This window comes from Humulus lupulus, chromosome 8 (genome assembly GCF_963169125.1).
Source record: "Humulus lupulus chromosome 8, drHumLupu1.1, whole genome shotgun sequence".
NCBI classification, from domain to species: domain Eukaryota; kingdom Viridiplantae; phylum Streptophyta; class Magnoliopsida; order Rosales; family Cannabaceae; genus Humulus; species Humulus lupulus.
Window position 1 is genome coordinate 8707068 of NC_084800.1, and position 72089 is coordinate 8779156.

Here is a 72089-nt window from a genome sequence, read left to right on the forward strand (position 1 = left end):
AAATTGAAATCCCACATGCGAAAGGGGTACAACTAGGAGAATTGCTAAAGCGGAGAGCAGAAGAAGGCGTGGCAGTAAGATTAATGCTTTGGGACGATGAAACCTCCTTACCACTAATCAAGAACAAAGGGGTAATGAGAACTCACGACGAAGATGCATTGGCTTACTTCAAACACTCAAAAGTAGTATGCAAATTATGTCCAAGACTTCACAACAAGTTCCCCACACTCTTTTCCCACCACCAAAAAACCATCACAGTAGACACCAGGTCCAATGCCACTAGCACAGATCGAGAAATTATGAGCTTCATCGGCGGATTAGACCTCTGTGACGGCCGCTATGACACCGAGCAACACTCGCTGTTTCGCACACTCAATGCCGAGTCTCATTGCTTTGATTTCTACCAAACAAACATTGCAGGCGCCAACCTTCACAAAGGTGGCCCTAGAGAGCCTTGGCATGACTCTCACGCTTGCTTGACTGGGAAAGCGGCTTGGGATATCTTAACCAATTTTGAGCAAAGATGGACCAAACAGTCGGACCCTTCATTATTGGTCCCTACCAGTACATTATCGAAGCTCATTAACGAGACGTATGATAATAATAACAATAATATCTCACCACCAAACACCACCCCAGATCATCATCATCATCATCGACCTAGGAACTGGAAAGTTCAAGTGTTTCGATCAATTGACCACGTGTCAGTAACCCAGTTGTTCAGAAACTTGACCGTTGAGCAAAGCATTCACGAGGCTTACGTAGAAGCTATTAGGAAAGCTGACAAGTTTATATACATCGAGAACCAATATTTTATTGGAGGGTGTCATTTGTGGGAGAAAGATAGGGAAAGTGGATGTACTAATCTGATTCCAGTTGAGATTGCGCTCAAAGTGGTGAATAAGATTAAGGCAAAGGAGAGATTTGCGGTTTATATTTTGATTCCTATGTGGCCGGAAGGAGTGCCGGAGTGTGATTCTGTTCAGGATATTTTGCATTGGACTAGAGAAACTATGGCCATGATGTATAAACTGATTGGAGAAGCCATCGAAGAAAGTGGTTGTTCGAGTCACCCGAGAGACTACTTGAATTTCTTTTGCCTTGCTAACCGGGAATCGCAAAGGGGTGGAGAATATGTGCCACCCTATTCTCCACACCGAAATTCTCATTACTGGAATGCCCAACACCATAGGAGGTTCATGGTGTATGTTCACTCCAAGCTCATGATAGGTACATACATACATAAATTGCACTCATTATTTTTGTATCTCTGTTATGATATTACGTGAACTATATATATTGGAAGTTAACGTACTCTTTTCATTTTCAGTGGACGACGAGTACATCCTCATAGGCTCGGCAAACATAAACCAGAGATCGATGGACGGGGGAAGAGACACCGAGATCGCCATAGGTTGCTACCAACAAGAGCCTGAAGCGACAGAGGTCCGTGCCTTCCGTACGTCGTTATGGTACGAGCACACGGGCGGGTCAAACGACATCCTTGAACTAGAGCCGCACAGCTTGGAATGCGTTAGGAAAATGCGTACGATTGGAAAGAAAATGTGGAACATTTACAGTGGCGATGAAGTAGTGGACATGGATGGAGTCCACCTCGTCTCGTACCCCATTTCTGTAACTGAAAACGGTCGAGTTGAGGATGTTGATGAGGATAGTAAAGGTCTTTTTCCTGATACCAACACTCCTGTTAAAGGGAAAAGATCCATTTTACCCCCAGTTTTTACCACCTGATCAAAATAAAGGCTATATATATAACATATATAATATTATGTTTGGGATTTCTTCACTCTTCTTTCTTTTTTTAACTAATTGACTAATTCAAACACGATTATTCAATAATTACGTGTGATATTGAAATATGTATATAAGAAGCTAAGATGAGAGAAGATCGAGTTTTATTTATTTTTAAATTTAAAAAAAAATATTGACATATTTATGTTTGAGAATAAGAAAAGATGATATTAATTATATTTTATTGCCATGTCTTAGGGACGTGTTATGTATTTTGACCTATGTAATTTGTATTAATGAAGATAATCATTGTTGCGTGTGAAAATAAAGTCAGTGCATTACTTGTGTTCAATTAAATTAATTAAATAAATAGAATATTTAATAGAATTAACTGGACATATGATCTGATCATGAGTGTTTTATAATGGCCTTAATTAGTAATTGTGTTTATATATAATAATAGTGTTATTTTAAATCCTCTTATAAGCTACACATCACATATATTTTTACAATCTCAACAAACTTACACATGAAAATTAACCCAACCCATTTACAGTTACAACTAACCCCCCTTTAGCCTCCATCAGAACAAAAACGCTATATATATGTAAAGGCAGAGAAGGAAAGAGAGATCATCACAGTAAAAAGTTCTCCAAGATCTGTGAGCATTCTTCAAGAAGTTCCAGAGAGAAAGAGAGTGAAAATCTCGTGAGGGTTTCATGCAAAGAAAGAAAAATAGTGATAGTTAGAGAAGTGTAAATAAGCAAAACAGAGAGAAAATAAGAGGAGATCAGAGTTTAGAGGTTACCAGTCGACTGTGTGGCTTGGATCCTCATTGCTGTACCAGAAACTTTGAGATTATAGTGCAAATGACTGAGTCGCACCCCTGAGGCGAGCTCGACGAGGAAGTATCCATTTTTGGGCGAACCTCGATAACCCTCTGTGTTTGTTTTTCTTCTCTTTTGTTTTTCTTCTTATTCTCACTTGAATTTTCTGGGTTGTTTTCAATTTTTCTGGGCTGTTTAGTTTACTGGTTTTGAACCTGTGCCCTAGAAGTTTCTCTGGTTTTAGAGAGAAGAGTGCACCCGAAGAAGACATTGATTTCTTTCCTTTTTTTTTTTGAATAAATGAACTGACCCCCTTTTTTTAATTGACAGGCTTTATTACACAAAGGAAATAATAGGAGCATCGTGGCACTTTTAGAACCATTTGTTTTCTTGAGTTAAAAAGACAAGACTAACCATTTATGTGTTTAGTGTTTAAGTGAATTGGTGTAGGGTATTTTAGTAAAAGAAACCTACAGTGGTATCAGAGCCAGGTTTGGCTGGAAGTTTCAGTTCACTGAAGTAATCAAGAAAGCAAGAAAGACTGGAGGAAGTTGATCCTCCAGGGGCTGTATTCAATACAGAAGACTTTGTGGATATTCCACTGACTGATCAAGCTGAAATTTCATATTCTTTAACTAGTTTAATTTCAGATTTTTCTAACATGAGTAATATTAAAATTGACATTGATAAGTTTGATGGTTCTGGTGACTATAGGATTTGGAGAAGAAAGATAAGGTCACTGCTTGCACAACAGAAACTATTGAGGATTCTTGAAGATCCTATTGAATGGCCAGAAAATACATCAAAGATCCAACAAGAAGAATTTCTAGAAACTGCTACTGGGATTATAATTTTTAATCTGTCAGATGCTATTATCAGATTGGTAGACAAAGAAGAGACCCCTGCCAAGATTTGGAAGAAGCTTGAAGAGCAGTTTCAACAGAAGTCACTTACTAACAAGATATTCTTGAAGGAAAGGATTTTTGGTTATAAAATGAGTCATTCAAAGACATTGGATCAAAACCTAGATGAATTTCTAAGGATGCATATTGAGCTGGCTAACTCAGGAGAGAATGAGGCTCTAAGTGATGAAAATCAGGCTATCATTATTCTTAATTCCCTACCTGAATCCTATAGAGAGGTTAAGACTGCCATTAAATATGGCAGAATTGAAATTACATTGGAAGAGGTGATTTCAGCTCTAAAATCAAAGGACTTGGAGATGAAAAATGAGAGATTAGGGACATCAAATGGGGAATTAAATTTTAGTCAAAGAAAGCCTCAGCACAAGAAACCATATCATAATCACAATCGAGGCAGAAGTCAACACAGAGGACACTCAAAAAGGCCAAGCAATAACAGAAGCAGATCTAGTTCAAGAGGGCCATCTAATCCTAAAGGGTGTTTCCATTGTGGAAAGCTAGGGCATATGAAAAGGGACTGCTACATTTGGCAAAGAAAGAACAAGTTCAGATCAGATGGACAAGATTCTGAATCAAACAAGTCAGATTACCACTCATCTAAACACAAGACAGAACACCAAGCTGCAAATTTAAGTGAGGGATATGATAGTGGTGAAGTTTATGTAGCTGCTACAACATTCAGAGATGATTGGATCCTAGACTCAGGTTGTACTTTCCATATGACTAATTCTAAACAATTTTTAACTGATTACAGGGACTCATCAGGTGGAAAAGTCATTCTAGGCAACAATCAAACATGTCAAATTAAAGGATCAGGAACAGTAAGTTTCAGAATGTTTGATGGGGTCACTAGATCACTAACAGGTGTAAGGTACGTTCCTAACCTTGCTAGAAACCTAATTTCAATAAGTGTTCTAGATGACATGGGTATTGTAAGCAAAATTGAGGCAGGTACCATGAGGCTAAGTAAATGGGCCATGACCATCATAAAGGGACACAAGCATGAAGGTTTGTACTACTTACAAGGGGAACCAGTAACTCAGTGCAATAACACAACAGCTCAAGCAAATGAAGATCAAAAGGCTATACTGTGGCATAGGAGACTTGGGCATATCAGTGAAAAAGGGCTACAAATTCTGAGTAAGCAAAACCTGTTTGGTAAGGACAAAGTGAGTAGTGTTGACTTCTGTGAATCATGTATTCTTGGAAAGCATCATAGGCTAAAATTTAGCATTGGCACACACAAAACAAAAGAAATTTTAGAATATGTGCATTCAGATTTATGGGGTCCAGAAAAGTTTTCTACACATGGGGGTTGTTCTTACTTTATGTCTATAATAGATGACTATTCTAGGAAAGTATGGGTTTTTCTTCTCAAACATAAAAGTGAAGCTTTTCAAAAGTTTATACAGTGGAAAACACTTATAGAAAACCTCACAAACCACAAAGTTAAAACCCTAAGAACAAATAATGGCCTAGAATACTGTAATGACTAATTTGACTCATATTGTAGAGAAGTGGGTATCCAAAGGCACAGAACTGTTAGGTTAACCCCTCAGCAAAATGGTGTTGCTGAGAGAATGAATAGAACCATAATGAACAATGTAAGATGTTTATTACAACAATCAGGGTTAGCCAAAAGTTTTTGGGGGGAAGTTGTTATAACTGTTGCCTATTTAGTAAACAGGTGCCCATCTAGTGCAATAGAATGTAAAACCCCAGAGGAAATATGGTCAGGAAAGCCACCTAATCTGTCTAATCTTAGAGTATTTGGTTGTGCAGTTTATGCACACCAAACTGTGGGCAAGTTAGAGCCTAGGGCTTTAAAGTGTGTCTTCCTAGGGTACCCTGAGGGCACTAAAGGGTATCGGTTATGGGTTAAAGAAACTGCTGGTTTTAAAATTATCATTAGTAGAGATGTTATTTTCAAAGAAGATATTTTCCCATGTGTTACTAACTATGATTCTAGTGCAGATGCTTCTATGAACACTAACCATGCAGGAACTACCCTAAACTATCAAACAGAAGCTGGTTATTTAAGGACAACACAACCTGAACCCGATTTGGTTCAGGTGGAACAAGAACAAGAAGAAAGAGTGCAAGAGGAACCTGCCCAACCAGACCAGAATTTAGAGCAACATACAAGTCAGGTGGAACATACTGTAGAAGTGCAACAAGAACCAAGATCCCTATCAGACTATCAGTTAACAAGAGACAGTTCTAAAAGGGTTCCTAAACCCAACCAGAAATTCAGCTTTAATGCATGGGAAGAGGTTCTAGCTTATGCCTTTGTGAGTGTTATGGGTCTAGACAGAACTACAATAGACCTAATGAAGGGCTAGTTGAAATCAGAATTTGAAATGAAAGACCTGGGAGTGGCAACTAAGATCCTAGGAATTGGTATACAGAGAGATAGAGACAAAGGGGTTCTAATTCTGTCTCAAGATGACTACATAAGGAAAATTCTCAGCAAGTTCTCAATGAAGGCAGCAAAGACTACTAAACAGCCTATGACTAATCAATTCTACCTAAGTAAGGAACAGTGCCCTAAAACACAAGCTGAAATAGAAGCCATGAGTAAGGTGCCTTATTCTAATGCAGTAGGGTCAATTATGTATCTAATGGTATGTACTCGACCGGATCTAGCCTATGTTATAAGTATACTGAGTAAATACATGTCAAATCCAGGAAGGGAACACTGGGAGGCTATGAAGTGGGTATTCAGGTACTTACTTGGGACTACTGAGATTGGTCTTAAGTTTTCTAAGCAACAAAATTGTACACTAGTTGAGGGATACAGTGATGCAGACTATGCAGGTGACAAAGATAATAGGAAATCTACTTCTGCCAATTTCTTCCTAGTTGGAGGAAACTGTGTAAGTTGGAGAGTACAATTACAGCCAGTAGTGGCCCAATCCACAACAGAATCAGAGTATGTTGCAGTAACTGAAGCTATAAAAGAGGCTATCTGGATAAAAGGTCTTATGGAGGAGTTAAAGCTACTAAAGGAGAAACCTATTGTATACTCAGACAGTCAAAGTTGTATACACCTATGCAAGAACCCAGTGTTTCATGACAGAACCAAACATGTAGCTATCAAATATCACTTTATACGAGATCGGGTAACACAAGAGACAGTGAAAATCGAAAAAGTTCCTACAGAAGACAATCCAGCAGATATGGGCACTAAGATAGTAAACCTAACTAAGTTCAAACACTGCTTGAACTTATTAGGGATCAGTAATGGAGGATAACAGTGGCTCTATTCGAGTTAGGACCCTCAGGGATACTTAGCACTATGGCCAGTAGTCTTATAAGGGGATTTAGGTGGAATTTGTTATTTTAAATCCCCTTATAAGCTACACATCACATATATTTTTGCAATCTCAACAAACTTACAACAGAAAATTAACCCAACCCATTTATAGTTACAACTAACCCCCCTTTAGCCTCCATCAGAACAAAAATTCTATATATATGTAAAGGCAGAGAAGGAAAGAGAGATCATCACAGTAAAAAGTTCTCCAAGATCCGTGAGCATTCTTCAAGAAGTTCCAGAGAGAAAGAGAGTGAAAATCTCGTGAGGGTTTCATGCAAAGAAAGAAAAATAGTGATAGTTAGAGAAGTGTAAATAAGCAAAACAGAGAGAAAATAAGAGGAGATCAGAGTTTAGAGGTTACCAGTCGACTGTGTGGCTTGGATCCTCATTGCTGTACCAGAAACTTTGAGATTATAGTGTAGGATCTTAAAATTTAAATCTAGATGCATGCTTCCTATTATTTTTCCAAACACATAATAGAAACATAGAATAACACGACATACATATGAACATTAGATTCGTAAATTAACATAAACACAATGATGTAGAAACTTACGAATACGCAGCAGAACTGGAACAACTCCTTCCTTCAATCTCTCTAACCCTTGATTCCTTTCTGTAGCAGAGTATTATCAAGAGATTGAACAAGATCAGCAATACAGTATTCCTCACCAAGCCTTTGATCAACCTAGAACTAGTGTGGGCTAGTTCTCAACACATGAGATAGAGATCTTACAGAGAAGAAGAAGAGAGAGTAGCTAAGAAAGGATTAGAGTGTCTAGGTTTTCACTTACCCAAATCAACTGAGACTGACTTGCGAAAATCCTAGATATCATATTCCTTATATAGACAACTTAATGGGTTTTATTTAAATTTAAATTTAAATTTTGAATTAATTAAAATAATAAACAAAAAGATAAAAGCCTTGGGCTCCCACAAATGGACTTGGGCCCAATACTTTTATTTTGAATTTAAATCCCAATTGGGCCTAAATTCAAAACTTTTTATTTATTTATTTATTTATTTTAATTAAGTAACTAAATCCTTATTCAAATTAACTAATTATAATTTGAAACTTGATTTAATTTTTATTTATTTATATTGACACCAATTTATCAGTATTAATAAATTTACCCAAAGATTCTCTTTTATTCTCTAAATCTCATATCTCTATAAATTTTCCAAAATTGACCTAGTCAACTTTAAAAAAATCCTAATTGATAATTAAATCAATTAATTGAGACATTCTAGATGATTTACTCAAAGGTGATGCGGGGACCATGGATCCATGAAATCAAGCTCCAATAAGTTACTGTGAATTTATTTACGAATAATTTCACTACCTTATTAATTCCTCGTGACTCCACTATAGACTTGGAATTGAACTCTTGAATTCATAGAACATATTTTCCAAACCATAAATACGTTATCCATTGTTATAACCATTACAGTTAGTCAATCCTCTATCGATGACTTACTAACAAGCTGGGTGAAAATTACCGTTTTACCCCTCATCAATATTTTATCCTTAACTCCCACTAAGTTCCTTATAAATGATATTTCCGTGAACTTAATCACAGAAATGAGATCTCAATCATTTAACTTTTTGAACAAAGCAATTAAGGAAATCATCTTTTCACTTCTCATACAAAAGTTATAGATTTCATATCTATGAATAATACTCCCACTCAATTTCATTACTAAATCTCCAAGATGTAAGTATGGGCTAGATCGTAGGGTAAGCTGGTAACGACCAAGTCAAAAGATTTAAATAATATAATTAGCAGAATATTATCACTCAGAATTAAGATCGACTTAACATATGGTCAACATTGTGACATTGATTAGATTTGATAACAGCGATACTTATTTATCAATCAATAATCAATATCGGTCCTAGTCCGATGTAACTAAATACATCCGATCTTATCTACTTGGTCGATGCCTTGGACAAGACATCACACCCTAAATGTGTAAGTAGATCATATCGTAGATTGCCTAATCAGTGAAAATCCAATGCACTGATCTAATCTTAGGACTCGTTCTTTTGAACATATAATTACAACTATAATCCACTGTGACCTAGTCACTATAATTGTAACTATCCATATGTTCAGGATTTTATAAATGTTTGTATTATTTCAATAATCATGTAATAAAACAAGCAAGCAACACAGTTGTCAAACTAAATGATTTCTACTACTTTTATTGATAATATGAAATCGTGCTACATGTCCGACATGGTTTTATAAGGGCATAAAACCCAACATATAGTGCAAATGACTGAGTCTCACCCCTGAGGCGAGCTCGACGAGGAAGTAGCCATTTTTGGGCGAACCTCGATAACCCTGTGTGTTTGTTTTTCTTCTTATTCTCACTTGAATTTTCTGGGTTGTTTTCAATTTTTCTGGGCTGTTTAGTTTACTGGTTTTGAACCTGTGCCCTAGAAGTTTCTTTGGTTTTAGAGAGAAGAGTGCACCAGAAGAAGACATTGATTTCTTTCCTTTTTTTTTTTTGAATAAATGAACTGACCCCCTTTTTTTGATTGACAGGCTTTATTACACAAAGGAAATAAAAGGAGCACCGTGGCACTTTTAGAACCATTTGTTTTCTTGAGTTAAAAAGACAAGACTAACCATTTATGTGTTTAGTGTTTAAGTGAATTGGTGTAGGGTATTTCAGTAAAAGAAACCTACAAATAGGAATAAAAATCAGTTGAGAAAGTAAATTGTCAGTACATTTGATATATTTATTTAAAAAATAAATAAAAAAAATTAAGTTACATCTATTTAAATCATTATTTCATTAAAAATATCATTTTTTTAATTTTTTTTATTTTCATACTCCTATAAAAAAGTATTATTTTTTTCATATATGCATCTTATAATGTTTTTTTTTAATTAAATACATACATATATATATATATATATATCTTTTGGATATTCTATTATATATATATATGGATTTATAAAGAAAAAGAAACTAATATACAATAATATACCATTTATTGAGACTATGAAAATAAAAAAAAATAAGTAAATGATATTTTTAATGAAATAATTGATTTAAATAGATGTAACTTACTTTTTCTTTTTTCTTTTTTAAATAAATATTTCAAATCTATTTTAATGTCCTAACAATTTACTTTTTCAATAACTAACATATATAAATTAATAAAAAATATATCAAAACTTACAAAGAAAAAAAAAATTAGCAACTGTTAGAATTTTATTAGTAGGGGTGTGAAGTGATCGGGAATTTGGGATTGGTGATTTTTATTCTAATAATAGTAAGCCAAGTATAAGATATGAAATGTGGGACCGACTGACTGATTAATGTGAATAATGGCATTAGTGGGGAATGATGATTACGTGGCTAAAATTAAAATAAAATAAATAACATTATAGTTTTGATAATGATTATATATTGTTTTTTTAAGGTAATAATGATTAGATATTGATTGACAATAATGAATTGAGAAATAATTAGAGCCACAAAACAATGTGAGTGACTCAGCTAGCGTACCTAGTATCGTATTTGTATAATAGGAAATTCACAAAAATACCTAAGATACAATGTAAGCGATTTAGCCCACCTCTTAATTATATAATAAAGAAATTTATAAAAATATTTAAAATTTTAAAAAAATACTAAAAATATAAAATCTGTACAAATTTACAAAAATACGTAGAGCATAATTGTAAATATGAAAAAAAAATTATAAATAAAGTTTATTAATTTGTAACAATAATATTTTTTTTAACAAAAATTTACAAATTTGTAAGTGTATGTTACGATTTTATAAATAACATTTACAAACTAAATATAAAATTGTAACAGACAATTACATAAATATCATCCGTATTTTTATAATTTTTGTAAAATTCTATATTTTTAATTTTTTTTTTTAAATTTATATGTAATTCTTCTTTATATAACCTAATAATGTTTGACTGTCACACCATACTATTTTGTTTTTTAATAATTTGCGCCGAGGTTAGAACAAGAAACACAACTAATTAACATATTATATGTTTGTATATACATACAAGCAAGTTCATTCAAATATTTGATTTGAAAGAAAAAAATCATTAATCAAACATGCTACAAATTGGACTCTTGCAAAACGAATTTAACTTTATCTCGGATGACATTATTGTCCAAAGGGGGGAAAATAAATCTTAAATGAAAGGATTTCTACGCTAATCTGGCAGGTAATAATTTTGCCTTTAATGTTATTTAATTAAATGAATTACGGACTGTTATATATATAACGCAATATGTGTAAGGTAATTCTAAGAGCGGTGTGAACATCGAGATGTACACAAAAGGTGTGTTTGAAAATCTACACTGTGATTAAAATTTGCTGCAATTCGGATTAGTTATTTAATTTGAATTAGACAATAATGTTCTCATTTATACTGTCCAATTCTCATTACTCACATGTGAAATAAGTGTAATTATATAATTACTTATTAATTTTAAATTACATTTATTATATAATATTATCTGTCTAATGACTTACTATTTTACTAAATATAACAATAAAAATTACTATCTGTTTTACTAAATATGATAATAAAAATTGATAAGTAATTTAACATTTAAATATATTTTGTATTTTAAGATATAATGCAATTGTTCTTATAATTACTAATTTACTATAATACTACTACTAGTAGTAATTAGACTTAGTAATTATTCAATATTTTCCAAACAATATATAAATTATTTTTAAAAAAAATAATAATAATGCATTTACTTAACGTGTCCATAAAACTATTAAGTTTTCCGTTGTAACTAGTTCTTTATTTTTTTTTCCCGAAGGAGATTGAGTTAAAAAGCTTGAAAAAACGCCATGACCAAGAATCAAAGATTGAGACCGAGTTTTCTCTTTAGAACTGACATGAACTCCTCTTTCAGCTCTCTGGTACACGCACGCTCTCTCTCTCTCTCTCTCTCTCTCTCTCTCTCTCTCTATATATATATATATATATATATATGAACGAGAAGAAAATGATAGTTAAAAAATGGTTAATTATTTTCTCGGCTCCCAAACAAAAGATTATTAACATTTCTTAAACTGCGGTAATTTGATCTGACATAAAAGAGCTCGAGCTCGAGCTCGCTGGGGATAGGCGATGTTCTTTGTACGATGGTGACGATATTAAGTGGCGTTATTGAGGTTATGATATTCACCATCGCCGGCTGTTGCTTTGGTCTCCACCGTCCACGAAACTGCATCTCTTACAAAGTCAACGACGTCGTTCGTCTAGCAAACAACTCTCTCTGTTCGTCGTTTTTTTTTTTTTTTTTTGAGTTCCCCTGTTTATAAATCATTGTCTTTTATTGTGAAGGTTGTTGTTGATCTCAATCTTCATTAGTATATACACTTTTAATAAATTTTGGTTATGTAGTTAGTGTAAACGAAATCGAGGCCTTGCGTGAATTGTTCAACAAGTTAAGCAACTCGATCATTGAAGATGGCCTAATTCATAAGGTAAATTCAATTCTTACATAAAAGTACGTATTTTGATTTTATATTTCTAATAAGTACTTATGATTTTGGGATTTAATATGAAGGAAGAGCTTAGATTGGCGATTTTCAAAACTGCTGCAGGTGAAAATCTTTTTCTGGATAGAGTGAGTAAAATATAATTTTGTTTTCCTTTTTTCCCTGGAATAATAAGTGCCCATTTGATTTGATGGCAATTCAATTTGTTGAGTTACATATAATAGGTATTTGATGTTTTTGATAAGAAGAAAAATGGAGTCATTGAATTTGAGGAGTTTGTCCATGCACTTAGCATATTTCATCCTAGTGCCCCTCTAATGGACAAGATTGATTGTAAGTACACTACTTAGCAAGATTGATTATATATTTTTTTTCTTAATTTTACAGAATTCGGTGCTAATAAGAGCTCTTAATAGTATGGTCTATTTTCTTGCATGCAGTCGCATTTAGATTGTATGATTTGAGGCAAACTGGGTTTATCGAACGGGAAGAAGTAAGTGCCTTAACATGTATATATCCTTGTACTCATATTGATGGTGATTGGAATTTCAACCTTTTAGATGGGTTTGAAATCACTAACCAAAATGTTGTTTCTTAAATCTTTAATTGGTATTATTTAACAAGGTGAGGCAGATGGTAGAGGCCACATTGTTGGAATGTGATATGAAAGTATCAGAGGAAACTGTTGAGGCTATCGTTGACAAGGCAAGGATATATAATCCATATATATATCAAGACAAGACAGTTTGTTTTGCTTTTCCAACTAATCTTGTGGTGTTATTTTACACAATTGTAAGTTGTATTTGTGTGCTGCTCAGACATTTGCAGATATTGATGTTGATAATGATGGTAAAATAAACAAGGATGAATGGCAAGCTTTTGTTCTTGGGCAACCAAAACTCCTCAAGAACATGACACTCTATCAATTAAAGTGAGTTCTTCCTTCTCTGCCAATATCTATATTAACTACTAATGCCTAGCTTTAATGATATGAGCTATATATATATATATATGTAATGTTTTGATTTGATCTTCATGTGCCATAGAGATATTACCACCATGTTTCCAAGCTTCATCTTCAACACTGAAGTTGAAGACTGAAAAAGGGTAGTTAATTGGTTACTTCTATTCAAACAAGTACTGTCCACCACCACCTGCCACAGTGGGGTGGCCACTTGTGCCATTCTGAGATATTTGAAGCTGGGCAAAAAAAAAGTGGCATCATCACCTCTCAATTTTTTAATTTTTTTTTAAATTAAGCAACCGCAACTGATTTGTAAGCTGTCTTCGAAATGTAAATGTAAATATGAATATATATTAACATTGTGGATGTCATCATAATTTGAGTTATCAATTTCCTAGGGCTTTTCGTAGGAAATGTGTTCGACCAAGATGATCAAATGTCAGTTCATAAAAGCACTATTGCAAATTGATTAGTATTTATTTTTTATAAAAAAAAAAAAGAAATTGATTAGTATTTATTTTTTATAAAGAAGAAAATATGAAGGGTTAGGCTCATTCAATTCGATCCCATAATTAATAAAATTATTTAAAAGAAGTGTTAAAAGTTTCATTTGCACAAAATTGATAGCAAAGCTTAATAAATGTGAAGTGTTTTTTTTAATAATTTAAAGTATTAAAAAAATTATAGAACTTTACCTAGTTTAAAATCTGCCAGTCTTAGCTTATTAGGGCAGCCACAATGGAGTGGTTCATTGGATAGTCTATTGACTATTTTCTAACAAACACCTGAGCTTATTTTTTTTTAAATATTGGAGAGCTTTAAGCACCGTTGCAACATAACTTTTTTTTTATTATTGTATATATATAAATATAATTTTTGGGTGGTTTAACATTGAAGTATTTTTATGAAAAGAGTTATCGAAAATGACGTGGATGAGAGAGAATAAAAAATTATATTTTTGAATGATTTAAAAATGTTAAATAACTAATAGAGTAGTCATCATTGGAGTTGATCTTAGGCCAACTCCAATGGGTAAGGGTGGCTTAAATTGTCACATCAAAATTCAACCAATCAAATAAAAGAAAAAAAAATAAAAAATTTGAAGGCAACGTTGCCACTGCTGGGCAACGTTGCCAAACTTCAACTTCTCCACATCAGTTTTTTTTTTCTTCTTTGACCAATTCTGACAAGCACTAGGCAAAGCAACTCTCATTGGAATTGGCCTTATAAGCCCACTAAATGAGCTATGAGAAATAATAGTATTAGAATAATGGATATTTTCATTATTATACTTATGGTAATTATTTAACAGGACATGTATGAATACTTTTACTCTCAAAAAGAATATGGGATCATGTAATTTTTTTTATTCCAACAAGTTGAATTGATAAATCAAATGGGTCTTTCTTTTTTTGCTTGATTAAAAAAAAAACTTATTGAAAAATGTGATCATTAGATGGGGCTCAAATGAATGCAAATCATTGTACATGTCCACTAACCTTATCAAAAGTTGCTACTTGATAATATATATATATATAACAGTAATAATTCAAAAAGGAGCTCCTTTGGTGCCTTTTATTACATTTGTACATACAAGTAAAGCAATGGAAGGACAAAAAAGAATTAACTAAGACTATAGTGAACATAGGGATTTCAATTGAAAGATTCCCATTAAGAGTTGAACAAAGTTATCTATATGACTACATGATGCAGCAATCATTATAAAAGTCCAAATGGATGACACGTGCGCTTAGCTTCTGTGGGTGCCACCCACACGTGTGCACCATGGGATTTTTTGTCTTTTTATGTGGGCAGCTTTTATTTTTTGGTATATGAAGTTATCTAAAAGCTTTTTCTTTAATGGCCACAAAAGGCTTATAAAGGACCCCCTTTTCTTTTAACCCAAATGGGCAACCTTCTCTTCATTCTTACAGTAGGGAAGTTGACTATTGTATCCTCCTCAGCAACCCATCTGCAATTTTTTAACAATTAAAACTTTGTATGAAAATATATATATATATAATTGTAAAACACACTGCCAACTTACTAAAAACAAAGTGGTCAAGCAAGATCTCTTACAAATCCTATAAAGGCACAGTGCACTTGCAGGCCTTGTAAGATCGTTATTAATTAATTACAATAGGTTCATCCTATGCCTAGTTTGACCATGGAACATGGCATTCATTCTTTGTGTTATATATTTAATGAACTCTACAATAATTGGTGAGTTGGGGCTTGGAAAAAAAAACAAGAAGCTAATTAGCTTATTCTTAAATAAATATTAATTCTTTATAAACAGACAAATTGTCTTTTAGAGAAAGTTGGTCAAAGAAGGGGCTAATAGTAGGCACTAAAATCAGATTTGGTTTTATTTGGATGGTAAAAGTAAATGCTACTTGTAGCCACAAACTATAGCACCCAACCCAACAGAAATTGTGGAAAAATATCATAGCCATTAAGGGCATCAAATTACATTCGAGACATCTTATTAAACTATGAATGATTCAATCAATCGATCTCAAAGAATCATTAAACAAAATAGCATAGGGTTACTCAACTCAAACATAATATACAACAAGAAGAGACTAAAAGTCCAAATGTTAGGTAAGATGTCTTAAAAAATTGCTTTATTTCTCAATCTAGTGTTCAAAATTTGCTTACTAGTTTTGTGTCGTATGCGGTGGTGACCATGATCTTCTCACATGGGTACCCTCATAAAGGACCCAGTTGGATAAATGTTTGGAATATATGACACAGGTTATTACAAACGACTAATAACAAAAAAATCGTTGCAAGAATCTAATCCATAAATCATATATATCAAAATATATGATATGGTTTTTGATAAAATAAAAAGCATATAGTTTGGTACAAAAAGGTTGTATATTTTAGAAGAAACTGTTACTGGTTGCAAGAACATCGCAAAAGGTGTGATAACCTCTTTTGTCTTTCTTGTGAGACTTTTCTTATAGAAACTGAAAGGGACTTGGTTCAAATTTATCCAAAAAATGTGCAAATTTTTAATCAGAAATGGCACTCACTTGATGTTGAAATGGGAGATGTTGAAGGCTTATGTATGATGGACAAGTTTTGTTCTATAGTTTCATATAAATATTTATATATATCTAGAATATCTTTTTTATAATTATCATTATTATTCTAGTTATAAGATATGGTTTTTGAAAGCTAGTACCTAACAACGTATGTAGCAATTAAAAATCAAAACCAATAATTGAATGGACTGTCATAATAGTAATTGAAACTTACTAATATTAAAAGTGAAAATTACCCATTTGACCACCATAGTTAACTATATAAATTTATATTATTGAACGGCTTATATTCATTATTACCTGAATTGAGTGACAAAGTGATGTAGAAAGATGGAAGCTTCCAATCTAGCCAAGTCAATCCCAGGGCATAGCCTCTGGCCACCTCCAAATGGGGTGAAGTTACAATTGCTATTGTCTTTTTCCTGTGAATTTCAATAAAGGTTCAATGAGTTATTGAACTATTCTATGGTTAATTTTGAAAAGAGTTAATATTGAAATGTTTAACCCCACTTACCTGCCACCTCCATGGATTAAACTTGTACGGCCAGTCATAATTATTTTCATCAAGATGAACTGATCTAAAATATGCAAAAGCACACCATCCCTTCGGTATTAGATACCCTTTTATCTCAACATCTTTCATCGCTTTTCTCATCACACCAATGATAATGTTCCCTAACCTTAGTGTTTCTGTGATGACCTGTAATTTGAAAGAAAAAAAAATCAAAAGAAAAAGAAATCAAGCAAATTAGAAAAGCTATAGCTAGTTTTCTTTCTTTCTGAGTTGAGCTGAGCTGTTGTTTTCTTCTTGTTTGTCATTCTCAGTGGTAAAAAGAAAATATTACCGTTTGTGTAAATGGTAAAGATAAGTAGTCACTCCAACACAGTGGCTCCCCAAGCTGATCTTTGAGTCTTTTTAACTTTATGTTCTCCTCCTGAGATAAGATAAGATAAATAAAGCTATTGATTATATTAATATAACCTAAGCAAGTGCATAATACCTAGTCATTGAAACTAAGTCTTTTTTTTACTTCATTTTCTATATAAAAATCTTGTACTATAGATGTCATCCTCACGAGAATAACTGCTATAGGCTAATAGGTATAAATATTTATATATTGTGGACAAAACCTATGGCTGGCTACCTTATATTATTATATAGCATTTGCATTGTCACCTATTTCCAATGACAAGGCACAAATGAGGAGGAAACCACTTCAGAAACGACAAAACTAGACAGTAAAAGTGGTCAAAAAAAATGGACTCGAAAGTCACAAATTTCCAAAAAAGAGAGCCAGTAGTATTAGAAAAAAGTTGGCTGGCTAAACAGGATTAATGCAGCTTAATCAAATCAAGTCATTTTTTAATAAAAGAGCACTAAAGGAAAGGGTGATAATGATCATGAAATGAAGTAGGCATCTTTTCTAATACAAAGATAATAATAGTCTAAGTAGAATGATTATAATAATTTGATTTCTATAGCAATCCAATAAAGAAAAACAACAAACTAAGTGGTTCATACCAGTAACTGCTGCAGGGCAGCAGGACAATCTGAGAGATATTTCACTGCAAGAGTCAAAAGAACAGGAACTGAATCCTCTCCTGGGATCATCATATCTATAATGTTATCAGCTATTAGATCATCTGTTAATTGACCACTTGTGTCATTTAGAAGAACATCTATTACATCTCTTGGAGCCTCTTTGGTGATCATCCCACTACTACTTTTCCTGGCTTCTAAAATTTTCTTTACTTGCTTCACCATTTTTTTCTTTGCCTGAAAAGAGAAGAGGAAAAATATTTTGTATCAACATAGTTAGTGATCATGAAATAAGGCAAGATGTAAGTAGTAATAGATTAATAGTAACTAACTTACCTGTAATGATCTGTGAAGCCTAGTTCCAGGAATGTTTATTGGTAATGACATGAGGCCTGCAATGAATTCTTGAAATTGTTTTCTTAGAGACTCCATTTCCTCACCAGGATCCAAATTAATCAATGCCTTAACTAGTACTTGAAATGCAATCTGAGAGAGAGACCAAAAGGGGGTTTAGTCTTACATGTGTTATTAACTTTTAAAAAGTACCATTAAACATAATAATTGTGAATCTGTTTTGACAGACAATTATTCAAACAAACTTATTCTGAACCCCATAACAACTGGTTCACCTTTTCTATTTAGCAAATCATTTTCAAACCTAAGTAGAAGCCAGAGATGGGGTATTTCAAAAATCAATAATTATTACTTTCACTGTTTCACAGACAGATTCTTTATCCCCCAAACAAATAAATATTTATGAATATAAATAAATCACCCCCTAAAAATATCTTAACCACACAAAAAAGGCCAAAGGTTTAAACTTTAAAGATAGAAGGCATCTTTTGTTTTTTGCTGTGTCTACCTGAAACTCTTCCCAAAAAAACTAAACTCAGATGAACCAAGTAATAGTCTTTTTATTATTTTTCCTTTCTAAACTTCAAATATTAAAGAATGTCCTCACAACTCATTCCCCAAGATCAAGATGTGTGAGAAAGAGAGCTTACATTTTTGGTTTCATCCTGAATGTAGATGGGTCGGTCATGGCTCCAATTTGTCATAGATTCTTGGACATACTTGTACATGTCTCTGGTGATTTGAGCCTTGAGCTGTGGAGATTTAAAGAAGCCACCCACTAGTCCATGGATTCTCCTTTGCAAGCTTCCATTGATAAGCAAAATAGAAGACTTTCCCATCAACTCAGTCAGAGATTTTGGGTAAGAAGGCACAAAAACCTTTGCATCACTTTGCAGAATAAATTTACTCACTTCTGCATCTGTTGAAACTATAGCTGGACTTCCAAATATGTGGGACTTAAACACCTTGCCATACCTAACCAAAAAACAAGCACACTTGTTAATCCATGTACTTAAATTAAAATCATAACTAATCCCAACAAAGCAATTCCTATAATGATCTACTCCCATTGAAAAATCTAGAAAAATAAGCTCAAACAAAGGTATCAAAAGTAAATAATTAAATTAATAAATGCATATACTTTTGAAAAAGTAGAATCTATAAACCAATCTTAAGCATAATTATAGCTAACTAGCTGGTGAAAAGACTTGGCAACTAGAGTTATCAATGGCAAAGGAAACATGTAATGATAGGGATTAGTTGGAGAACAGAGTGGGATATGAATATGAAAGCATAAGATGTTTATTAAAGTATTTTCCTAAGTGGGTTTTGGGTTTTACATTAAATGGCACCATAACTTACATTCGACGACGTTTGTCCATGAAAGTCTCAGGGCGGTCAGAGTAAGCACAAGTCACAAACTCGATGGTTTCTCCAAGAAAAGGCCATCCCATAGAGCCTAATGGAAGTAGGCTTCTTCTGGGTTTTGATCCATTAAGTCTTCTAAACTTGTTCTTGTAGAAGATTATGCAGTACAACAAAACTGCTGTGATTAGCAAAATCCATAAATTGACCATTTTTGGACTTTTAGATTTTTCATGCAAAAGCACACGCTCTCACTCTCTCTCTCTCTCTCTCTCTTTTCTCTCTCTGTAATAAGCTGTACTATCTTTTGAACAGACTCAATCATAGTAGCAATGAGGACATTTTTTTTTGTTATAGGAGGAATGAATTAAAGTTGCATGTGTACAAGCACACGAGTGGTAAAGAGAGAGAAAGAAAGAGAGAGAAATGTTGGCCAAAGCTCTAATACAGAGTATGTAATGAGGAACTAGTTGAATATTTAAAGTTTATAAAGAAAGAGTTGTTTTTTAGTTTCTTATATAAGAAACTTAACCAAGTTTGGATCCGGGTCGAACCCGGGTTTATTCTTGGCCGACTTGAAATGAATATACTATAATTTCTTTCTGTTCAGACTTGTTTCTTACCAAACAAATGAATGACCCACTTGTCAGACTTTGGTAAACTTAGTAGCAAGGATCAAATTATACTTCAAATGACCAAAATATATATATATATAAACACATTGGAAAGAGAAGTTGTTTCAAAATGTGCATGATTGATCTTAGTTGTGGGACAGTGGATTTGGGTAGGCCCGATATTGGCTGAAGCAGCTGGAGGAGTCCCCTCGTGCATTCATGTGATACTTAATTAGTCCAGCCACACTCATCATCATCATCATCTTCATCATCATCACCATCATCTTCTCTATATAGCAGAACCTCTCATGTCATACTCAGCCCCATCCTTTGTGATTTTATATACATGGTAGAGGCTGCATGTGCACTCCCTCTCCTTTTGCCAAAACTTCTCTTTGCTTGTTATTTGTATAATATAAACCTCTCGTTTCATCAGCCATGGACACACCACACCAATATGTATTTTTCTAATGGAATAATAAAGAGACCACCCTTTTTATTTAGCTTTCTATAATCTCAACACTATTGCCTATTGAAGTTGCTAAACATCGTCAACAATATTCATGTATCAAAGTCATACACGCTTTCCTTTCACTCATAACAAGTGAGAGACTTTGCTTTTTAGTTTTAGTTCTATATTTTGCCGCATATTACTCCTTAAACATTGTTTATATCTGTTTGTTCAAACTACCTAACTTATAATTAGGTACCATTAATTCAAATATATATATATGCTTTTATCAAAATCTTAACTTTATCAATGGCCCTATATCTAGAGAATCTTATAGAATATATTTGGATATGGTGTTTTTTTATTGTCTTTGAAGAGTGTAGGGACTAGACTAGAGGGGATAGGAAATGCATGTGTAATTTGGTAATGGAGAAGAATATTAGGGTGAGAAATTAACGTATATATGATAGTAGCAGTTGTTTTTTAGTGTCAGGATGGCTGCATGAGGTGGGGACTCCTCAGAATTGCACAGATGGGATGTCCACATCATTTTTGGAAATTGTTCATACTGCTTTCATTGGCCCATGTGAATCACCACAAGTTTTTTTTTTTTTAAAAAAAAAGTTTAAGAGAATATGCTTGACTTCCAATTTCTGTGATTGGTTACCAAATGAAAATTATTTTCTCTCTTGCATAGATAACGACAATGATTAATAGAGACAAAGAAAATATGACAGGGAAAGCTAGCTATTAGTAGCCACCGTTTCTAAAGTTCAAAGGCAGTAAGAATATTGAGAAAAGAACAATATATAAATATATTTATATAACATCAACCAATCTAAAGGTGTGATCTACTTGATACGGGGGGTCCTCCCCTGTTCTGTTCTCCTGAAACATAAATTTGTATAAAAGCTTCAGATCATGCTTACTGGTGTTTCACTAGTTTGATTCAAACTTTCTAGTATTTGTGAGTTTCATCTGAGCTCAAAATGATGCGTATTTGAATCAATAAACACCAACCCAGCAAACTGGGACCAAAGAAGACAAATGGTAATAGGAAAGTGCGTTTTATACTGCAACTGTCTCATTGTAATTTGTAACCAAGCAACTACAAAATCCACAACTTTCTGCAGCAGACCAAACATAACATTTTAATTTACAGATGGCAATTTGGCATTTTAAAAAAAAAAAAAATCAAGAACATCCATTGTAACTCAGCAAAAGTCTAATCACAATGTGATGGCAATCAACGAAGTGAAATTTGGAATACTAAACAACTGGGTTTCTCTTTTCTTTTTCGGACATTCCTTAATACTTTGACAACAGTTGTTCACCAGTTAGATGCTTGGGACAGACTTTGCTCGAATAAACTGCTTAAGTAAAGCTTTCTCCTCATCAATCCGCTTCCTTTCTTCGGGATCATTTGTTCTAACTTTTCTTTTCTCTTCCAATATCCACTTGAAAAGTTCACGTTGTTGATTCCCTGAGATTGGTTCACGCAACTTAGGAGGAGGCTCTTTGATGGCTGGCGAAGGTAGAGATTTCTCAAGAGGGACAGTGACAGCAGCTGTCGTTTGAACTGGAGTTGCAACTTCATCCACTAGCTCTACGTCTGTCTCTTTCTTTTTCGTTCTCATGAAAATATAAGCTACAAAGTTGGCACAAACTTCAAACTTTAGTCCAATGTCTAATATTTTGTGGATTGAAAAAACAAGTAAAATAGACCAATCGAGTTTAAATGTATCAGGAGGTCTAAAATTCTGCAGTGGATTGTAATTTATAATGCATGGTAAGAAATTCCCTCCCTTTTATATGGAAAAGTGAATGCCTGTTTAAAACAAACATGTTAGACAGGCAGACACATGTCAACAAGTAAACCATTACCAAAGTCTATAATCCTTTCCCAATAGCCCATAAATTTTCCAAAACAAACTTGGCAGGCTCAAGTATGAAACTGAAGGTTCCATCAAACGCTGCAATCTTTGTTCCCCAGTTATTAATTAGGTAGGAGACCTAATCCCAGACAATCCTATACTGCACAACTTCCCAATATCCATGACATGCAGATTCTACATCAAACTTTTTTTACTTGACCTTCTTCGCCGAAAACTTTTCATGAACTTATGATAGAAAAGCACATTGAAGGCAAAAAAATATCTTTTTTTAGCCTAACGAAAGGCTGCTGGAACTCATTCACAGATAAAAATAATTGTTTCACAGTGGCAGCACCAGTGGGCTAAACAACTGATGATGAACCAACCTCTGTACCGTCCTTCTCTAAGGATAAAAATGGCACTTTCAGCTACCAAGATTTCTTGCAAGGACATAATATTAAATGAAAAAGAAACTTTCCTTATCACACGAGCTCCAAACCTCTAAGAAACCATCTTTCGATTAGAAGACTGCATTTAGTTTGATTGGAATAATAACACTATCAACATGTCATATTCTCACTATAGCTAACAACTATTTCCAATTCCAATCAATGTTGTTGGACCCATCACTTTCTCATCTTTCTTAATTGAACATGAACACTATCAACATGTCATATTCAAATTATAACTAACTACTATTTCCAATCAATGTTGTTGGACCCATCACTCTATCATCTTTCCTAATTCTCAGCACAGAAACACTCATGAACGGCCAGATTATGGCTTCTTCAATTGGAAGGCTTTATCCCTTCCACTTGACACAGACTTGAAGATTCAAAATTAGATACCTGATCATCTTACTGCACAAAGACAAGTACATGCCATTTTGAGATGTACAATTTATTTTGCAATCACCTATGAATTTCCGTATGGTCCATCTCATTAATAGACACCTTATCTACAAGACTACAACTTGTTACACAAAGCTTCCAGACCAATATTCCAGAAATTTTTAAGGGCGTAAGAGTAGCAATAATGCAGAAATTTACTAGGTATAGCATAGCATCTTATGTCTCACAAAGAAGATATTAGATGATTAATCAATCTCACCAAAAACGAATGTGAAGATGGTTCCCTTGATTAGTAGTGAGTATCAAAGATTTCAAATTCAACTGAGAATCAGTTTTATTTTAAACACACAAATAACTCGCAACAAAATCCATAAACTTCTACATAAATAAACTAAAAAACTAAACTTAAACCTCTCTTCACGTTCAAACAACAAAGTACCAATCAAATTCGCTTAGAATCAGTACTAGAAGTAGAAGCATTATTTCGCATAAATTTCAAAAAAATCCATTTCACATTTCGTGTTGTTAAGCAATAAATTTATGTTAAATAAAAAAAAGAAAGATACCTCCAACAGCGAGATTAACAGTGAGAAGCAAAGGCCAGAGGAACTTGTAACGCCGAGCAAATGATTCTTTAGGGGGCTGAGGAGGAGGTGGATGTGGAGGCTGAGTCCCCATTGACGACGAAGACGAAGATGGTGAAGAAAAGTCCTTCCCTTGAAATTGTTTCAACTGCGCTGTTTAAAATAAATAAATAATCATTAGATAACAAAACCCAACTATTGAATCACAAAAAGATTCTTTCTTGCTGGCTTATTCATAGGAAATAAATTTCGAATCAAAGGGGAAAAAAAGATTTAGATCAAAAATGGGTATTTACCCTTTTTGGGTTTATTGGTATAGAGCTTTGGAGCTTCGGCCATAGCTTGTTGTTTTAAATTACAGTCCAGAAATCTTCTTCTTTGTCTTTCGACTTGTCAGTTTCCCTACATACTACTGTAACTAGAGCACTCAATCTTCTCTATCCTTCAAAATAACAAACCAAAACTATTTTTCTATCTTAACCAAAAACTTTTACATTAACTTCTCTATTTTATTTTTCTCCATATCCTTTAATATTATATTCTTTATAAATATTATTTTAACTATTAATAATATCGTTATATTTTTTAATATTTATAATATTTGACTATATTTTTTCTCAGACTATTAATATTATAATATAAATTTTTATATATTACATAAAATATATATAATTGGTAATCAATACAATTAAAAAAATAATAATATATTAAAAAAAAATTTAATGTGTCCTATATACATATAGAGAAACAGATAATATATTTGTATATATAAAAAATATATATACAAAAATAAAAATAGTGAATAAAAAATAAAAATATTATTTATATATATATAGTAAAAGAAAGAAAAAAAATATTAAAATACTTTTGAAGGAGCTCTAAAACTTGGTAAAATATTGAGGTATTATAATTCATCTAATGAAAATGTATTTTAAAAATTTTGAACTATATTATAGCTAAATAACTATTATAGCATTTCGATTAAAAGTGCTCTAATACTTCGCAAGAACAAATTAAGTTTTGGCTTCTTTTACTCTCGCGCTCTCCTCCTTTCTTTTCTTTTTCAAAAACAAATAAATAAATAAAAATCAGCCTTGTAGCCTAATATTATACATGTTATTACTTGCTTGCTTCGTTGGATTATCTTTCTAAAAATCCAAACTCTGCATTTTTTAAATTATCAATTTTTAGAGGATTTAAAAATTATATTTCAGTACTTCTAACATTAGATTTTGTTTTCATCTTACGCAAATAAATTATTTACAAATAATAATAAAAAAAATTAATTGATGAAAGTCTTCTTATTTTATTTTAATTTTTATATGGGTATTTGTTATTGTTTCAGCTTTTTAAAAAAAAAAATTAGAAAGTTTCACATATGCTTTTATGAGAATATCAAACTTAATGATTAAAAAAAAGTATGGCTTTTTAAATTTTAAGTTTAGAAAAGCTAGGAATAAGATTAAGCCATGCTTTTATATATTAATTATTAAAAATCTATATTTTTAAAAAATTCTCTTTGTAAAAATTATATATATTCTCTTATCTTCAGTGTCTTGAAACAAAAATTGTTGGTAAATACCTTCTAAAATATATTTATAATGTTTCGAATGTTGGGTTGTCTTCTACTCGTTTAAAAAATGTGTTATGTTTTCAATTGAAATTTATATATTATGTTACAATATCAAATATGCAAAATTGAACTTTTAAAAATAAAAAACTTTAGTTGTTCGTATAAAATTTTAAAATGATATTTCTCCAATCTTCAAATAAACGCTTTCAAGAGAAACAAAAGACGAAAAACAAATTAGAAATTTCAACTTGTTTCAATTACGAGGAGACTCTCTCATTCAAAGCTTTTAAATATTTTGTGAAAAAATATCAAAATCATTTTTGGCAATAAGAGATGGTGGATTCCAATGTATAACTTCCATGCTTTTAAATATTCCAATGAAGGTTAATCGCCACAGGACTAAATTTGTAACTACAAATCTCTTTTCTGTATCAATTTTTCATGTAATTCTTTATCTCAATAAATTTACTCAAGTATGGTTCCAAAGCTAATACAGATACACCCAACCCAAGTTCAGTTCTAATAAAACCATTAAATATGCAAGATCAGTCTGGTTGGAGTCAATGTCAACCCTCCAAGCACACAAAATATTATTATAGACAGCTTTTAGTAGAAATAATTATGATAAATCATACTAATTTCTAAGCTTGGGGTCAACCCTCCAACCACACAATATATTTTTTTATACAAAACAATACATTAGCTCCATAACCCCATATATGATTTATCATAATTGTTTCTATTAAAAGTAATCTGTAATACTTATATTTGGTACACAGCTTTTCACATATGCCCTGCAATGCAATCGTGTCATTTCACTTTTAAATTCCAATGTTAAAAAGTTTTTAGTTCCAACTTCCCAACTTGATGTAGCTGCCTCAAACTGTCATCATATTATAAATATTGTATAATTTTTTAGAAAATCAAATCAATCAATCACAATTTGGATAACAGGATCCAATAAGGAAATTATTATAATGACCTATTGACCAATTAGCGGATGGGCCAGAGACCCTTTTGAAAATAGCCTACTCTGAGTATAGATAGAGTGCTATATACAAAGACGTGAAAGAAAATTTTGTTTGGAACCTGTAGATGAAATTGTAATAGTATGAACAAATGTTTTTATCTTACACGTTTTGGGTACTAACTACCCAACTTCTACAGTTTGTGAAGCTTAAGCTAAAAACAAAGCAGAAAGATACTATGTCCAATGGGGAAAAAGGTATCTGTAAACCTACCCTCTAGATTCATACAAGTTTTCCGGCATTTACTCTAGTTAATTGCAAACCTTGACTTGGCATGACTCTGAATTTCTCTCCACAGCAACCACAGCTCTTAACTCCATGTGCGGCTTCCACCATAACCTCTACCACGATCTCGAAAACCACCATGACCTGTTGATCAATATAATGGAAGGAAATAAAGAAAAACATTAGAAAATGAAAATGGATTAACTTACTTTATAAGTGCACTACTACGTGTCTACACCTTGAGTGCACAACCAATAGAATACAATGTATGGAAAAAAATGGTTCGGAACTTTTGGATGCATGAAATGGACCAAAATGATGATCCACCATTCCACATTCAAAATGTTGCATCATTCCACACTTGTACATGTACCAGTATGTGTTTATGTTAGTGCCAACCATACTTTTTTGCTCTGGCAACTGACCTGAAAGGGGAGGAGGTGCACCACGCCCCATTGATGCTAATTCCGGACTGATTTTCTGTCCGGCTTCCTCAAGTATGTTAATAAGATCCTTTGCAAATCTGGCATTAGCAGCGGTAAAGAAAGTGTATGCTGTTCCTTTGGCACCTGCTCGTCCAGTTCGACCAATGCGATGAACATAGTCCTCAAGGGATCCCGGAAAGTCATAATTTATAACATATTTCACATCTTTCACGTCTGCCACAGATCAAAAAGTACAGAAGAATTAGAATCATACCTCCCAAAACGAACAAAAATACATACCGCCATAACAGAAAGACCACTTGAACTCTGGATAAGGATGCAATAGATTTTAGGCCATGGAACATAAAAAGTAGCTGGAATCAAAGACCACTTGGATACTAGACAAACAACCCACAAATGAGATTGTGTTTATTACAATGTTTGTGCACTGACATTAGTTATGTCATAAACCAAAACATCGTTAAGTCATTGCATAAGCACATAATACATTAGTAAATTACCTAGACCACGAGCTGCAACATCAGTTGCAGTCATTATTGGGCTCTTGCCAGCTTTAAACTCCGAGAGAACCCAATCTCTTTCTGCTTGACTTTTATCTCCATGAATAGAGAGGGCAGGCCATCCATCCATTCGAAGTTGCCGTGTGATCTGATCACATCCTTTCTTGGTGTCCATGAAAATTAGTATTCTGCTCCCATCCATAATATCCTCCAACAACTTCACTAATCTTGAAAATGAAAAATAATCAATCAACTAGTATCCTTCAAATCACATTAGATTTATTGTTGGAAAGAAAGTAGAACAAAATAAATGCAATCTTACTTATTATACTTCTGATTTTCAGAAACAATATCAACATGCTGGCGAATTGCATGGTTTGCTTTCAAATCTTGGGATCCTATAATTACCTTCAGAAAGCCCAACAGAGGCGTCAATACAGAACATAGTTTTCATGTTATAATGGTAAATAAACAAGTTCCAAGAATAAGATTCAAGTGTTATACTTTGTACGGATTATAAAGGAACTGCCTGGACAATTGTTCAACCTCCTTTGGCCAGGTAGCACTCCAGTACAATGTTTGACGGTCTGGGCGAATCTGCAAAAAGTCATTAGCCAAAACAAGACCAGCTTATTTGTTGTATTCTTTTTACTTGAAATATCACTAATTTATCACCTTTTCATACATAAATAAGAGGAATGAAGCTTAATCTGCCAAATTCTTCTTAATTGATTTTCACTTATACCAATACTACTTTTCTTTAAGAAATGAGTTGTACAAGGGTAGTTGGTTGTGTAACCAAAGTGGCAGATTACTTACTTGAGGGGAAAAAAGATTGTAAGAATGGATATATCATTTAAGTGAAACAAATTTTATTTTATTTTTTTGGTGAGAGACACAGATATTTAAGTGATCAGCAAAGCATCAACAATTAACTAATAGCACGACAATAAAAAAATAGAAACTACAACGATGTATAAAATGCAATGATGAAACTTTTCTTCTTCTTCATTTTGATACCAAGAAATCGCTCAAATTCACTCAGTAGGCCCACGTTCAAAACTGGGGCTCCATTCCTAACCCTGAAATACTTGGGGAGTAGGAATAATTAGCAATTAGCAATTGTTATGTAAGTGCCTAGGAGCGGCTCAAACCATTTGGACTAAAAGGGTGAGGAGGCGACATGTGACAATGAAAAGTTTCAAGTGCTCACCACTATACAAGTAAACATTCTTAATACAGACTACAAAGAACAGGTAATACTTTTGACATATTTTGTATGCACATGAAAAAAAAAAAATCATACCTGAGAAACAATTTTTCGTATCTGAGGATCGAAACCCATGTCTAGCATCCGATCAGCCTCATCTAAGACAAGATATGTGACCCTTCGCAAATTTGTATGATGTGATTCCATCATATCAATTAACCTCCCAGGTGTGGCAATTACAATCTCAACCCCTGAGAGAAAAAGAATAGTATAATTTCATCAGCAACATGGGAAGCAATTACAAAATTTGAATGCCATGGGAGATACAAAGATCACAAACTTCAAATTACAACCCACCTTTCTGGAGGTCACGAACTTGAGGTCCCTTTGGAACCCCACCATAAATGCAGGTGCTTTTAATCTTCGAAGATGCCCCAAATTTGGTAGCCTCTTGTTGTATTTGAACAGCAAGTTCACGAGTTGGAGCCAAGACTAGCACGATAGGACCGTCTCCAGGAGCTGAACAAAAGTACACATCATATGAAAGAAAAAGAACATATATATATATGGTAGCCGATGGTGGCTCACCAAATATACACCAACCACATACAAAAAATTCACAGTAACAAAAACCATAAAATCATTAAACTGGAAGAATTTATGCTTACATAGTATTGGCTGAGCATTGACATGGACAATTGCCGGCAAAAGATAGGCAAGTGTCTTTCCTGATCCAGTTTCAGCAATGCCAATAAGATCCCGGCCCTTGAGAGCCATTGGCCATCCTTGAGCTTGAATGGGTGTAGGCTCAACAAAACCAGCTTTTGAAATTTCTTCCAAAACATACTCTGCATTCAAATAGAAAGTTTACATAAAAAGACTACAAGAAAATAAAATCTCACAAAATTACAAGTTACCTAAGAAATATACGCTGAAAAACTAATTGAGATAAAAATAATTAATATTTCACACAGTACTGTTCTTAATCCATAAAATTGCGTTATATTTTAAGTAAGTACCTTATTACATAAAAGCTCAAACAATAAACAAAGGATTTAAACATCAAACTCAAAGGAGAAGAAAATAAGTACCCGGGAACCCAATGTCACCAAAATCCTTAATGGGTTTTGGTACATCACGGCCTTCGACTGTAATTTCCCTCCTCAGGCGATACTCCTCAACGTCTCTCTCAGACATTGCTGCCACAGTCGGTGACTCCACATAAAAGTTCTTCTCGAAATGAGACAGCCCCTCCAAGTCAAACTTTTTTGGTGACTCGCCACCATCATAATCTTTTTTGCTGGACGAGGACCGGACGGAGCCACCGAAACCCGAATCACTGAAAAGAAAGGAATAAAAAAAACCCAGATATAAATATCCCAACAAATTGGATATTTAAGACACTAAATCCATGTTGGTTTATAGCTAAAGGGTTAATTGAGAAAAGCAGGTAAGTAGGTTAATTAGCTCCGAGTTTATAAATTAGAAATGAGGACATTAGGGAGGAGATTGAATTTACCTTCTCCGGTCACGATAGGAAGTTGGATCGCCGGACCGACTGTCATAGCGGCTCATGGTGCGAAGATTGGTGGCCGGTGGATGAGGCTATCTTAACACCAGACGAGCGAGGGTTTTAGAAAAACAGCTTCTCTTCGACCTTGAATAACAATCAATCATACATTCACTGCAACCCCCCGAGAAGTAGAGAAGAGAAGCGCCCTCTCCCTCTATTGATATTGGACCAATGATGAGAAGACATGTGTACGCCACGTGGCCGGACAAATGATGTCGTAGAATCAGAAACGACACCCGCTTAAGAAATATAAAGCAAGAAACGACAGTGGATGTTTATGAAAAACGACACTTAATTTACAGCAAATTTACACGACATGTCTGTCTGTGTTGTTTCTACGTTCTGTTGGAAGAAAACGACATGTATTTCAAATAAACGACAATAAATTTTAGATGAGATAGGATTAATTTGTATTGGAGAGCATATTATCCTGACTAAATTTCTTTCCTTTTTATTTTCATAAAACGCAACACCTAAATTTGTCAAAAGGAACACAAAATTCCTTTCGAAAAAAGGTCTTTTTGTCCATATATATCACAATCTAGAGGAAGATACAAACAACCACAAACTGAAACTCCTGACAAGGAAAAATAAATGAACATCAATAACTTCCTTAAAACGAAATAATGGAGATGAACATGATTTTTGACCAATTCTAAATCACATATTGCTTAATTATTTTTTTCCATTTTCGCGTTGGTTTTGATTTTAAAAAATATTAATTCTAATAAAATAAGTTTAACTTAATATAATTAAAGATAATTGAAAAAATGGTTTATACATTTTTTTGATAATGTGTTTTCTCTCATTATCTCTTTAGATGGTATATTTTAATAAATTATTTTTTGAATTTTGTAAATTGTTCAAATAGATCATAAATTCGATTTTGGTTAAAAAATTTATACTAAAATTATAAATAATTCATAAAACTAACAATTTATAAATAAAAAAAATACAATTATTCTACCTAATAAGTGTATTGTTGTATTTAATTTTATCTTCGTTAAAATTGGGTTTAAAAATCTATTTGAACTATTTTACAAAACACAAAGTCAAAAAATTAGTTTTTTCAAAATATAAAATCCAAATAAATAATAGAGTAAAACACAAGTACAAAAAAAGTATAAACATTTAAAAAAAATATAACAATGAATATTTGTCCAAAAAAAAATAAGATAAGGAATTAAAATTATATCTATACTATATATCTACTATATAAATATATGCGGTGATGACTAAATATAACTCGAATATTCCCTATCGATTAAAAGATTCCTTAGTAGTATATTTTGTCTTTTGCAGGAACTTGGACTTGAAAGAATTGGGTTTTCTAAACACTGGGCTCTTGATGAGACTATGGCATACGTGAGCACATGTGCCACATGAACTAAAAAAAATAATTTTTACATTCTTATGCATGTGATACATTCTTCAAATTTATAAAGTTATATAAATATATAATCAAATTTTTTCTACATCATAATATATCTCACATACTAAAAATTATATGAGATTAACTACATGATCGCAGGTGGTTACCAGAATACAAAATATTAATCACATCATGTTTTAAGATTGTTTAAATACATTTATCAATTAGTTGAAAATACTTTTTTTCAAGAGTGTTTAAATATATAATCTATTTGAATGTTTATAAAATACAGTTTTATTAAAAAATAAAATTAGTATTTGTAAATATTTTATTTAATCAAATATTTTGTAGGATTCTTTTAAGAAAAATAATTTTTTTTCAGAAGCAATATAATGTACATGAAAAATATATATAGAGAGGAAGTAATTAAAAAATAGCTCTATATTCCATTATTCTTCCTTTTGTCATTTCTAAATTTTTATTTTTTATTTTTTTATCTTACTTTATTAGCCTTTGACATAGATGTTATTGTAATTATCATTCATTCATAATATTTGGTGATATATTCCATTTAAATATTACTTGTTTTAAATAATATTATTATATGTATAAGATTTCGGTTAATTATTTATTTATTTTACTTTAATGATTTTATGATTGCTATTTCTACTTATATTTTATTTCTTAATATTTAGTAATGTATTGGATTTAAGTATTGTTGTCTTGATTAAATAAAAGATAGAAGCATTTTACTAATGAATATTTGGTTTTAAAAAAATGTTTCACATTAGTTTTTTTTTTTTGAAATGATTCTCATTAGTTTTTTAAGTATTTAAAATAAATTTTACTTTAAATTTAATTCTTTTAAAGTATTTTACATTAAAAAAAATTATGTTTTGATCTTATTATTATTGTAAAATTGTTTATTGGCTAACTCTTTAATTTAAACAATATATTTTAAAGTTATTGAGGAAAATCAGTAACATGTCCTTATTGATTCATGAATTAATTATCAAATTAATTTAGTTGATTTTCTATATATATTTAAACTCCTATAGTTAATTAATTGGGGGATTATCATGAGACGTAGTACAATCTTAGGCTTACATGTTTACATAAATGTAGAAGACAATATAAGACATAGTGAATTGTTATATATTTGTTATAATAAACTATTAAAATATTCGTTTCTGAAAATAATAAAGTAAATGAAAAGGTGTCAAGCATGCACACTTACACTTCATTTATTAATATTTTGACTACAACAAATTTTTTACAGCGAGAAATAAAAAGAGATCTAATATATAGAAGCAGTGATAATTAAATAAGTTAAGAATATTCCTTATTAGTAGAAAGATTCATTATAATTTTTTGTCATTTTTCATCCCTTATTATAACTTTATTATTCAACGATTGTTTGTTTATTTGGCTGAATCTATTCAATGTAATATTTTTAGATATTTAAGTATTTATATCTTATTTTTTAAATACAAATTTACGTCTCTATTTTTTAAAATTTTAATCTTCTACTTATTATATATGTGTCACTTATTTATCATTTTCTTTAATCCATTAAGTCTTTCCATTATATAAAAAATAAAACTTTTATATAAATACTATTGTAATATCCAACATTTTCATAATACATTTATTTATAATAAATCAGAGTTTTAATACATAAAATGTACAAGTTTACAAATTTAAGAAATAGTAATGGAAAAATAGTGTTTAAAATATGATTTTATGTTTTTAATGAGATTAAAGAGAGAGAAACTTGAGTAGTCAAGTATTGGACCCAAATGTCATATAATTTTAATTGGGGATTTTTATAAAATTAAGAAAGTTTTGCTAAAGGGCTTATTTGAAAAGAATTTTAATATTTTTGGGTCCAAGTGTAATTTTAAAAATAATTTAAAAAAAAAAAAAAAAAAAAAAGGCTTCAGCCTTTCTTTTTTACCCGAGTCTCTCTCTCTCTCCTCAGAAAACCCCTCTCTCTCTCTCTCTCTCTCTCTCTCTCTCTCTCTCTCTCTCTCTCTCTCTCTCCTCTGCGTATTACTGTTGCCGACGACGCAGGAGTACTTTCCGGCCACCATTTTTAGCCACGCGCCGGACCGTTGGATTCAGAGGCCTCCGAACTATCGACCCACGCGGGAATCTAGAGCTCACTCGCCGATTAAACGCCTCAACCACTCGATTTAAGTTCGGCCACCCCGCGACTTCAAAGTTGCGATTCGGCCACCTCGGGCATCCGTTTGCCGATCCGTCACCACCATCGTGCTCCTCGTGTTGTGGGCTTCAAAACCCAATAACTTGTTCTTACATCTACCATAGTTGGGTGGTGGGCCCACCACGAGCCACCGCGATCCACCGTAGACCGACGGTCGAAACTTAGTGTTCGAGGTTCCGAAGTACGTTTTGAGTCTCAGAAAATCATCGTTTGACTTATTGTGGAGCCCGATCATTTTGGTATAATTTCTTTAACCTATATATTGTGATTTAATTGTGATTGATTAGAGTAATTGTTATTATGTGTATTTATGGTATATAATTATATATTATTGATATATGGAATATTTTCTGTAATTTACTGGCTGTCTGGGATTATATACATTTTTTATACATGTTTTGATTTTGGAATTGTCCACTTTATAGCCGTTGTGCTGTCTAATTTTCTAGAAAATATTAGATATTAAATAAAGTATAAAAATACATATTTAATTGATTTTATATTAATATGGAAATTATTATGATTAAGTAATTTTAATTATTATTGTTATTATTTTGTTAAGTAAATCAAGAATACAGATTCATATATATATATATATATGAAAAGTATGATTTATAGTAAACCTATTATCTAACCATTATTATTGTATATTAATATTTGAATATTAAAATAATATCAAATATTAGTTTCTTACAGTTATTGATATTTGTAAGACCAGTGAAGTTTGGAGAAAGTATATTTATTATATCACTGGAATTGATATTATGACTAATTAATAATAATATAAATATTTATATTTATATTATTATCATTATATTGATTATTACAACTTTATGTTAAAAATATGATTTCTTTTATAAAATGACTATTTGAATATATACATCCATATACGTATTGCTATTGAAGTATTTTGTTATTAATATCGAAATAAGTTTAATTATAGACGATAATTATTATTTTTGTTGGGATTATTATTATTATTATCATAAGGGTGCATTATCTTATGAGCAAGGTTTAAAGCATGGTTTTATATGAAGAGTTATTTGCATTACGTTGATAATAATTTATTATTATCATTTATATAGTTTCTGGTATTATTAATATACACTATCAATAGTGTATATTTATGATTTTGATATAATTTAATAAATGATGTGCCTTGAATAGGATTTGTATGGATTTGATTGATTGACTCTTGGTGAGGAATTTTAAAATAAGCTAAGGACCTAAGGTAAGTAAATCTCACCTTTTGTACTTAAGTGTAAGATGCATGACTACATTGATTGTGTACATCTGATGAGTTAAGTATGGTATGATGATGATGCATATGATAAGTATGTGAAGAATGGTTATATGAACACCATAAGGGTGTTGTGTGATATGTAATTGATGAATTCTGTGATATGTGAAAGATGTCTTACTTGGTTAAGAATGATATGAATTATGTGCAAGTATGTGTTCTTATGTTGATGGATATGTGGATTACTCTATGTTCATGATTTGTTATATGTTATGATATATGAAGCGTTTAAGTTTTTAGGCTGGAAACCTTAGACCTGAGCCATAGCTCTACGTTAAGGTATAACAACGCCACCAACCCAAAGCTTCATGTATTATGACTAAAGATGTTTTGAGTTATATGAGATGTGATACAATGCCTTGATTGAATACCATCAACATCAGTCATGAACACGAACATTGGCATTTCAGCATCAGCATGTACATTTATGTGATACATTATTATGTGATATAAGACCATGCATATGGATATGAGAAAAGTTATGAAATGTCTTGAAAAGTCTTATGTAAAGTTAAACATTTTAATGACACAAGGCTTAAGCAAAGTGATAATAAGATGTTTAAAAAGGGTGCCACTGTTTTGATGAAGCAATCAAGTAAGTTCAGTAAAGAAGACGGAAGTCTATAAGACTTATAGTGGCTGCCCACTAGTGTGGGCTAGGTCAGAGTTGACCATTCAGATATGTTTGCCATGTTTCCGTCTTTCTCCTCCATATGTGTAATAAGTATGGCAGCTATGGCAACGATGAAATGAGTGTTATGATGAGCCTAGCTGAGATGATGGCTAGCCGGAGGAGAACCCATGGGATTCTATATGATATATGCTATAAGCCCTGCAGGCATTTGCCGAATCAAACAGTGTGCACAAGTGAAATCGGGCCCATAAAAATGTGAAACCAAAAGAAAGAGCATAAAAGTAAAGTTTGAAAGTGTATGAGCAATAAATGAAATGCATAAGTATATAAGTTAGCATATTAGTATATGGGCACTTCAAACTCACGACATTCATGTGTATGTGTATGCATGAGATTTGCTTACTGAGCGTTAGCTCATTATGTTATTTTCCAACATTTTTCCAGGTGTGGCTTTAGCTGTTGAGCAACTTGTGGAGCACGGACTCAGTAGCAATGCAATAATGGTTTAGAGTTTTCATATGGCTGCCTTAAATTTAAAGTATTCATACGTGTAATAATTTCTTCTAATAAGTTTATATAAAAGTTTTAAATTTTTCTGTATTTCTTCGTATCATTTTATTTAATTCTTTTGGTCAAGTGCCTTACATACTCGTAAACCCTAGAATTACGAGTATGTGGCAGACGTACCCTACCTTAGGGACGTTACAATTATTATATGACAAATGTGCACAATTCATTATACTTCTTAAGACTGTGTAGGCAATTAAAGAGATAACTTTCTTAAAAAATATTTAATTTTGTTTCATCATTTTAGTTCTGACAATTTTTTTTCTTATGATGATATATCTCACTGACTTGTGATGTATTTTGTTTTCTAATTGAATGTACTTTTTTTAAATATGCTCTTTTTATTTTATCTTTTTTTTTCATTTGTTTTTATCTATTAATTTACTATGTTTATAATTTACTATATATAAATGCACGATTGTTATTTTCTTAATAAATTAGAAGGGAATTATAATTTGTTTCATTCTCAAATTTTTAATCTACATCTTAGTTATTAATGATATATATTATTAAATAAACTTTACATTTATTATGCAGTATATTTTAGGTTTGACTTTGTTTATTATAATTTTTTATATAATATGAATATTAAATTACAAATAACCTAATAAAATAAATTACTAATTTATTATAAAGTAAGGTATATACATTTTGAGTAATATTTTGTAATTAGTATAAGTAATACACTAATAATAAGAGATGGATAAATAAATAAAATCAATAATAACATGAAAAAATTGTAATAATTGAATTGGTAATTATTTATTTAGATAATTACTCATTTTATTTGTTATAATTTCTCATTTTCAAAAATTGAATTAAAACTAAATTAATATAATCTAAACAAATAAAAATGACAATTTTTTTTACAAAAATATTAAAAAAATAATAATTAACAAAAATATATTTTTTTAAATTACCGCGTACGTGCCTTAGGCACGTGCCTATTAACTAGTATATATATGCGTGGATCGTCTGTACGGAATCATTTTTCTTTTTTGTTTTTTTCTTAATTTGTCTTTTTTGTTAAATAGTATGTATACTAATTATATCATGTTCATTACATTATATTGTATTAAGCATATAGGGTCATCTTTCTTTTTTGTTTTTTCTTAATTTTTTTTTTTTGTTAAACAGTATATATAATATACACTAATTATATCATATTCATTTGTAGTTGTATATGCACAATATATATATAAATTTAATATGTATGATTATATTGTATTAAGTCAATTGCATTTATATAGTAATATAATAAAAGCCTATCATTATTTGTTGAATATTAATATATATGAAGGCCACGTGGTTTAATGCATGGGAAAGTTACACGTATTGATAGGCTTGTTACTCGAGTCATACTATGATGGTGTGTGGATTACATATACGATCATCATTCTTTTTTATTTTTTTCTTATTTTGTTTTTTCCTTTCAATTTTTTTTTTATATTTCTTTAATCCTAAAATTATCACACGTGTAGACACTATGTATGACATTATTTTATCTTTTACTATATAAATAAAATTTGACACTTATATTTTATTATTAATATTATTTACTTGTTATGTTTTTTGTTACCTTTTTTTGTTTTATCTATTTTTTTTTTCCTTCTAGAGAACCATCATCCATCATGTCAATTTTGTATACTATCATTGTATACTTTTGTTTTTTCTTAAATTAATTACTCAGTAAAATTATTCGAATATTTTTATTTTTCATTATTATTTGTATTCTCTTTCTTCTATTATTTTGTATTGAGATTTATTTTTTAATAGTATTTTTTTAATTAAATGTTATTGTATGTGTATCATAAAATCAGAGGAGTGGTAAAATAAATAATAATAATAATGATAAAAAAATCTTAAATTCAATAAGTAACACAGTCAATTCAATTTTCAAGCCTAAGAGAAAAAATTATTAATTATGAACTATTTGTTTATATTATTATTTATTTTCTTCACTTACAATAATTCAAAACAAAAATATAGTTATTTACTTATTTATTTTTAAATCACTTTTAGTCTTCTGACAATAAGCAAAATACTAGAGAAAGAGTAACAATGTTAACGGATTGCTCGTGCCTAAAAATAGACATGTCGTTGGTGTCGTTTATACATAATTATGTCATTATTTGAAATGTCATTTTTCAGGAAAATATCGTTTTATAAAATAATGTCCTTTTTATATAATAATGTCACTTATCATGAAAAATGTCGTTTTTTGAAATGTTGTCGTTTTTTATAATTATGTCATTTTTTAAAGATGTATTTTTTATGATACTATCATTTTATGTGTTGCTTTTTTAAAAGCATCGTTTTTATAGAATAATGACGTTTATCATGGATAATGTCGTTTCCTAAAATGATGTTGTTTCTAAAGAATTATGTTTTTTTTATTTTGTATTTCTTTTTGAATTCTTTCGTTTGTTACGTGCCAATTAAAATCACACAATATTATTATAGAAAATTTAAGAAAAATTATAAATATATATGTTGTTTATGTTTTCTTATACGACAACGTGGTCTTAATTGGTAGTATCGTTTAGTCCTCCTAGGGACCTAAAACCCGATACATTGAAGGATTGTTTCATCACGACCGGAAAATGCTCGTAGGTTCATCTACATAGTTGTTTCTCAAAGATCCCATACGGGAAGTAATTCACTGGTGGCTATATTGATCAAATAAAGCTCCTCGTGATGTGATCAACCTAATAAGCCTCAAGGACCTCCCATCACGGAAGGAAAACTCTCCTGGCAGGTATCAGTCAAAGAGGCATTCGACACCACAAACACATGTTTGACACCTTTGGTGGCCATAAAGATCGCGTTGCTAGTTCCGCAAAGTTCATGTTGTTGGCTCCGTACAACTGATAGGTAGATGTCCCACGATGCCACCTAAGCGTGGGGATACATGCAGCTACGCCATGATAGTACCAGAAATCACATTTTCCAATAAGCTTGTGATCTTCTCAATCTCATAGTGGGCTTGTAACGACCCAAAAAGGCTACCAGGGTTTAGTGTCTTAATTAGGGTGCAGGAAGGGCATAGTTGGATATATGTGTGATATATTGATTAAATGCATGACTATGTGGCATGCATGATATATATGATGATATGAATACATTTAGATGCATGTTTATGAGTATTAAATATGTATGTGGACCCGTTCTTGTTTATAGGGGCATATTTATAATTTTGTCCCGTTAAGGGCATAAATGTGATTATACGTGTTAAATGTTTGAGACCACATTATTATGTGGATATATTTGCAGTATATGGCTCGAGGCGATCCTAGTGAGCGGATTAGCGGAATAGTCATAGCGGGGTTTAATACCCGGCTCGGGGTGAGCTTAGGGGTATTTTGGAAAGTTTAATGTATATTTGGGATTTATCGAGTAACAAGTAAGTATGTGGTAGCTAGTTAGACATGACGAGATTAATTGGGAATTGGTATGATGACTCGAGGAATTAGCAGGAATCGGAATTAATGACAATTTTACCGTTAAGGGCAAGTGGGAGACTGAGTTGATTTCAGGGGCATTTTGATCAATTTAGTTAGGGGATAAAGTGAACTAACCTTCAGGAATTAATTGGAAGGTGTTAGAAGTCCCAGCTCTCCCTTTCTCTTCCACTCTCACGTTCTCACTCTCTCTCTCTCTCTAGGGCGTTGAAATTTGGAGGAAATGTTTAGAATTAGGGCTGGAAGTGGTGGAATCATATAAGAATTAAGCTAGGAGTGTTGAAGTGCAGCTCAGGGTCATCATCACCATCATCAAGGTAAGATTATAAGCCCAATTATGCTGAATTCTGGTTGAGTTTGGATAGGTTTAGAAATGTTTGGGTTAGCTTATGAATTCGGGGTTTATGGAAAATTGAATTAATATTGTAGGCTTTATATGTTGTTTCCGAGGTGATATTTAGAAATCTAAACCTAGTTTTGACTGGAATGTATATTAAGGTTGGATTTTGGGGCTGAGAGTTGGAGAAAAACGCTGGAAACCCAGGGATTTCTGGGTTCACCGGGGCGCGTCGCGGCCCAAATGCCCCAGAAGGCCCTGGGAGGGCTGCTAACTTACAAGCGCGCCGCGACCCTAGGGGGCAAGTCACGGTCTGCCTCCCCCCATAAGCAAGCGATTGTGCCTCTGACTTAAGGCGTGCCGTGACCCTCAGGGCCAGGTCGTGGCCTGCCTAGGTTGGTTTTTAGGCTCGAGGATTTAAACCTAAGCGCTCAAGACGAATTCTACTACCCCATTTAGTAGAATTCGAGGTCCCGGAGGAAAGTATTTGTTTCCAAAACATTTAATTGGATTAGAATTTGATAGTTATCCATTGTTGCTTGTGACTATGTTTACCATTAAGGCTCAGGACTAAGGATCGTGCTCGGAATGGTTCTTTATCCATCGCTCGGGACTTGAGGTAAGAAAACTGAACCTACGTGGTTGTGAACGGGACTGAGATTCCCTGTAATTGAACATATGCGTTTTGTGAATTATATATTTGTTATGTTGGATATGAAAGTACGACCTAAGGGTGTCGGGGCTGATGATAAGTGTATTGAACGGAGCTTGGCCTAAGCGAGTCAGGGTCAGCTAAATAATCAGAGGACTCGCCCTAAGCGAGTCGGGGTCAGCTAAATAACCAGATGGCTCGGCCTAAGAGCACCGACACCTAAATAATTGTATTGCAGATTGAGTTATATATTTGAAAGTATATATTTAACATTGCCTAGCTTAATACTTGTATTATGCTGATTGATTGAACTGATTGGATGGAAATTTGTTATATGCTCTTGTTGTTGTCTATGCTTGTTGATTATGGTTTTCTTGCTGAGCCTTGGCTCACGCGTGCTACGTGGTGCAGGTAAAGGCAAAGGAAAGCTGGACCAACCATGAGTTTGAGAGCTTTGGGGGCAGAGTGTACATCGTCAGCTGCTCGACCGCCACGGCCGAGGGAATTAAAGGAACTAGAACTCTAAACTGTATTTTTGCCAGTTAGACTGGCTACTGCTGTATTAACTTTTGAGAGTCGTTTTCGCTTTGTCAATCTTATTTTCGGGATCCCATGTATCAAACTTTTATTTTAATGAAAATCAATCATTTTATAATCGAAATCTTTTAACCCTAACCTGTCAGATGACTTTAGAAACACATTTTAATTAAAACGACACGATTAGCGGGACTTGCACTATTTTAAACACATAGTGTAACGGTCCTGGTTACCTAGGGTATTACAGGGCCCGTTGATAAGAAAATGGGGCCCAAAAGCTTAACTTATGGGAAAGAGTTTTTGATTTACTTGTAACCAGCTCTCATTAATGAGTTGAACCCCCTCGGCCGTCTATAAATAGGGTAGAGTATCACTTGTAAAAGGATCCTAATTTTTAGAACATGCAAAAACGTTGCCTAAATTTATAGAGAACTTCAGTTTTGCAAGTTCTTCATCCTCAATACAATTAACTTGTGGACTAAGACTAATTAATAGGTTGAACTACGTAAATATCTGTGTTTTATCTTTTTTTTTTCTTTAAGTTTTTTTCTCTTTATTTGTAGTTGATGAAAAAATTAGTAAACAGTATAAATATATTTTTTTAATTATATTTAATTTAAATATTAAAAAATATATTCAACAAACAACGACAAAAAAGATGTCGACTTCCAAATAACATCTAAATTATAATTTTTGTAGTATTTTATTACTCAAAAATTAATTGTTTATGGCAAAAGGATTAATTGTATAAGAAGGTTATAAAAACAATATCGTCTTAGTTAAATATTAATGGTCACTAATCTATAACATATATAAAAATGTGAGTGAAAGTATTTTGTCATTTTGTTGCTATTCATTTGTGAAGTTATTTTGGCATTTTGTTTATAATATCAACATAAATATAAGGCTATTTAGGATTTTTACCCACCGAACTATTACCACTATCGTATCGTGCCCCCTAATTTTTTCAGGTCGTTAAAAATTCCCCCCGAAATATTCACAGTAATGTAAAGAAGGACTTCCGTTAACTTTCAACACATGTGGCTAACAGACAGGGCCGACTATGTGGCTGTGCAACCTGGTCTATTGCCCAAGGCCCAATAAACTAAATGACCCAATTCATTTACCTACCTTTTCAGTTTTTTTTTTTTAAATAAATGAAATGAAACGTTGTTCCCACTTTTAAAGGAATAATTATTAAGTTCCATTTTTAAAGGTTATTGATATATTAAAGTTTTTGAAAGGCTTAGATTGTTTTCCTAATACAGTTATTGCGTATAGAATTTTGTTGACTATTCCCGTGACAGTTGCTTTTGCAGAAAGAAATTTTTCAAAATTGAAGTTGTTGAAGTCATACTTGCGGTCTACCATGTTACAAGAAAGGCTTAATGGATTAGTATTGATTGCGATTGAAAATGATATTTTGGAGACTGTAAAATATGAAGAGTTGGTTGATGAATTTGTTTTAAAAAGTGTGCAAAGGATGTCTCTTTTTAAGTAGAAGGTTGATATTAGCTTAAAGTTTGTAATGGGATAAATAACAATTTTAATAAAATAGTTTGAATTTTTTGTGCTTAATTTTGTAAAATATATAATCGTAACAATAATATTTGAAAATATTATTAAATTTTAGTTAAACTTTTTTTTTTGTTAGGGGCCCAAATTTTTAGATTAGAACAGGGCCTCCAAAATATTTAAGACGGCTCTGCTAACAGAATGCTGACATGGCTCTTTACATGCTGATGTGTCTTGGCTATGTCAGCGCCATGTGTGTAATTTTATTGTTTTAAAATATGGTTTTTATTTTTTTTAATGTATAAAAAATAGTTTAATTTATTAATTCTATTTTTTAGTGTTTAATTCATTAATTTTTAATATGATTATAGATTTTTTAATTTAAATTACACATGTGTTGAATGCTGACATGACTCTTTAATATGTAAAGAGCCATGTCAGCCTTTTATTAGCTACATATGTTGAAAGTTAACGGAAGTCCTTCTTTACATTACTGTGAATATTTCGGGGGGAATTATTAACGGCCTGAAAAAATTAGGGGGCACGATACGGTAGTGGTAATAGTTCGGGGGGTAAAAATCCTAAATAGCCTAAATATAATTAACTACAATGTATATTCAAATATACATAATTCATCGATTATATTTCAAATATGTATTAAATGTGAACATATAAGTAATACTATTTACTATAATTTAATATATAATGTGTATTGTTGTAATGTATGATTGATTAAACATAATGCATATTTACAAGTAACACTATTTATTATAATTAAATTTATCACTTAATATACATGTCATAATATTATTATCTATAACATCTATAAAAGTGTGAGTGAAAGTAAATTTTTTTTATTTTTTAAATGTATGATTGATTAAAACATAATGTATATCTATAAGTAATACTATTTATTATATTTAATTTATCACTTAATATACATGTCATAATTTTATTATTAAAAAAACATTACAAATTAAATTATGCTCACCACAAATTCTATTTACTATAATTAAATTTATAAAATAATCTATTTTATTTTCTATTCTATTTATTTAAAATACAAATTTAGAAACAAAAGTACACTAATTATTTTTTATTTTATTTAAAAAAAAAAAGCATAAACATTATTTGTACAGATGTTTAACCAATTAATCATTGTTGGTATTAATTGAAAAATAGCAAAATATGCATCAAAAGGTAGGGAAGGGGATTTTCAAAATTATTAATATCAGTCATAACTATATATATATATATTAAATTAACATATACAAGGATTTGGAGATTACCTCTCGTGGCTTATCAAGTATCCTTGAATATTTTAGTAAAAATCAACAATCTTTCTATTCTTATGAAAGCTCACACCCTAATCTTCAAAGTCGTTCCTTTAACACAAGGACGTGTGTGGGCACGTAAGATTCACATGTTGATTTTTAGGCTCTCTAGATATACTCAACACATGAGATCTATAAATGTTTGAGAAAAGAGATGACTATGAAGACTTCTCGAATTTCAGATATATAAAATTCTATCATTTATTTTCTTTGCGAGAGTTTGATAACCTAGAAACAACTGATTTAGAAAAGAATCGTTTTTTTTCATGTTTATAAAGATAATTAAAACTATTTTAATATTCTTTATTTAACTAAATTAAGACTGATCAGTAATAACCAATTATTTATTTAATTTTAAATCACATTTATAAAAATAATAATTAAATAAATAAATAAATTTGAAATTCAAATTTCAGGGATGTGGCATAGTGTGTGGCGCCACTCACTATTTGGCACAATGTGTGGCGCCACTTATATGTTATCCCTGATTTTCTCATTTATTTATTTAATTAATTTTAAGGCAACATATTTATTTCAAAAATAAATATCAATTAATTCAAAATTAACCTTATCTTATAAACTATAAGTTTTAAATAATTATCTTAATCATAATAAGATAATAATTAAACACTCCCAGATATCAGTCCAAGTACGATCAATATTTATTTTAACTAATATAAAGTTTTCAAATAAAAACTATTTAGTCTATTAATTGATTAATTCACAATTATCAATTGTCCATAATTATTCCCATAATTATTTCCTTGCCATGAAAACTTAATTCATTTGTAATTTAGTCATTTTCTCTATTAATCTTCCTTATAACGTCCTTAACCTTGACAATGTAAGGTAGATACGACTTGGGGACCATGGACCTATAATACGAAGCTCCAATAAACCTGATTATTAATTAAACTCTTTAATTCAATAATCTTATTTATTAATTTTATGATCACTCCACTATAAATATGAAATTGCACTCTAAGTATTTATAGAATTATATTTACAGAGTTTTCTCTTGTAGTCCTTTGATGTAATCAATAAATTTAGTTATATCATCCATTTATTCATTCGTTAATTAGAGCTGGTCAAAATTACCGTTGTACCCTTCTAATTACCTTTTGTTCCTTAAGTTCCATTAATTCATCAGAGAATAATTAATCTATAATTATATTATAGATTTGAGTTCAATAACTATCCAGTCTCATAATTAACCCGTACGGGAACCAATATTCGATTCGTTAGGAAAGCATGGATTCTATTATTGTAAAATCATGGTCCAAGTCATTCATGATATTGAATCTCCAAAACAAAAGTCACTAGCCTCAATATATCAGATGTAATGCCCCGAAATCCCTAATGCGGTTTAATGGCTGGATTAGTAGGCCGGAAGGGCCATAACTGTTTAATTATGCAATTAAATGATTACGTGCATGTTTACGTGAATTATATTATAATATGATGTTAAATGCATGCATGTGGGTCAACATTTCATTACAGGGGTGTTTTGGTAATTTGGCCCGTTGATGGTGTAATTGTATATTTGTATGCATGTCGGTGACCTATTGTTGGGACCACATTATAATGTGGGTTTGTTCGAGCTATTCGGCATGAGACGATCTTGGAATATTAATTAGCGGTCTAGTCATAACAAGTTTAAGTTCGGGGCTCGAGATGAGTCTCGGGGTGATTTTAATGATTAAAGCATTGCCAGGAATTAAAGGGTAACAGGATATGAATTATTGGTGTTTGAGAATATTGAGAATAGCGGAAATTTGATAGCATTAATTATGATTAACGAGATAGGTGGGAAATGCCAATTTTTCCCTTGGAAGCCTTTAGAAACCCTTATTAGACCTAGGGGTATTTTGGTCTTTTTACCCCTAGGATAGATATAAGCCAGTGAAGGCTATAGAAAGAAGAGAAAACAGAGAATATATTGAAGCTTCTCCCGTACCTATTTTCTTCCTGTTTTCTTTGTGATTTTTGAGCCATTCTTGAGGATTCAAGCTTGGGAAGTAAGTCTTGGGAGTTTGGGAGTGTGTTCCACCATTGAAGAGCATCATAATCTGAGCTTGAGGTAAGTTTCTAGCCATTAAAATCCATGGTTTGCTCTGTTTTGGTTATGGTTTTCAGTTGAGATTCCTAGGTTGGATGATTGGTTTTGTTGGGAGTTTTGGCTAGGGTTCTTGTGGTTGTGATGCTTAGGGTATGTGAGGATGGTTTTTGGGTTCATTTGGCACCAAAAATGAGGTTTGGAAGCAATGGAATCGAGTTGGAATTGAAGGAGTCGAAGAAGGAGGTTTCAGGGGAGAATCTGTCTGGGGGTAGCGCTACAACGCCCATCAGAGGGCGCTATAGCACTACACAGGAATTTGTTGGGGCGGTTTGGGGGTTCTGAGTATAGCGTTAGGGAGCTAGGGAGTAGCGCTGTAGCGCTACTCTGTTCCCCCAGAATCCCGTTTTGAGTGTTTTTAGGGATTTTTGGCTCGGGGTTTCAATCCTTAAGGCCCGGGATCGAATATACTCACTGTGTGGGCATGTTTCGAGGTCCCGAGAGTAGGGTTTAGGTTAAGACCCTTTCATTGTTGATTTTCATTAATGGAGGTTATAATTGGTTATGATTAGGTAACCGCTAAGGAATCAAAAGGTCGATCGTTCTCAGGAGTCGTTCTTATTATATTTCTCGCTCGAACCAGAGGTAAGAGAACTGCACCCCATATGTAACATGCATGGTTGTTCATGAGGCATGTTGAAAGTGTAAATGTGGACATGGATTGATTATTGAATGCTTAGCAAATCTCGCTCACTTGTGCATGGTATTGACTAATTAGTCAGAATTGGCAAAGGTGTCAGTATCAACTGTGAAGTTGTGACTCATTAGTCAAGTTCGGCAGTGGTACTAGGCACTGGTCACACAGTGCTGACTCATAAGTCAGGAACGACCTTAGCGTGTTCAACGCAAGCCAATAAAGATTAGATATAATCGACATCTGCATTGGATGACTTAAAAGAGCATTAATGTCGGACCGACCTCAAGTTCGATGATTACTATAAGTGCTTGTCTAGCCAAAGGCTAGTCACTTAGAGCCACAATGACTATTTAGTCACATGGCTGTGGGTGTTGAGCCCGTGAGACTTACCCATCAGTCTCTCATCTGTTAAGCTAGTGACTTACCCATCAATCACTCATCTGTTAAGCTGGTGACTTACCCATCAGTCACTCACCTGTTAAGTTAGAGACTTACCCACCTGTTTATCCAAAAAACAGCTGTTGATGATGTGGCAAGAATTTTCGACACGTGGCCGAACACATGGGAGAGATACTACTCGCCTATCGACCAGAAATATTTCTGCATGCAAAGTTCAAGTTTTATATACAACTAGACTGGTCATATACTCCATTCATTTATGAAAAGATCTGTACAGTTGTAATGATATCCGAGAATATCTCTTCATTATGACCTGAAAATTCGTTTATTAAGGGAATATATTATTACTTGATTCATGTAACCCTTCTTGAGCCTATAAATACATAAGAAATAGCTCAAGGAAGGGGTCCTTTTCTCTTTTTCCGAATTAAATTACTATTATCTATCGTTTGTATTGTTTTCTTCTTCTAAGGTCTGTGAAACTCAGGAACCCTAGTTCTTTGATCACATCTTTGGAGCTCAATACAAATAATAGTATCAAGTGGATGTAGGTTATTACCAATCACTGGGGCCGAACCACTATAATTCTCTGTGTTCTTTATTTTCCATTAGATCATTTTCTCAAGCTCTATATTAATTTTCTGTCGTTTTGCAGACTCCGTGTCGTTGACCAAAACGAGGGTCAACATTCTGGTGATTTCATTGAGAGTGTTGAACTCAAGAAGATCTAATGGAAAAAACTACCAAGAGGATTGGATAGGCTGCCGCTGCACCATCCCAGCCTCCTCCCCCAAATGTGGCTGAAGACGAACCTCATTTGGAGTTTGATGAGGAGGAGTTGGACTCTGAGATCCTGAAGACAACACTGGGGATGTTGCAAGATGAGTTGACCAATCTGAGAGCCAACCAGGAGAATGCTGCCGAGATAATGGCGTCGCAGCAAAGGGAGATAGAGTGCCAGCACCAAGAGCTGAGTGATCGGCAGGCGGAGATGGACCGTCGGCAGAGGGATGCCATGGCAGCCCTTGAAGCAGCCCTCCAGTTGGCTAGGAATCAGGCTGCGCCAGCCTCACAGCCTGATCAACCCCTAAGCGGGCCACCTCAAAGGGGTCCTAATCCTAGCCCTCCGCTCTAGCCAATAAGCCTTCAGAGGCCGGAGTAGCCACATATGCCTCGAGATGATGTCCCACCTAGGGATCCTGAGACGCAACCTCCATCTCAGGCTGGTCGAGGCAATCCCCCATGCCCGAGGCAGAATAGGGCCGGGCAACAGCCCCGCAGCCCTAGACGCCCAGGGGGTGAAGAGCCGAATCCACTGAGCAGGGGGCAGCGTCCTTCTACCAACAGAAGGAACTCGGAGATAGGCTCTGTGGTCAGGGGCCCCCCACGGCATGACAATGCACGGGGACCCACTGACCAACGCAGGCCTCCCCCTAACGCTCGGGAAATGCCAGCCCAAGGAGGCAACCGAGGAAATAGTTGGTCGCATCATAGCCAGTCGCGGTTCAGAGATGGGCATGGCTACAATGAGGCCGACTCAAGCAGAGGAAATGTTGGTCGAAGGAACGAAGAAAGCGGTGGAGGCAGGAGCCCCCCACCTAGAGAAGACTGACAAGCAGGACATAACGCTGGGGGGCAGCCCAGACAAAAGAACGTCTTTAGCAGGCTCAGAGCCAGGGAGCAGCGGCGAAGAGATGACGACTTGAGGGATGTACTCAACGACCGCCGAGAAAGGCACGATGAGTACATTCCCCCGACACTAGAGGCCCCAACAATTCCAGAAGCCATTCAGGCTCAAATCGATGCTCTGAACCAGGCTGTGCAGCAGCTGGTCGGGGGGCGGACATCGCACATCGAGTACGACCGGAGGAGAGGCACCCCTTTTGTACAAAGGATTCCTGCAGCTGTATCTTTAACTCTTTTAATTCCGCTGGTGCCATCCTATATGGTACCCTCGACACTGGCTCCGTCCCTGGTGCCAACTCAATAACAAACTGAATCTCCCTACGCGGCGGCAACCCGGGCAAATCCTCAGGGAACACATCCAAGAACTCACAAACCAATCTGGTGTCCTCCGGTCCAGCTGGTGAAACTCTGGTGGTATCCACCACACTAGCCAGAAAGCCTATACATCCACCCTGCAATAGATCTCTGGCCCTCAGTGCAGATATCCTGGGTACGCGGGGTCCATGCACCGCTCCCACAAAGACGAAGGGATCCTCGCCCTCTGGCTCAAAGGTCACCATCTTCTTCCTACAGTCAATGGTAGCTCCATACCTAACCAGCCAATCCATACCTAGGATCATATCAAAGTCCTCCATACCCAATTCAATCAAGTCTACTGATAACTCCCTACCATCAACTATCACTAACAGTGCTCTAATCCACCTCCTAGATACTACCAGTTCTCCAGTAGGCAATATAGTCCCAAACCCTGAGGCACTATACTCACTAGGCCTACACAGTCTATCAATCACCTTATCAGATACAAATGAATGCGTAGCACCAGAATCAATCAAAACAGTAAAGGGAGTGCCAGCACTAGAAAGCTGACCTGTCACTACCGAGGGACTAGCCTCGGCCTCCGCCTGTGTCAGGGTGAACACTCGAGCTGGAGTCAAGCTGTCCACCTTTCCTGTCTCTCCCTTCTTCAATGTCGGGCAATCTTTCCTGAGGTGTCCCACCACCCCACACACATAGCAGGCCTTAGCCCGACACTCGCCCGGATGGCGCCTCTTGCACCTCGTGCACTCTGGATAAGTCCTCCATGAATCTCCGCCTCCCTGTCGGCCACCCTGAGTACCCCGACCTCCCCTATCAGACCTAGGAGCGATTGGAGTATCAGGAGTTTTCCTCTTAAAATCATTGGGGCCTCCGCCCCTACTAGAACCAGAATATGGAGGCACCGCCCTGCGGCCCTCCCTTCTTGCTGCACTATCTCTCCATATCCTATTCTCCGCTTCCTCAGCGGTCAGAGCCCTCTCCACAGCCTGAGCATAAGTAGTCACTCCAGGAACTGTGGTAATTCTTACATCTCGGGCTATCATAACATTCAGCCCTCTAACAAATCTGTCCTGCCTAGCTGCATCAGTAGGCACAAGATCTGGTGCGAACTTCGCAAGTCGGTCGAACTTCAAGGCATATTCTGTAACTGTCATACTGCCCTGAACCAGTCCCACGAACTCATTCACCTTCGCTGCCCTGATGGCAACGTTATAGTACTTCTGATTGAACAAATCCTTAAACCCTTCCCAAGTCAACGCGGCAACATTTCTAGTCTGTGATGCCACCTCCCACCAGATTAGGGCATCCTCTCTCAGCATATAAGTGGCACAGTCCACCCTATCATGTCCTTCCACTCTCATAAAATCTAGAATGGTAGTAATCAAAGTCATCCACTGTTCAGCTTTCAGTGGATCTGGTCCACCTTCAAAGATCGGGGGCTGTTGTTTCCTGAACCGCTCATACAACGATTCCATCTTGTTCCCAACATCAACTGGCTGTACCACAGGTACCAGTGCCGGTGGTACAACAGGGGCAACACTCCCAGATGGAGCCTGCTGCAGAATTCGGATCTGTTCGTCTTGGCTCTGAAGCCTAGCTTGCATTTCTGCCATTAACTGCTGCCAGTTTTCAGGGACTGGCGGAGGGGTCGAGCCCTGGTCATCATCTCTAGCCCCAGACCTGCCGGCTAGTCGTGTGGATTTCCTTGAACGCATCACTATTCAAGTCAATCTGCAATCAACGACTCGGTAATTAGGCTATGATGACAGGGTAATAATCTTTCCGTAATCCATCACTGAAACTCCACTCATTCACAAGCAATCAAAGTGTAGCAATTTATCCAGATATTCATCCACATGCACAGCAATGCTAATAAGCACGCCTCAATAACATCATGCAATAGTCAAGGGCCAGGCCCTATCAGTATCTCATGCTCCCTATTCATCAAACAGATATCAGCAATCATATCTCACTCAGATCACTTAAACACATAATCATGCGTACACAATTACCAAACCCTGAGTTGAGCTTGTCTCCCGCAGCGAATGTACATACCCAGCCAGTCTTCAGGACCCATAAACCTAGGACGCTCTGATACCAAGTTGTAACGCCCTGGATAGCCAAGACCGTTACATTCTGTGTTTGTAAAGTGCCAGACTTGCTAGTCAAGTCTATTAGTGGAAAGCGTGTCTACGAAACTGTAAAGGAACTAGGGTTTAAGATATTTTGGTCTCAAAAGCTGCATTTTCATTAAGAGACATTGTTCACTAGCACGGGATCCCAAAAATATTAGTTTAAAGGCCATTTACAAAAGTTACAAGGTTCAAATTCATAAACCAGCCATACTAAGGCAAAACGAGCAGTTAGGTAATCCCTGTCCTGACTCACTCCTCGACCATGGCGATCGAACAGCTGGCTATGTAAATTTCACCTCGGAGCTCTCCACCTCAGGCTTGGTCCAGCTTGCCCTTGCCTTTACCTGCACCACGTAGCACCCGTGAGCCAAGGCCCAGCAAGAAAACACAACAACAACAAAGCATAAGCAATTAGCAACAAGTCAATATCTCACATCACATTACATAATCTCAACCATGTCATCAATCGGTATAATCAGGTATTTCAAGTAATAAGCATATCAACTCACGTCATTTACAGCTTACAAATGATAACTAGGGCTGGCGCCCTCAGGCTGCCCCCTCTGTTATCCCGTTGTCTTTGGCTACCAGTGGCCAATCTGCGCCCTGTGCGCTAATATCATGCACGACACTCTTAGGCCGCTTTTACATGTCCCATGGCGTAATACCATCATTGACACGATACAATTCTCGGGAGCACTTAGTCCTATCACAAACATACAACCGGGTGCAGTTTTCTTACCTTTAGCTTTCAGATGAATTAGCTACGGGCGACACTGCTTGAGCGCGATCCGAACCTCAAGTCCTAGCTAGACACCTAGTCACAACCATAAGGAAAGACACCATTACAACCTTAAATGAGTTTCTAAGCCAAGTTCTAGTACTCGAAACATTGAACTTCACCAAATATAGTAAAAGACTCAACCCCGAGCACCTTAGGTTAAATTTCCAAGCCTAAAATCCTAAAATCCCAAAATCCCTTAAGCGCCGCGGCATAGGCCACCCATGCCGCGGCATGGCCCCCAACAGAACCTCCAAAGGCTCAAAAACAAGTAAGGGCCGCAGCATTGCTTGGGCCATGCCGCGGCCCGCCCTTCTTCTGCAGCATGCAACCATTTCGAAGGGCCGCCGCTCACCAAGAACCATGCCGCGGCTCGACCCTTCGAACCCAGAAAAAAAACCACCATTTCAATCCCTAAACCTCACCTTAAGCCACCCCAAAGCCCCTAACTCAAAACCAATTAATATTAACAACATTAGAATGATTAAAACAACGTAATCCAACCAGAAATCCAGCCTAAGACTCACTAAAATCCCAATTCTAATTTCTGAAATTTCAAACCCACAGAACTCAAAACCAGCCATGAAAACTCTCAAATTCAACCATCAAACTTTAAATTAAACCTTACCTCAGCTGTAGAATCGATTCTCCAAGAGTCCCCTGACCTATCTTCAAAGTTTCAAGCCTTAATCCCACCTTAAATTCCAAAAACCACAGATATTTAAAATTCAGCCATCTTCTTTGAATTCCTAACCTTAGAAACGAAAATTCAATACTTACCTTAGCACTAGCTCAGACCTTGATCAGTTCCTGAGTTAATCCTCCTATTTATTCCCTTCAATTCCCAAAAACACAGCTCAATCCAACTAATTCCTCTCAAATTCAGAAGTTATTCCTTAGCCAAGAGAAAAGAGAGAGAGAAAGAGAGTTAGGGTCGGTTTATAATTTTCGGTCTAGTATTTTCCTAAGTCTTCCAAGTATACCCTTATTTTATTAAACTAATCCCAAAGCTCGGGGTGCCGGAAACGTCCCCGAGGCCAAAACGGTAAAATCCCCCAATAATCCCGCCTAGACATCCTAACCTCAAATATATCTCCAATTATTTATTTTCATCACCCGATAGTCTAAACCGCTACCCGATACCTAAAATACCCCTGACTTGTCCAAAGTCAGTTATAATGCCCCGTTGTGACTTTTCCTGCTATTTAGCCCTAGGATCGCCTCGAGTCGCCGGCTGCAGATTTATCCACATCATAATGTGGTTCTCGCATATATCACATATCATATTACCACATAATATAATCAATTATCATATAAGCATCACTAAACATATAATAACTCATTAAATCACAATTATTCCAGTAATGCCCTCCTGGCACACTAATCAAGGCCCTTAAGCATTATTAGTGAATTTGGGTCGTTACATCAAGCTTGAGGATGCGATTACCAATGAAGGGAAATCGCCAGCAAAGGACAAGGGGCCCAAGGAAGAACCCGCCAATGGGTCTAAGCCCAATGGCAAAGGCAACGGGAATGGCAATGGTAAGAACGGTGGAAAGCGGGCGAGCAACGAACCCTCGACCTCCGAGAGTAAGTGCCCCAAAGGTAATCGATATGAACCGAAATTCACCAAATACACTACCCTTGTTGAAAGCCGAGCCGAGGTTTACCAGGCGACCAGCTCGAGCGTGCCCTACAAACTACCCGCACCAATAAGGAAGGATATCTCCAAGAGAGATTCTACAAAGTTCTGTCGTTACCATAATGACTACGGGCATGACACCAATGAGTGTAACCAGCTGAAGGATGAAATTGAGTTCCTGATAAGACAGGGACATTTAAGAAGATATGTACGAGCCGCGGGAGGTTCTCAGCGAGAGGCTCAAGATGGCAACGAGTCGGCGCCTGCACACCAACGCTCGCCGCCTTTACAGCCAGCTTCCGTGGCAGGTACCCTACTCACCATCTGCGGAGGCCCACATCTCGCAGGAGATAATGGGAAAGCGAGGGAACGATATGCTCAAACCCTACGCCACAACCAGGACATCGAGATGGTGAGTGTCAAGGATCGTGCACCAAAAAAGGCTCGAACAGAGGAGGAACTGATCACCTTATCTAACGACAACGCCCAACATGTGCGATTCCCACACTCCGATCCGCTGGTCATGGATGTACAAATCGTGAATATGATGGTGAAAAGGGTGTTGGTCGATACAGGCAGTTCGGTCAACATCCTATATAAGTCCTCGCTAAAAAGGATGAAATCGTCCGTAAAGGACCTAGAGCCATGCAACCAAACCATTTATGGTTTTTCCGGAGATGGGCTCGCCCCAGTAGGGTCGATTAGACTCCCAGTCACTGCGCCTGCTAACAGGACATTACTCACTACTTTTATAGTAGTTAATTGTCCTTCGGCGTACAATGCTATGATAGAGAGGCCAATTCTGGTTGACCTTCGAGCCGTCACTTCTATATGGCACCTCGCCATGAAATTCCCAATGGACGCAGGGGTAGGATGCGTGTTGGGAAACCAAAGGGAAGCGAGGGAGTGTTACAACTAGGGCTGGTAATTCGTGTAAATGTGTCAGATTCATGTCGACACGATTATGACACTACACGATTAACACGAACACGACACGATTATTAAACGTGTCAAAAATACGAACACGACACGATTATTAAATGGGTCAACATGACACGAACACGATAACACGATTATGACACGATTAATCATAATTATACGAAAAAAATCATAAAACCTATGTAAAGTATTCGTGTTATCGTGTCTGACACGATTATTAAATGGGTCAACACGATTATGACATGACACGATTAAGGTAAACACAAACATGACACGATTATTAAACGTGTCAAAAACTTAAACATGAACACGACACGATTATTAAACGTGTCGTGTTCGTGTTTACCTTAATTGTGTCGTATCGTGACCCAAATTGCCACCCCTAGTTACAATGCCTCGATCACCAAGGCAAAGAAGGGTGTATCGAGAGATGCCACCAGAAAGGAGTTGGAAATGGCAACTGATGTTCAAGCCCGCTCAGGTGATAATCTCATCAAATAAGGCGTTGCCCAAAGTGAGGATAGAGACTTAGATCCTCGCTTTGGGGATTTTGAAGAAGAAGTGGGACCCATCGAGGACCTTGAAGAGGTCCAACTCGATGAGGAAAATCCAACCAGAGTTGTGAAAGTTGGTAAAAACTTAGAGACGACAACAAAACAAGCACTGGTGGAGTTCTTAAGGAGAAACCAGGATGTCTTTGCCTGGTCGCATAAGGACATGGTCGGAATAGATCCTGTAATCATTAGCCATGTCCTGAACATTGACAAAAGCTTTCCACCAGTGCAACAAAAAAGAAGGCTACTCGACAAAGACAGATCAAAGTCTTTGAAAGAAGAAGTCGAGAAGCTGAAGGAGAATGGGTTCATCAGGGTGTGTTTTATCCATCGTGGGTCTCTAATCCCGTACTTGTGCCCAAGCCGAATGGCAAGTAGCGTACGTGCGTGGATTTTACAGACCTAAATAAAGCCTGCCCCAAAGACTATTTCCCACTCCCGAGGATCAACCAGCTGGTCGATGCCACTGCAGGACACGAGATCCTCTCATTCATGGATGCATACTCTGGGTATAATCAAATCAGTATGCATCCCCTTGATGAGGATCACACTAGCTTTCGAACTGATACAGGGCTCTACTGTTACAAGGTGATGCCCTTTGGTTTGAAAAACGCTGGTGCGACTTACCAGAGACTCGTCAACCACATGTTTAAGGAGCTGATCGGTACAAACATGGAGGTTTATGTCGACGACATGCTAGTTAATTCAAAGAAAGCAGAAGTGCATGTAAGGAATTTGCAGGATTGCTTCAACGTCTTGAATAAATATAGGATGAAGCTAAAGCCCCTTAAATGCTCATTCGGAGTAGGATCAGGGAAGTTCTTGGGATTTATAGTTAACTCAAGGGGAATTGAAGCTAATCCCGAGAAAATAAAAGCCCTGATCGAGATGAAGTCACCAGTGAAGATTAAGGATGTCCAAAGCCTGACCGAGAAGATTGCTGTTCTAAGTAGATTTATTTCAAAATCAACGGATAAGTGCGTCCCATTTTTAAATCTACTCAGAGGAAATAAGAAATTTGAATGGACAGATGAGTGCGAGCAAGCCTTTCAAGCACTAAAAGCACATATGGCGCAGCCACCCATCCTGTCAAAGTCGGTCGATAAAGAGACTTTGTTCATCTACCTGGCAATCACGGATTACGCTGCTAGTGCTGTTCTGGTAAGAGAAGAAGAAGGTGTGCAGAAGGTTGTCTATTACGTAAGCAAAAGGCTGATCGGAGCAGAATTGAGGTATCCCCCCATCGAAAGGTTAGCCTACTGCTTAGTTTTGGCCTCTAGGAAGTTGCGGCCTTACTTCCAAGCTCATTCGATTACGGTATTGACCGACCAGCCTCTTCGGCAAGTTCTGCAAAAGCCAGAGGCTGCCGGAAGATTACTAAAGTGGGCAGTCAAACTCGGGCAGTTTGATATATCTTACTTGCCGCGAACAGCGATTAAAGGACAAGCCTTAGCTGACTTCATCGCCGAATTCACAGAGCCCGCAGGTGGCAAGCAGATTGAGGACCCCAGCGAGCCTGAATGTCAAACCCAAGCACCCTCGTGGAAATTGTTCACATATGGTTCATCTAACGAATCCCACGCAGGAGCAGGAGTGATATTGATAACGCTGGAAGGGCATCGATTTCACTATGCAATTAGATTTGACTTCACTGCTTCTAACAATGAGGCTGAATATGAAGCATTACTCGCTGGACTGCGATTAGCCAAGGATATGAACATAAAAGCACTTTACGTCTATAATGATTCTCAGCTGGTGGTGAACCAAGTCTTGGGAGAGTATCAAGCATGAGGTTTGAAGATGGTCGCCTATCTGAACAAAGCAAAGGATCTGTTAGCCCAGTTTGACAGATACAGTCTCCAGCAAGTACCTTGCAATCAGAATTCCAACGCGGATGCTTTGGCAAAGTCGGCAAGTGCAAAAGATGCTGATACTCTGAACATAGTGCCAGTCGAGCGACTATCAGAACCAAGCATCCAAGCAGCAGAACCCACTTTGGTCATCCAGACGACGGATACATGGATGGCACCATATGTAGAGTATGTTTCAAGCGGCGTGCTACCAGCGGACAGAAACAAAGCTAGGACCCTTCAGTGGCAAGCTGCTAGGTATATCCTGGTTGATGGAATTCTATACCGAAGGGGATACTCACTGCCACTTCTCAGATGTGTTACAAAGGAGAAAGACAAAGGGTTAATGAAAGAGGTGCACTAAGGTTTTTGCGAGGACCACGCTGGGGGGAAAACCCTGTCAAAAAAGATCCTAAGGCAGGGATTTTTCTGGCTAACCATGAATGAAGACTCAATGGAGTTTGTGCAAAAATGTGACAAGTGTCAGAGATTTTCTAAAATCTCACGAGCAGCTCCCAACGAGTTAAAGCAGATGCAGAGTCCATGGCCCTTCGCAGTTTGGGGAATAGATCTAATCGGATCTTTGCCTACAGGAAAAGGTGGTGTAAAGTATGCAGTGGTTGCCGTCGACTACTTCACCAAATGGGCCGAAGCTGAGCCACTCGCAACCATAACGACCAAGAAAGTGCTTGATTTCGTAGTCAAAAACATCATCTGTCGCTATGGATTACCATAGAAGATAGTCTCAGATAAAGACACTCAGTTTGACAGTGATATATTCACGGACTTCTGCAAACGTCATGATATTGTCAAAAGATTTTCTTCAGTCGCTCATCCCCAGGCGAATGGGCAAGTCGAAGCAGTTAACAAAATGCTGAAGGATACCCTAAAGAAAAGACTCGAAGAAGCTAAGGGAGCATGGCCAGAACAGTTGCCTGAAGTCCTTTGGTCGTATAGAACTTCCCACCGAACAGCAATAGGTCATACCTCGTTTTCCTTAGCATATGGGTATGAAGCCATGTTGCTTGTTGAGTTGGATCCACCCTCGCACCGCAGAATAACATACGACCAGGACTCTAACAGCCAGCTACTGATGGAATCCTTGGACTTAATTGATGAAAGACGTGAACAAGCCCATCTCCGAGTAGCTGCATACCAGCAGAAGGTCGCCCGGTATTTCAACTCTAAAGTGCAAGAAAGAAAATTCAATGTTAGAGATCTTGTGCTCCGAAGAGTTTTCCTTAACACCTATAACCAAGCTGCTGGAGTACTCGGGCCAACTTGGGAAGGGCCTTACCAAATTGATGAAGTCCTTCACCCAGGCATTTATAAACTTGCACGCTTAAACGGAGATCTCGTTCCTCGCTATTGGAATGGAGAACACCTGCGCAAGTATTATCAATGAACAATTCTTCTTAAAGAATTGGCTTGTATAAATTTTACTTTTTACAAGTTTTGGAAAAATGTAAGATCTTATTGATCACTCGTAAAGACATGTATAGTCCATTTATTATGAGAAATAAAAGGTATTGTGCTCAGCCAGTCATTTCTTGCCAACTATTGTATTTATTACAAGTATTTTCTCATTACGTGTGTTGTTTTGTTGTATTATAATGCTAATCATATTGCTCCGAGCATAAATGTTCGAGCAGGTTCTAGTCAAGGCAAGTGACCAAGGACCTAAAGCTCCCCGATCACTTGGGGGGCATATAAGGTACAAGTACGCAAGCATATCGTTAAAAGGTATGTAAACACATGAGCAAAATAAGTGAAAGCATGCTAGGGCACTTAGAGTATTTTTCAAAATTTTGACATTTTGTTAAATCAAACCAAAGTGCTATGCTAAGTTCGGTCATGCAACAGATAGATGTTATAATAATATGCAAATATATTATAATATCAAAGCGAATCCTTTTACACCACAAGCAGTAACTGCTTGGATGTAATTGTTCAAATAAAAGTAAAAGCTGCCCATGCAGCAAACCAACAAATTATATTGTTTTTACATCACGACCCGTAGGTCGTGTAGTTAAAAAGGAAAAAACATAAAGAGAAAAGACTAAGGAGCTGGAGGATCTTGGGGAAGGTTCTGGTCGACAGCACCCGTAGCCTCATTGTCTGCACCATCCATCCCAGCGGCCAGTGAGATTTCGGGGGAAGCAGGGTCCCTTGATTTTTCTTCCTCAGCCAACTGAGCCGCACAGCGAGCAAGCTTGGCATCTCTCGCATTCTCGGGAAGGTAGTCAAAGTTGGCACCCTGATTGTGCTTCTAGAGGTCATAGAAGCATCGAAGAGTGGCATTCTTGTACCTTTCCAAGTTGCCAGTGTTGGCCTTCTCCAACTCCTCAACCCGGCCCTCCAGAGTTGTGGTCTCCTGCCTGCTCGCGATCAAGTCTAACTCGAGCTGTTTGGCCATTTTGTAGTTGAAGCGGTTGGACTCCTTGAATTGGTCCCTCTGCTCGCGAACTTTCTCCAGAGACCTCTGCTTCTCCTCCAACTCCTTAGCCAGTTGGGCCTTTTCCTCAACCACTGCTGCCAGCTGATCAGCATGTTTGGCCTCAGCAGCTTTGCGTTCATCCTCCTGCCGTTGCTCCGAAGTCCTGGCATGCTCAGTGACGGCACTCAGGCAGATGCGACCGGCAGTAAGGGTTAGCATGGCCTACAGTCAGAACCAGGATTTAGACAAACAATGAACTAAAGAAGACCTGTTTCCATAGAAAGAAATGACTTACACTGGTGAACTCGTTCAGGGCACGGTTCAGGATCGAGTCAACTCCCATCGTCTCCGTAACAGCCATTGCCTCTCCCCAGCGGTCGTGCTTTCCAATCTTGGTAATCCTCTCCTTGATCAGTTTAAAGGCGCGACTGACCATCTCGCCCCCGGTTGGGGCAGGATCAACCTGCTGAGGTTGGTCAGTCGGGACCGCAGGAGGAGGAGTTGATCTGACCGGGGCAGAAAGAGTCTGCTGCTCGCAGGGAAAAGGTGGAGTCATGGTGGCGGAGGGCCTATCCTCCGAAGGGTCTGTGTTCCGAGCCTTCTTTGCCTGAGGCGCTTTGCTACTCTCCCCATGGTGTCTCTTGCTGGTTTTCTTCTTGCTCGGGGAAGCCGCGGCAACCTCTGGAGTGTTGTAGAGGTCGAACACATTGATGGATTCCATGTCTAAAAAAGAAGAACAAAGTTGAACAGTGAGATAGCATTAATACCAAGTACATTACATCAGAAAAAGAAGCAAAAAATGATTGCAAAGACAAATACCCGAGCTATTATTACTGGTCGCTATCCTACAGACTCTACTAGTCTTATACTAATTCTTTGACATGAAGAAGTCTGGACCTAAATATGGAGCATATTTAAAATTGTTGTCCCCGTCGAATAGATGACAGGGAATTGGCAAATTGTCTAAAAGCAAAATAACTATACCATTGTCATCCGACGAATCGTCAGAGAGTTCGACAGGCTCGGTGGCCTTCTTCTTTCCTTTCCCCAAGGGGGCAAAGGGCCTCTTTGCTGGAGGAGTGCCAGCAGGTTCCCTGATCGTGACCCCAGTCGGTCTCCTCCGAGGAGGTGACGCTGAAGGTTGCTGCTCGGGTTCCTCCTCGGCAAAGGCGCTCCCTTCTGAAGGTGCCCTCGTGTTAGATTGAGAGGCCTAGAGGCCAACCAACCTAAGGTTAGCCTCTGTAACCAGATGTTTAACGCTCTTTTCTGCATCAGACATGCTGGCGAGGAGCGCAGATCTCAACTCCATGTCCGGAGTTGGGTTTGGTCCAGCCATGGGCCTGGAAGACATTAACAACTTAAGAAAATATGGAGGGGAATACTAAGTGAAGAAGTAACAGCCAGTGATACAAAAGTTTTACCTCATTGTGCGAAGGCCAGGTTGTCTGCGATCATATCAGTTGTGAGGAAGTACTCCTGATAGTACCTCCCCACATTTGAGATATGGGTTGTGTCAGTCAGGAAGGTGCGCCCGGTTTCCTGATGACAGAAGTGGAAGAACCTCGTGCCTTCTTGGTTGGGGTTGGATTTGAGGTCGAACAGGTAGTTTACCTCATGAGGCGATGGCACAGGCCATTTCTTTTGGCTGTACAGGATATAGAGTGCAGCAAGCATCCTATATCCGTTTGGGATTATTTGAAAGGGGGCAACTCCAAAATAGTTGGCCACCCCTTGAAAAAATGAGTGAAGAGGCAAGGTAGCCCCTGCCTCGATATGAAACCTTGACGAGGCGCTGAAGGCGCCTCCAAGAAGATTCACCCTTTGGTCTGGTTTGGGTCTGACTAAGGTCACCCCTGGGAGACCATATTTCCTTAAATAATTGGGGATCATTCTGATCGTCACCATGCTTTTAGAAACTAAATACCACTCAACATCCGGCTGAATGGCATGTCGAGGGCGGGCATGTCTTTGGATGTTGGGGTCGGGAGCATTTTCATCTCGACCACTGGTCGAGGGAGCATCAGCCGAAGCAGCAAGCTGGTGAGAAGGGTCGGAGGTTTTCCTTTTCTGGGTTTTGGTTTTGGTGCGAGCCATATTTCGGGTCAAGATTGGGGAAGTGTTTGGATTAGTATGAGAAAATGGAATTTCGGGTATAAATGATGAGGGTTGTTCTTCGTCCTCGAGCAGTTGAGCTAGCAGGTTATCGTCGATGGGTCTTTCTCCTCCCCACGGGTCTTGCATGTAAACTGCAAACAGACAAAGGAGGAGATAAGACGCACAACCTGGGAGCTTATGTTGAAAGTTGGAATAACGTTGCTCGCGTCTACGACCAACAGCATTCTAACCGAAACACTAAGTTTTATGCGAACAATTTGAAAAACGGATCAAAAAGTGAAAGTAAAAAGTTTTATGGAAAAAGCTTTTTCAACTCCAAAGGGGCGGGAAAAACCCAGCTTTTCAGCTAGCCTAAAAATCGAATTTTTACTTCGATTTTACGCCCTAAACCCATGATCCTGACTATCAAATTGATTCCTAACTTCTACAGAACAAAACTACACTACCCTATCAAGCATTAAACGGTATATACAATATCCTCACGAATTTCTACCCAAGAACACAAAAAGTTTAAGAACTCAAAAGCAGTATGCATGGCATCTCAAAGGGTTTAAAAGACGAAGGAATTTACCTAGATGAAGGTTGGAGATTCTGAAATGGGACGACTTTGGGCTTGCAAACAAAGAACCCTTAAGCAAAGTGACGGGAGACCTTCGAAGTTCTGAGCTCTGGGATGGAGTTCTTGAGAGTTCTTGGCAGGAAATGGCGAGTAAAAGGTTAAAAGGTGAATGAGAGGATTATTTATAGACGCTGAGATGTGTTGAAAAGGGGTAATCATGAGTTACCTTTTTCAAGGCATGGGGGAGTGTAACAGCAGTCAGAAAGGTTACTTAGAAACTGAAAAGGCATGATTGGATGTAATTAGATCACAGTTTTCAAGAACGCACGAGAGGCTCTGACAGATTTCGTGGGGCATACGAAAAGATAGTTTTCTAAAGTTTACTTATTACTGGTTGCAATAAATAAACTTGGGGGGCAAATGTTTATCCAAAAAATAGTTGTTGATAACGTGGCAAGAATTTTTGACACGCGGCAGAGATACTGCTCGCCTATCGACCAGCAATATTTCTGCATGTGAAGTTTAAGTTTTATATACGACCATATTGGTCATATACTCCGTTCATTTATGAAAAGATCTGTACAGTTGTAATGATATCTAAGAATATCTATTCATTATGACCTGAAAATCCGTTTATTAAGGGAATATATTATTACTTGATTCATGTAACCTTTCTTGAGCCTATAAATACATAAGAAATAGCTCAAGGAAGGGATCCTTTTCTCTTTTTCCGAATTAGATTACTATTATCCATCGTTTGTATTGTTTTCTTCTTCTAAGGTCTGTGAAACTCAGGAACCCTAGTTCTTTGATCACACCTTTGGAGCTCAATACCAATAATAGTATCAAGTGGACGTAGGTTATTACCAATCACTAGGGTCGAACCACTATAATTCTCTGTGTTCTTTATTTTCCATTAGATCATTTTCTCAAGCTCTATATTATTTTTCTGTCGTTTTCTAGACTCCGTGTCGTTGACCAAAACGAGGGTCAACACCATCAGTCTCTCATTTGTTTAAACTAGTGACTTGCTCATCAGTCACTCAGTATGGTTTATCAGAACCTCAAGGGTTAAGTCACTCATCTGATTTTTCATGGTTATTATAAACACAAAGTGATATTCACTCATCTGTTCAGAGCTATAAGTTTTGTATGATTATTATGATCATCATTTGATATTACATTTTTGCTATACTGTGTTTTCTTGCTGGCTTTGGCTCATGGGTGCTATGTGGTGCAGGTAAAGGGAAAGAAAAGCTCACCCAGCCTTGAGTGAAGAGCTTAGGTGGTGTTGTGTACATATGCGGCTGCTTGACCACCACGGCCAAGGAGTTCTCAGAGGAACTAGGGGGTTTACCCTATTTTTGCCGCTTAGGTCGGCAGGTTTGTAAATTTGAAACAGTAATGACCATTTTGAGTTGTAAATAACTTGTAAATGTTTTTTTTTATCGGCCATGAACAGTTTTATGTATTAAATAAAATATATCATTTCCTTTTGATTGATTTTCCACCTTAGCCTGTTAATAACACTTAGATGCACGTTTTTTAACTGAAAGACTCGGGTAACGAGTCAAATTTTCAGAAACCATAACTGTTATGGGGTAACCACAACGTTACAACTTGGTATCAGAGCGTGCCAAGGTTAGGGTTCCTGTAGACTGGCTGGGCATGTACACACATCACTAAAGTCAAGCTCAACTCATGGTTTGGTAACTATTTATGTAATTATATGTATAACTTCTTAAATATAGTATACATGCTTTACCTGTATGCATGAGACACCATGTTAAACATGTGCCCTGACATATTATGTCCTCAGCAACTGTGTGCTAATTAATACTGAAATTGCTGGAACATGCTTATTAGTATGGTTGTTTGTGAATTATTATGTGATACATGCTAAGTGCTAAATGTTATAAACATGCATCTGCTTGTATAATTGTATGACTGTGGAATATGATAATTGTCTGCTTGTTCTTGGACCGTAAGGCGGCAAGAGGTTTAGTTATTACTACTTGACTGGCCATATTGATCATTGTTTCAGCAAGGTATCAGTGATAAGAATGAATCCAGGGCAGATAGATATGTCAGCTGGCCAGAGTGATCAAGGCCAGAATAATAATAATAGTCAGGGTCAGGAGAATGGCCAGTCACAGATTCCACAGCCAGCTCCTGTAAACTGGCAGCAGTTGTTTAATGATTTGCAGGCAACAGTGTTGAGACAAGGAGAAGAGCTTCATCTCCTGAGACAACTAATAAGCGTACAAAATATACGTTTATTTTTAACATTTTCATATTGATTTGGTTGTTTTTCTCAAGAGAAAGCTTCCATTTAACCTGTTTGGTGAACTTGTGCAGTGTGTCGTAATAATTCTGATTTGTTCGAGAATGTTGATAAATATTTGTTTGAGTAGTCAAAATTGGTGAACATTTGGGAAATTCGGTACAGGCGACATATCGCCTTCCTTGGGCGATATATCGGCACAAGGAGCAGTTTCGATTTTTGGCTTAGCAGAAACGACATCAGAAACTTGCGTTTTTATCGAGCAAATTCAACAGGCGATATATCGCAGCACCTTAGGCGATATATCGGCACAAGGGCATTTTTGGAAATTATTATGGAAATTCGTAGGTTTTTGTAAAAAGAATAAAAAGAAGATCGAAAGAGGGAGAGGGGGAAGCATTCTGACGGCAGAGGGAAAGAAACAGAGAAGAATCCACGTTTAATTTTGTTTTGTGTTTATTTATGCTTTTGAATTTTAGGTTGTGTGATGAAGTTTGATATTATGAACTAAATTCTTATTTAGAGTATTTTAATGTAGTCACTAGATATTTTATTTGTCTTTAATGCAATTTCTATGACTCTTTGAATTTATGGTTATATATTGTTCTTATGTTTAATGCTTGTAATTGATTGGCCATCTTTTGCATGATTATTGGTTTCAATTCAATATCTGAAAAGTGCGAATTGGAATAGCTTTAGACAATAGACATAGATTTCAATTTAGAACGAAAGTATCAAATTGGTTTGTGTAGCAATTAGGTTTTTGTTCTTAATGCGGTTTATGTGTAGAATTTATCACAGACATGTAGAGAATTCACAGGTAAACTGAATATTTTATATCTTGAGAAAGAATAGAATTGTCATTAGTAAACTTGCTATAATCATAGATCAAAGAAACATATTAGTTGTATTATTGATTGAATAGAATTGAAGGTTGATGAAATTAGAATGCTCTAATATTTCGCTTATATTAAGTTTCGTTAATTAAATCTTGCTTTCCTAGTTTATTGTTTATTGTTAATTGTCATTAAATTTTCATTAGTCAAATAGAAATAAAAGTTTGCTATTGGTAATTATTAGATCAATTCCCTGATGGAACGATACTATATTTCCACTACTATTACTTGTTTATTCGATTGCGTATACTTGCGCAGTAAAAATATCACAACAACAACAACAAGCACCTGTAGTGGCCAGTGTATCAGAGGCACCTCCTGTGTTGGTGCCAGCAGCAGAGCAGCTGCCTGAGGTTGGAAATAAATGGGAACCTCTCTATGAAAGGTTCAGGAAGCAACAACCTCTAGTTTTTTAGGGCAGTGCAGATCCTGCCAAGGCAGAACAATGGATGAGTATGATTACCACCATCCTAGATTTCATGATGGTGACTGGTAACGAGAGGGTGGCCTGTGCCACTTATATGTTTCGGGAAAATGCCCGAATTTGGTGGGAGGTTATTACCCAGACCAAGAATGTTAATGCCCTGAGTTGGGAAAAGTTTTAGACTTTGTTCAACGAGAAATATTACAATGATGCCATCAGGGCAGCTAAAGCTGATGAATTCATTATGCTACTTCAGGGATGTTTGTCAGTCACTGAGTATGCCTTAAAGTTTGATCGTTTGGCAAAGTTTGCCATGGAGCTGGTGCCCACTGATGGGACCAGAAGCGAGAGATTTTTGTAGGGACTACAGCCCAGATTAGCCTGTGACGTACGTATTACCACTGTTGCTAGGGTTACTACCTATGAACAGGTGGTTGAGAAGGCACTCACAGCTAAGAGTGTAGAGAACAAGATCTGGCGAGACAGTGTAGCCAGGAAGGAGCTTAGGAGGACAGGTTCTCCATTTGTGGGTTCTGGTAGGGGTATAGGTCCCAGTGAGCAGAAGAGGAAGGTTCTTGATACCTTCCCAGTTCCAGGTCCTGATAGGCGGCCCCGTGGTATCTCAATGGGTCGTCCAGGTGGTAGTGAAGCCTGGAAGACTCGTCCTGAATGCCCTAGATGCAAGAGGCGTCATTTGGGAGAGTGTAGGGCAAATGAATGCTACTTATTTGGAGCAGTAGGTCATTTTAAGAAGGATTGCCCTAAGGCCAGAAAAGAAGAACCCAGAAAAGTGGACAACTCGGCCCCAGCTCGAGTGTTCGCATTGACACAAGCAGAAGCTGAGGCTTCTCCCTCAATTGTTACAGGTTAGTTTCTTAGTGTTGGAACCCCTTATAATGTATTGATTGATTCTGGTGCTACACATTCTTTTGTTGCTAATAGTATTATTGATAGACTGTGTAGACCCTGTGATTTTTATGTTGTGGGGTTTGGAACTTTGTTACCCACTGGAGAGTTAGTGGTATCTAGGAGATGGGTCAGATCTTTGCCAGTGACAATGGAAGGTAGAGAGTTGTCAGTGGATTTAATAGAGTTGGTTATGACTGACTTCGATATGATATTGGGTATGGATTGGTTGGCGAAGTATGGGGCAACCATTGATTGCAGAAGGAATATGGTCACCTTTGAGCCTAAAGGTGAGGATCATTTTGTGTTTGTTGGTACTGTGCATGGACCTCGCATACCTATGATTTCTGTATTGAGGGCTAGGGTTCTATTGCAAGGAGGTTGTATTGGATTCTTAGCCAGTGTGGTGGATACCACTCAGGTCGTGCCATTGAGACCAGAATATACCAGACTTGTTTGTGAATTCCTGGATGTGTTTCCAAAAGATTTGCCAGGGTTTCCACCGCACAGAGAAATTGAGTTCGTTATAGAACTGGCACCAGGGACGGAGCCAGTGTCTAGAGCACCTTACAGAATGGCCCTAGCTGAGTTGAAAGAATTGAAAGTACAGTTGCAGGAACTGTTGGATTTGGGTTTAATCAGACCTAGCTTCTCACCTTAGGGTGCGCCAGTTCTGTTTGTGAAAAAGAATGATGGTTCTCTGAGGATGTGTATCGATTACAGAGAACTGAATAAGCTGACAATTAAGAATAAGTATCATTTGCCAAAGATAGATGATCTGTTTGATCAGTTGCAAGGTAAGAAGGTATTCTCAAAGATCGACCTTCGTTTTGGTTATCATCAGTTGAGGGTCAAGGAGGGAGATATATCGAAGACTGCTTTTCGTACCAGGTATGGGCATTATGAGTTTTTAGTTGTGTCATTTGGATTGACTAATGCCCCTGCTGCTTTTATGGATCTGATGAACAGAGTGTTCAAGGATTATCTGGACCAGTTTGTGATCGTCTTCGTCGATGATATTCTGGTATATTCTCAGTCTGAGTCAGAGCATGAGCAACATCTGAGGTTGGTTCTACAGAGACTGAGGGAACATAGACTGTTTGCAAAGTTCAAGAAATGTGAGTTCTGGTTATCTCAGGTATCCTTTCTTGGGAACATTGTCAGTAAGGAGGGGATTAAGGTAGATGCAGCAAAGATTGAAGCGGTCAGAGATTGGCCAAGGCCAAAGAATGCTTCTGAGGATAGAAGTTTCCTTGGATTGACATGTTATTATAGGTGTTTTGTGGAAGGGTTTTCAAAGATAGCTACTGCATTGACTGAGCTGACACGCAAGAGTCAGAAATTTGCGTGGTCAGATAAATGTGAGAACAGCTTCCAGGAATTGAAGTAGAGATTGATTACAGCTTCGATTTTGAGTCTCTCAACAGATTAGGAGAAGTTTTTGATTTATTGTGATGCTTCTCATCAGGGTTTGGGCTATGTTCTGATGCAGTCAGAGAAGGTAATTGCTTATGCTTCTCGTCAATTGAAGGAGTATGAAAAGAGATATCTCACTCATGATTTAGAGTTGGCGGTTGTGGTCTTTGCTTTAAAGATATGGAGGCATTATCTTTATGTAGAGAAGTGTGAGATCTATATAGACCACAAGAGCCTGAAATACTTCTTCACTCAAAAAGATTTGAATATGAGGCAAAGGCGTTGGCTGGAGTTGGTGAAAGATTATGACTGTGAGATTTTGTATCATCCAGGAAAAGCCAACATGGTAGCTGATGCTTTAAGCCTGAAAGGTCCGGGACAAATTTATGGTATGAGGCTGATAGCCGAGGAGTTAGTTGATGATATGACTAGAGCTGGTATAGAGTTGCTGGTGGGCCAGTTAGCTAATATTACGTTACAGTCTACGCTGATGGAGAGAATTAAGGAGGGTCAGTTGATTGATCCACAACTGATCAAGATCAGAGAGGATGTTTTGGCTGGAGCATCCAGAGATTATACAGTGTCTGATTTAGGCTTGTTGAGGTACAAGGGGCGGATATGTGTTCCATTAGACACTGCTTTGAGGCGAGAGATTCTGGATGAATCTCATATTGCACCTTACTCTTTGCATCCAGGCACCACGAAGATGTATCGAGATGTGAGATCGTTGTATTGGTGGCCAGGGATGAAGAGAGATGTAGTAGAGTATGTGGCTAAGTTCTTCACATGTCAGCAGGTCAAGGCTGAGCATCAGAGGCCGGCAGGATTATTGTAGCCTCTGGATATCCCAGAGTGGAAGTGGGAGGACATCACGATGAATTTCGTGGTGGGCTTACCCAAGACTGTTGGTCAACATGATTCCATTCTGGTGATAGTGGATCGCTACACTAAGTCAGCTCACTTCTTGTCAGTGAGGACTACTTATACAGTTGATCAATATGCATATCTCTATGTGAGAGATATCGTGCGCCTCCATGGAGCGCCTAGGCCGATCATGTCAGATCAGGACCCTACCTGTAATGCTCTGGATAACCAAGACCGTTACACTGTGTGTTTATAAAGTGTTGGACTTGCTAATCAAGTCATTTAATTAAAAACGAGCTATTTAAACTATAAAGGAACTAGGGTTAAAATGTTTTGGTCTCAAAAGTCACATTTTTCATTAAGAAACATTATCTGTTTGCACGGGATCCCAAAAATAATAAGTTTAAAGACCATTTACAAAAGTTATAAGGTTTAGATACAACAACAGGCCATATTAAGGCAAAACAGACAGTTAGGCAATCCTTGTCCTGATCCACTCCTCAACCATGGTGATCGAACAACTGGCTATGTACATTGCACCCCGAAGCTCTCCATCTCAGGCTTGGTCCAGCTTGTCTTTGCCTTTACCTGCACCACGTAGCATCCGTGAGCCAAGGCCCAGCAAGAAAACACAGCAACAGAGCATAAGCAATCAACAGACAAATCAACATCTCATACTGCATCACATAATCTCAACCATATAATCATTCAGTATAATCAAGTAGTCATCATGCTAAACACATCCACTCATATCATATATCAGATCACAAGTGATAACTAGGGCTAGCGCTCTCAGGCTGCTCCCTCCGTTATCCCACTGACTCCGGCCCGCTTAAACCGAGCTCAGTGAATATTAAGTAGTCCTCGGCTACCAGTGGCCAAGCCGCGCCCTGTGCGCTAATATTATGTACGGAACTCTTAGGCCGCTTTCACATGTTCCATGGCATAATACCATCATTGACATGATACAAGTGTCGGGAGCACTTAGTCCCATCACAAACATATAACCGGGTGCAGTTTTCTTACCTTTCAATTCACTAGCTTTGACCCCTCGACTCCTTGAGCACGATCCCCCTCGAGCCTTAGCACTTACCTAAACACAACCATAGGCCAAAGTCATCATCAATCCTCAAGTCCAAAACCTAGCCTCGGGGCTAATCCCGAGCCCCCGGGAAGTCCTAGTTCCACCAAACAAGGTGGTGGAATCAAACCCCAAACCCTTGGTCAAAAACTCTTGCAAACAACCCTAAAATCCCCTTCAAAAGACAGGGTAGCACTACAGCGCTCATGGGAGGGTGCTACAGTGCTACAAACAGAAGCAAAATCCCCTCAGCAAGCTTGGCCTAGCGCTACAGCACCCAAAGGCTAGCGCTGTAGCGCTAGTCACAGACAGGCTAACACAAGTTTTTCCTTCCTGCGATTTCCTCGAACCAACCTCAACCAAAACTCTTCCAAATCTTTCCCAACCTCAAAATCAGCCTTATGACCATACTCCACTCATCCCAAGCACCCCAAATACCTAGAACTCAAGCACATGCATCCCCAAACTCAAAATTCACCATAGCCACTCCTAAACACTAAAACTCAGCAGAAACCAGTTGAATAACAAAGTTTAAAGTTTAGAATTTATACCTTTGGTGGAATTTCGACCTCAAGGTGCCTCTAGACTTCCTTGGCTTGCTCTTCCTCAACTCTTGGCTCCAACTTTCCTAAAATTCCCCATCAACACAACTTAGATAACTTAGCTAGGAACCAAAACCAGAGCTGAAGAAACTTACATAATTTTACCTCAAGTGTTGATGAACTCTTGCTAAACCTCTGCCAATTTCTCAATCCTAGATTAGGATTCTTGATGCTTAGCCTAGCCCAGCTCTCCTCTGAGCTTTGCTCCAAAAATCCTAAAGGAACTGATGAAGGAAGCTTAAACCGACCTTAGAAAACTCTCTCTGTTTTTCTCCCTTCCTTTTCCTTCTTTTTCAGACTTCTACACTTCTCTACAATTTCCACTAACATAAAGTCTCAGTAATTCCCATATTTAGAAAGCCAAATGACCCTAATGCCCTCCCCTTTATTTCTAATCCTTTAGTCCACTTAAGGGCATTCTAATCATTTTACCCAATTCCCGCTAACTCCTCGAGTGTCTCTAATATTTCCCACTTAACTACCGGTACCTAATTAATCACTAATAATATTCCTCAATGTCAAGATAGACCCCAATATATTCACTAAATTCACATTTATACCCCTAGACTCACTCCTAGCCGGGTATAAATCCCCGCCACAACTTTTTCGCTACTTTGCTCACTAGGATCGTCTCGAGTCATAGATCACAGATATATCCACATAATAATGTGGTCTCGACAATTATCACATATATCAATACAGTTATGCCCATAATGGCCAAAATTACGATTATGCCCTTCTAACCTAATCAGGGCCTACATGCATACTAATACACATAGTCAAGCATCTTAGATATTCAAATAATCATATAACATGCTTTAAATCATAATCATGCATCTTAATCATTAAAGTCACACGTAATTCCCATTATGCCCTCCAGGTACGCTAATCAAGGTCCTTAAGCCTTATTAGCGAATTTGGATCGTTACATTACCTTTACTTCCAAGTTCTGGGGGAGTTTGCAGAAGGCC

The 72089-nt window shown here is 36.2% G+C and overlaps 5 protein-coding genes and 1 long non-coding RNA gene across 6 annotated transcripts in view; 3 read left to right on the top strand and 3 right to left on the bottom strand.

Annotated features, from left to right (window-relative positions):
* LOC133794455 (phospholipase D alpha 4) overlaps window positions 1-2072 on the top strand; it is a 3049-nt gene extending 977 nt beyond the window's left edge. The window contains exons 3-4 of the mRNA XM_062231683.1: window positions 1-1230; window positions 1331-2072. The exon at window positions 1-1230 is cut by the window's left edge and continues 13 nt beyond it. Of these exons, the coding sequence (XP_062087667.1) occupies window positions 1-1230; window positions 1331-1752 (1652 nt within the window). The 3' untranslated portion in view covers window positions 1753-2072. The remainder of the gene's footprint in view (window positions 1231-1330) is intronic.
* A 9584-nt stretch (window positions 2073-11656) lies between these two features.
* LOC133794457 (calcineurin B-like protein 10) lies at window positions 11657-13736 on the top strand. The gene is made up of 9 exons (XM_062231685.1): window positions 11657-11751; window positions 11932-12112; window positions 12239-12321; window positions 12405-12464; window positions 12561-12669; window positions 12777-12829; window positions 12961-13041; window positions 13155-13267; window positions 13383-13736. Exons 1-9 carry the CDS (start codon window positions 11680-11682, stop codon window positions 13435-13437), a joined length of 807 nt encoding a protein of 268 aa, XP_062087669.1. The 5' UTR covers window positions 11657-11679; the 3' UTR covers window positions 13438-13736.
* A 1112-nt stretch (window positions 13737-14848) lies between these two features.
* Window positions 14849-20301, bottom strand: LOC133794456 (3-epi-6-deoxocathasterone 23-monooxygenase CYP90D1). Its single transcript, XM_062231684.1, has 8 exons — window positions 19610-20301; window positions 18898-19222; window positions 18230-18379; window positions 17876-18130; window positions 17199-17288; window positions 16868-17053; window positions 16654-16775; window positions 14849-15272 (listed from the first exon to the last, which is right to left on the bottom strand). Exons 1-8 carry the CDS (start codon window positions 19822-19824, stop codon window positions 15176-15178), a joined length of 1440 nt encoding a protein of 479 aa, XP_062087668.1. The 5' UTR covers window positions 19825-20301; the 3' UTR covers window positions 14849-15175.
* Window positions 20302-21728: 1427 nt separating this feature from the next.
* On the bottom strand, window positions 21729-24453 carry LOC133794459 (uncharacterized). Its single transcript, XM_062231687.1, has 3 exons — window positions 24283-24453; window positions 23969-24139; window positions 21729-22325 (listed from the first exon to the last, which is right to left on the bottom strand). Exons 1-3 carry the CDS (start codon window positions 24323-24325, stop codon window positions 22015-22017), a joined length of 525 nt encoding a protein of 174 aa, XP_062087671.1. The 5' UTR covers window positions 24326-24453; the 3' UTR covers window positions 21729-22014.
* A 2172-nt stretch (window positions 24454-26625) lies between these two features.
* On the bottom strand, window positions 26626-30652 carry LOC133794460 (DEAD-box ATP-dependent RNA helicase 20). The gene is made up of 10 exons (XM_062231688.1): window positions 30488-30652; window positions 30060-30307; window positions 29637-29816; window positions 29326-29487; window positions 29065-29219; window positions 28263-28355; window positions 28081-28166; window positions 27759-27985; window positions 27238-27471; window positions 26626-26956 (listed from the first exon to the last, which is right to left on the bottom strand). Exons 1-10 carry the CDS (start codon window positions 30541-30543, stop codon window positions 26898-26900), a joined length of 1500 nt encoding a protein of 499 aa, XP_062087672.1. The 5' UTR covers window positions 30544-30652; the 3' UTR covers window positions 26626-26897.
* A 3175-nt stretch (window positions 30653-33827) lies between these two features.
* Window positions 33828-36971, top strand: LOC133793478 (uncharacterized). The gene is made up of 3 exons (XR_009874843.1): window positions 33828-34379; window positions 35308-35371; window positions 36519-36971. It is a non-coding gene; the product is annotated as an uncharacterized LOC133793478 (long non-coding RNA).
* Window positions 36972-72089: the final 35118 nt, after the last annotated feature.

Coding starts and splice junctions, on each gene's coding strand:
- LOC133794457 (XM_062231685.1), top strand. CDS start 11,680: ATGACCAAGAATCAAAGATTGAGACCGAGTTTTCTCTTTAGAACTGAC. Junction 12,465..12,560: donor AAAATCTTTTTCTGGATAGA/GTGAGTAAAATA, acceptor TACATATAATAG/GTATTTGATGTTTTTGATAA. Junction 13,042..13,154: donor TTGAGGCTATCGTTGACAAG/GCAAGGATATAT, acceptor TGTGCTGCTCAG/ACATTTGCAGATATTGATGT.
- LOC133794456 (XM_062231684.1), bottom strand. CDS start 19,824: ATGGTCAATTTATGGATTTTGCTAATCACAGCAGTTTTGTTGTACTGC. Junction 19,223..19,609: donor ATGGACAAACGTCGTCGAAT/GTAAGTTATGGT, acceptor TTTTTTGGTTAG/GTATGGCAAGGTGTTTAAGT. Junction 15,273..16,653: donor CACTTTGTCACTCAATTCAG/GTAATAATGAAT, acceptor AAAAAATTGCAG/ATGGGTTGCTGAGGAGGATA.
- LOC133794459 (XM_062231687.1), bottom strand. CDS start 24,325: ATGGCCGAAGCTCCAAAGCTCTATACCAATAAACCCAAAAAGG. Junction 24,140..24,282: donor TACCAATAAACCCAAAAAGG/GTAAATACCCAT, acceptor TATTTTAAACAG/CGCAGTTGAAACAATTTCAA. Junction 22,326..23,968: donor TGTTAATCTCGCTGTTGGAG/GTATCTTTCTTT, acceptor CCAACTTTGTAG/CTTATATTTTCATGAGAACG.
- LOC133794460 (XM_062231688.1), bottom strand. CDS start 30,543: ATGAGCCGCTATGACAGTCGGTCCGGCGATCCAACTTCCTATCGTGAC. Junction 30,308..30,487: donor TCCTATCGTGACCGGAGAAG/GTAAATTCAATC, acceptor CTTTCTTTTCAG/TGATTCGGGTTTCGGTGGCT. Junction 28,356..29,064: donor TACGAAAAATTGTTTCTCAG/GTATGATTTTTT, acceptor GACTTTTTGCAG/ATTCGCCCAGACCGTCAAAC.